This window comes from Uloborus diversus, chromosome 9 (assembly GCF_026930045.1).
Source record: "Uloborus diversus isolate 005 chromosome 9, Udiv.v.3.1, whole genome shotgun sequence".
In the NCBI taxonomy this organism is placed as follows: Eukaryota; Metazoa; Arthropoda; class Arachnida; order Araneae; family Uloboridae; genus Uloborus; species Uloborus diversus.
The window spans coordinates 134682224-134754312 of NC_072739.1; the positions used below are offsets into that span (position 1 = coordinate 134682224).

General features: G+C 33.7%; 1 protein-coding gene across 1 annotated transcript; it reads right to left on the reverse strand.

The window, feature by feature from the left end:
• Positions 1–14813: 14813 nt before the first annotated feature.
• Positions 14814–43891, reverse strand: LOC129229255 (60S ribosomal protein L13a-like). The gene is made up of 6 exons (XM_054863522.1): positions 43796–43891; positions 43140–43212; positions 29967–30032; positions 25248–25495; positions 16393–16515; positions 14814–14930 (listed from the first exon to the last, which is right to left on the reverse strand). Exons 1-6 carry the CDS (start codon positions 43814–43816, stop codon positions 14844–14846), a joined length of 618 nt encoding a protein of 205 aa, XP_054719497.1. The 5' UTR covers positions 43817–43891; the 3' UTR covers positions 14814–14843.
• Positions 43892–72089: the final 28198 nt, after the last annotated feature.

Genomic DNA, 72089 nt, shown 5'->3' on the forward strand with positions numbered 1-72089 from the left:
AATGAATCTTCATACACAAATGATTTCTATTTTTGAAGCAATTAGTTTGCAATGTAATAACAATCCCAACCTTAGTATTACATGTTGCCTTTCAATCAATAATAAAAGCCATTATTAATTTTCCAAACCGCACCCCTTAAAAACCAGCCACAAACCTGGAAGCTTATACAAAAGGTTTGTACTCACCTTTGGCGGGGAGGGGGGGGGGGGATAGAAAAAAGGCAAATGAATGGAATTTCAGTTAGATCTCATACGGTAATACCTTTTCCACAGCTCATGTTTTAATGTAGTACATTTTTTCCTCATTCAAGAAATAAATAAATGTTTTGAATAAAGTGGCTGCTAATGGTAAAAAAAGGGCTACTAAACTGAAAGTGTATGCCAGCCACTGACGACTAAGTAATTTTTTATTTATTTTGTTTTTCGCGAACAATTTTCTTCCTTATGCAAGGAACTAAAAACTAAAAATAATTAATTGATAATTGTCAGTGCTAGGATATACGATTTTTCCGAGCTAGGGCAAATCTTGAAACTGATGCTCCTACTCATTCTCCTTTAAGTTTTATATGTTGAGTTGCAACGAACCCACCCCCCCCCCCCCACGGAAATAGAACAAATTTGTTGTCCAACAAAAGTTGTCTCACGGGGGCAAGGATCCCAACTCCCCCCTTCGCCCCCAGATCCAGCACTCATCGTTTTAGTTAATATTCAAGGAAATAATTAGTCATTAAAAAATTCCACTGCACTTACATTTTTAAAAGAACACAACTAATGTTTAAGGTCATTGATCAGATACCAAGCAATAGATCACTGAATAGCAAAGTAGCACGAATTCAAACAATGAAGGCAAATTTATTTTGATCTTGAGAAATTAAAATTTTTGAAAATGAAATTTATGAAGCAACCAAACTGAAGTTATGTGAGCCTTTGTTTGTACACTTTTGATTACTTTTTACTACAGTATGGATTAGCTTTGAAAACTAAAATATGGAAATTAATATTTTAAATGGATGCAGTTTCTGTACTAAATAATATTGTGCACTACATTTTCCTGCAACCTTTTTATTGGTAAACATTGTTCGTGTGCAATTCTGCTGTAAGATAGTCAATTATCTTGGAAAAATCATTGTATTTTAAATTTTCATAGTAACTATGCTGACTAATAATTATATTCATCCAAAGCCTAAACCATCATCAGCCTGCAGTCTCAAAATGAACACGAATTTAGTGCATATTTATAATTTCTAAAAGATACTTTTATGTTTGTGCGGTAGGTATCCTCGGATGATATTAGTGCGAAGAAATTGTTCTAAAAACGCATTCTAGAAACTGTACCTGTATGTGTGCCACAAAATGTTCAATGAAGTGTTCAAAAACGTGTCTTAAACGCGATCCTATAAGTGCTTAAAAAGTGCGCTAAAAAGAATGCTGAACTAAATATATGTTCCGAACTGTGTTTCTAGAAGTGTTTTGAAAACTGACCCCAAAAAGTGTTCTAAAAAAGGGGACAAGTGTACGTGTTCAAAAAATGTTTTAAAAAGTGATCTTACAACGGTTCTAATAAATGTTCCGAAATAAGTGTTCTAAAAAAGGAGACAAGTGTCCGTGTGAAAAAAGTGTTCAAAAAGTGTTTGATTATTTGCAGTGTGCTTCAACGCTTAAATTTATGATTGAAAGCTAGATAATGATAAAACATTCTCTACATGACTTGAGCCGCACTTTTCTTCGTTTGTGAAGTCTTTTTCTAGGAAAAAGAGGAAAATACAATATGTATTTTCTTAAGATAATGAATTTATGAATACGGACTTCACTTATTATTTTTGTCACTTTGTTATAGTATTTTTACTATCATAAATCAGTTGAAACAAATCTGTTTCATTTGATTTACATTTTCATCGCTCTAAACTAGTCTTTCAGGATATTTATTGCAGAAAGGGCATAAATCCAAATTTAAAAACGAAATTCAATTAATTTCAGCGACAAAATGAAACGTAATTTAAGGTGAGGTATTGTACCATAATCAAGCTTGTATGACTAATCTTACTTATGGCTAGATTAGTCATAAATTTTTTGTAGAATTTAGTTCATTTCTGATTGAAATAATCACTTTTTATTGATTTCCGAAAATTTGCATCAGTGGGAATTATGCCCTTTCTGAATAATCGATTCACTTATTAATAAAACAAGTATTCGAGCCAAAAATTAATGGGCGCAAGTTCACATAGGAGCACACATGTGTACCGAATTTGTTCAATTTCATAAGGCTGTTTTTGCTGTAGAGCGGCCACAAAATACCGGTCACACACATACAGACGGGCAGACAGACAGGCATTTTCCAAAAACGTTTGAAATAGACTTAGCACAACTCAAAATGTTCGAATCCGTCAAAATTCGAAAAGTTGCTCGAAATCTTTTTTTTTTTTTTCCTATATATATCAGATATAGAAGAAAGTAAACAGGGCTCTAAAATGGCGGATCATCTTTGTGAAACGAATAGATATGTTTATGCTAATCCCCCACTAGAGGCCAGTTTGGAGCCCACTTTGTTTTTCTTTTTGAGGCATCCAAACTACTCGAGATTTGTGTCTTGAAAGCCGAAAATTTGCATAGGTTAGTTTCAAAGGCATGTGGGTGCACCTCTCTAAAACATCCTCCAAATCGGAGATAGTTAGATGGGGACCCCCAGGTCACGTGACATGGAATGAATCTATGTTCACATAGGGGCACGCATGTGTATCAAATTTCGTTCAATTTCACGCGGAAGTTTTTGCTGTAGAGATGCCACAAAAACCAGTCACACACATACAGATACACACACGCGGACGGACACACATACAGACAAACAAACATTTTCCAAAAATGGTCGAAATGGAATCAACACAACTCAAAACGTTCGAATCCGTCAAAATTCGCAAATTTTCACGAAACCAATATATCTAATTCTATACATTAGATATTGAAGAAAGTTAAAAAGTACTAGTTATCGATTTAAAGACTAAATTTAATGTTCTTTCTTGCTACAAAACTCCCATAAAGCCAGTTTACATAACTGGTGTGTGATGGCGTAAAAGCGATATGATCCATAAATGACGCATTAAATTTTCATACTGTTTCACGAAAAATTTCAAACTTCAAGGATGCAGACAACAAAAATAAACCAGGAAAAACGCATCGTAAATGTTTTGCTAGTATTTCAGCATTTGAGAAGAAATAACTTAAAAGTGGTTTTGCGTAAAACCTTGATTTTCTCCAAGAGGAATGCATTACGGTATCATTTGTGTTTGCCGGGGTGTGGTGTGTTTTCTGCATTAGCACTGCGCCAGCAGAGAAACACATTTTACAGAGTCTGTCTATTCGTTCTCCGGAGAAAATGTCAAGTGGTTTCTTTCCTTCAGGAATGGGGTCGCTTCCAAAATTTTAAAAGTATTTTTTTCTGAAAGAGCATGCTTAAAAACATAGGATCTGACCATTTTTTTAAATAATTTGTTTAAGTTTAATGTTTTTAAAAAATTACTGAAATCTGTGCGCTTTCATTGTTTACGCTTCTGTCGTGTGACATCACACATGATGAAATGCCATTCTGTGTTGCCAATCACAGAGCAAAGTATTTAATTCACATCTTTACTCACGTGTATTGGCAACGATATGGTTGATAGCAAGCACAGAGCGCAATTTTGATTCGCTTGTTGATTATCATAACGTGGAACCGTGGTAGAAAGATGCTCCAAAATGCATCATTTGTGATGTCATTAAAACCACACCTTGTTTTAAAATCGGACATTTTAAAAATTTGTTAAAAAATAATTGTTGGGAAAATGAAAGTCTTTTCTGGATCCATGTTATTTTATTTTTTTTTTTTTTTTACTTATTCTATCAATTTCAGTGACTAAAAGTAGTACTTTTGACTGAAGGAAACCACCCCGTGATGAAGCTTTAACAGGATTGGAAAACACTTTTGTGTTTCTAAAAAATGAAACAGATAAATGCTAGGAATTTATGAATAAATAAATATATATATATATATATATATATATATATATATATATATATATATATATATATATATATATATATATATATATATATATATATATATATAAATGCAATATGTTGCAAATATAAATGTAAATTAGTAGCCAGAATGTACTGAACAACGAAACTTGGCATGTGTGCATGCAGTGTTTAAGAGATGAACAAATTATTAACGTTTTTAAATTAAAAAAACAACACTTTATTGAGTAGTAGTTACAAAACAAATGTATATTCCGGAGGATCTTAAGTCTACCTGACGGTTATAAAAACCACGAATGAAAATGATTTTTTTTTTTTTTTTTTTTGAGAAATTACGAGTTGTTAAATTTTGTCACTTGATTGAAGTTGGCGTTCCCGGTCACTTTGAGGTTCACCTGCCTCTGCGTACGAACATTCTTCCTGGGCTGTGGCGTCCTTGTCCTCCGAATCGACTTTATAATCGACCCGACCCTCTCGACCTCGCACAATCGTCTTCAGACAAAAACAGCATCCAGCACACATCTCTAGCATTCAACCGTTGGTATCAATTTGAATTTTGATGTCTTAAATTCAAATTATGTCTTTCGCCATTATGTATTGTGATAAGAGCCACTTGCAGAAACAAGAAAACCAACGAGTAGGGTCCTATAGCAATCCGTGGTTGCGAAAAACATAATTTGAAATTAAGATGTTAAAAGTCGAATCAATGCCAGGGGTTGGATACTTAGGGCTGAGCTAGAACACAATCCAAATTTCATAACATTTTTTTAAAAATCTGAACAACATGGGAAAGAATGGAAAAAAAAAACTAAAAAGTAATAATTATTGTCATTACAATGTGTCTATCATTAAATGATCTGTTTTTCAAAAACCAATTTCTGAATATTTGGCTTCAAATTTGTAACATTGTCATTGATCGTGCTTTACAATTTGTAACATAAAAAAATCAACCGGCTACACTAAGGCCCCTATATATACGAGCCGACGCATCAGCTTAAGATCAGCCTTTTTGGAACGGAGCGCGTGTTTGAGTGGTTGTCTTTTCTGGCGAGTTATCGCGTCTGGTGATTGTTCACTGTAAGCAATTATTAGCGGCACGTGAATTGTTTATAAAATAAAATATTATTTTCTGCAAATTTGGTGAAATCCGAAACTTTGCTGTGGTAACCCTCTTAGTGCAACAATGAAAAATCCAAAATGGCTAAACTTAAGCTGATGCGTCGGCCCATCTATATAGCGGCTCTAGGCTACACGGATCAGCTTCACGGGGCAGATAAGGCTCGCGGGCCGTTGGTTGAACGCCACTGACCTATAACAATCAAATTATGAAGAAAAATAAATACACAAGGAGAATGGTGCTCTGAAGTCTCTAATAACTTCCATTTTACTGAATTTAACAGCAGCACGTGACTGGTGGATAGCAATTGCAACCTGCAGGTATAGAGCTGATCAAATATAAGAATAGAATAACAGATCGTTCATAATATTCGAGCGACTCTGAATCGATTTGATTCAAGTGTTGGGGTGAAAAGTAATCGTGATTTTGGAATTAGGAGCTGTTTGGGTTACATTTTTTTTAATAGCCTTTTCGGCAGTTACTCTGCTGATAGTTTTCGCCATGACTTTTATGATGTACGACGTCATTTCACGCTAAGATGAGACACCTGGTGATATTTTTACACGAAAAAATTCATTTAATGCGCAATAAAGTCAGGTATATAAGACAGTTTTGCATTTATATGTCTGTGGGTGTACGCAGGATTTTCTCCAAGGACTAGTTCAATTTTTCCCAAATACTTTTGAACTCTCCCCCCCCCCCCCCCCCACAACCGCCCTAACAAAAAATGGGCAGTCGAAAATTTCAACTAATGCAATACTTTTTTTTATCCATATAATAAAAGCTAAAAAAATCTGGAAGATGTTAATAAATTCTAAATAATGTACGGCCGTTTTAGGCAAACGAATTTTTAAAGTTTCGAATTTGTTTTATTTTAAAGGAGATTAACCCCCTCTCTCCACCTGATTATACAGTGAAACCTGTGTAAGTTGACCACTCGCGGTGCAGTACTTTGGTGGTCAACTTAGACAGGTAGTCAACTTATAAAGGGCGGTAATGTGTTTTTTTTTTTTTTTTTTTTTTTTGTCATTTCTAGCACCATGTTTTCATTTTTTGAGTAATTCACCCTTATTCTTTCTGTTCAACTCACTTTCATTGTTTAACATTATTGAAAGTGAAACAATAATTAAAAATATTATTCAAATAATTTTGTTATTTTTTTCCTTGTTTTCAACTATATTAGACACTGCAGTTTTAGAAATTCCATATGTGCCGGCTAATTTTCTCTGGCTTTTTCCATTTTCAATTAATTTTAATGTAATATTTCATACTTTTTATTAATCTCAAGTTCAACTAACTTTCTTTTTCAAGCCTTTTTTGTACAAATTATAGCACAAAGAGCAATAAGCGCGATTCTCCCAGTTCATAAAGGCAAAATTAAGATGTCCTATCTCTTAATCCCTTGCACCAGAAACATGTAACTTTACTCATTAGCAGGCCCAGATCTGAGTACATGCAGAGCAAGGGGCCCGTGTCCTTAAAGGGGCTAACGGTCCTAGAAATTGAAGAAAAAATAGAAAAAAAAAATAGCACTAAAACTTATTCACTTTACAAATAGACACTGCTGGCCACTAAGGAGGGCCCCTACATATTTTGTTGCAGGGGGGCCCAAAATGTATAGATCCTGGCCTGCTCTTTTTAGCACAATTCCTGTATTGCCGCAACATATTGGAGCTAAAAGAAAAAACTTTGAACTTTTTTACTGACACCTAATTTTCATTGAACAGAGTACAAAAAGCTATCTCAAATAGAACAACAAATGAAAAACAAGTTTGGAGAATAAAGAGCAGCATAAGCTTTATGCTGCTGGTTAGTTAGTAAAATGCTAGTCTCTCATCAAAGCATTCGAAACATTTTTAGAAAGCTATCAAAATAATAATAATAATAAATAAATAAATAATATAATAAAATAATTTTGTAAAGAAAGTTTAAAAAAATAAACCAAGTGGTCAACTTACAAAGGGTTTTTTACAATATTTCAAACCAAATTTGGCATACATTAGTGGTCAAGATAGACAGGTGGTCAAGATAGAGAGGTGGTCAAGTTACAGAGGTTTTCCTTCATTATATGAGATAGGACTAATTCCGTTCCTGACAAACGCGGTCAACATAGACAGGTGGTCAACTTACAAAGGTGGTCAACTTTACAGGTTTTACTGTACTACTGATTATCACTGTTCATTGCACGCCCGTTATTTATCGTTAAAGGGCGTGATAGGAGAAATGAGGACTGTAATGTGCTTCTGCAAGTAAAGTTAAAAAACCTTCAAGCGGTTGGGGAAAGTGGCAGGATTCTACGCATTAGGGTAATTCTGTGTGCTTGTGTTCCCGTGCTCCCATAATGCAACAGAACGTGTGCACGACATTGTTTCACGTACACATAGCAATATACTCAAATCGTGTATCTATTAATCCGAATTGCAGAACAAAAATATGTCCATCTTTGAAGATAACTCTGTAGGTTGAAATTTTGGGCGAAATTTTGCGCAATAACAACTTTTGACCGATGCATCGGCCAGGCAGATACATCCGCGCTGATGGTTCAAAAATTTAGCCATCGGGATCGGCATCGATGCTAACATGGAGAAAACATCGGCCCATCGACCTTAAAAACATCTAAATGCCAATGTATGGCCGATGTTTTATGGAAAAGAAGGGGGGGGGGAAGCTAACTTTTATTTATCTGTTGTTTACTGCATAGTTAGGAGTAAGTACAGCATATGGCTCGAAGTCAACCAGCAATGGGACTAACATTAATTTCGGAGCATGCCGAATTTTGGGTCACTTACCGAAATTTTCCCAACATGCATAGCAGACACTTATCAAACAATCACTTTGTCGAGAGTTTTAAGAATTTTACGCTCTTGAATTGAATTTTGTACGAAAAACGAGGTTCAAATTTGGGAGGAGGGGTCACTCAACATGTGTTGACGGGCTGCCAGTTGGACAGCCCTGATATAAACAATACAATCGAAATTTAAAAAAAAAAATTACTCTGCAGCTATTAAGGGAAGCGGCTAAAGCAAACAAAATCACGAAATTTAAATACTATTGAAATCTTTCTAATCTTATTGAGAATTTAAAAAATATTCAAAAAGCTACATAAATGCTTTTATTCTTTCAAGCCAATGGGGTCGTTTCCGAAATTTTAAAAGTATTTTTTTTCTGAAAGAGCATGCTTAAAAACATAGTCTCTGACCATTTTTTAAATAATTTGTTTAAATTTAATATTTAAAAAAAATTACTTAAATCGGTGCGCTTTTATTGTTTACATTTCTTGCCGATGACATCACAAATGATGAAATGCCATTCTGTGTTGCCATTCACAGAGCAAAATATTTAATTCGCATCTTTACTCACGTGTATTGCAACGATATGGTTGATAGCAAACGTAGAGCCCAAATTTAATTCGCTTCTTAATTATTATAACGTTGAAACGCGTTACAAAGATGCGCCAAAGAGCATCATTTGTGACGTCATCAAGACCACGCCTTGTTTGAAAAACCGGACGTTTAAAAAAATTAATTAAAAAATAACTGTTGGGAAAATGAAAAAATTTTCTGGGTCCATGTTTTTTTTTTTTTTTTTGCTTATTCTATCAATTTCAGTGACTAAAAGTACTACTTTTGACTGAAGAAAAGAACTCCATTATATCTTTCAGATAACTAACGTGCATTTTAATCAGATTCAGGATTTGTGAGCAGAGGTGCCCATAGTTGTTGCAAATTATTTACATATCTAAACTCGTATTGTTTGTGACAATTCTTAATGCCACGCAGTTTTATTAATTTATTTATTCATTTATTTTTCCTTGAAATTTAGTTCAAAATTGCTTCGAGCCTCGGGGGTGTGCAGCTGGGGTTTTATTTTTTAAAATTCGAATTACTTTTTTTATAATTAATTTTTTAAACCCAAATTTCGCGTAAATTGCCTATTAAAGGGGTGAAAAATCACTTGCACATATTAATATTACATATCGTTGGAAAGAGTAGAATTTTCCACATTCTACGCAATTTGTTTCAATGCTCTAACTTATATACGGCGGGAAATATTTGCGTTTATAGCTCGAACTGTTTTAGGCTTAGCTAAAATTTAAGCACTACTTTCTTTATTAAATCTAGTAAAAAGCTTTATAAAATCAGTAAAAAGCGAAGGAATAGTCTCACAGTTTTCTTCTTTCACCCCACTGAAAAGAGCGGTTTTTTTTACTCCGGATCTAACTCGTCCTATGGTCGAAAAACTAAGATTCCATCTCCAAAAGAAAAAAAGTTACAAGTCGTTAAAAATCAAATTTGATTAATCTCACATCCATTAAAATTATTGATGATTTATTTGGCGTTGCCAAAAGAACGTCTTTTCGATTCGCATGTTTCTTCTTTCTTATTCACAAGTTTTAATGGTTTCGATTTTAACGGAAAATCTTAGGCTCAACTCAATTCAAGCATCGAGCTAAAGAGCAAAATATATTACTAGAGATCACGAATATGAAAGCGACTTTTCAAACGTACAAAACTGCAGTTTTCCAATGCTTAGGAGCCCCTTAGCCCTTACAGCTCTGCAAGTTGATACATGTTATTTTGAAACCCGGGGAAGGGGTGCTTTTTGTTCCAAAGGGAGCTTATAATGCGTTTTCAATCTGTTTCTTTTTAATTGACGATTTAAATCTTTGCGAATCAAATAAGATTGCGAAGCAAAGCAATCTTCGGGGGTTGGTGAGCATTAGCGAGCCGGGAGCAGATCCCCCTAGTGTTTAAAAAAACCTCAACGGTTCAAAATTCTTTTTAACCTGTTTCTAATGGTATGCGAGGGGCTTTTTTTTTTTTTTTTTTTTTTTTTTTTTTTTTTTTTTTTGTTAAGAACCGAGAAAAAAAGGAAAAAACTTTTGCACGTTCGAAATTTTTTTCTGAAATGTTTCGAAATGTCGAGTAGAAAGAAGAAGGGGAGGGGGAGAGAAACTCACCGGTTCGCGAACATGTTTCAAAACTGTTTGCTGGTCCGCGGGTCACAATAGGTTCAGAAACGTTGTTTTAGAGAACTATTTACAGTTTTTAGAACGTGTTCGGTAGTCTTTTTTAAAAATCAATTTTTCTAATTTTCTGACGCCACATCAATTTTATTACTTATTTTTCTTTTATGAAATAAATTTATTCATTTAAATTTGTACTAAGCAGGAATCAATGTTCGACTTTTGGAAATTAAAAACAGATATCTTACCACTGGTCTATCGATAAATATCTTCAATGGCGCCGACTCCATAGGGCTTGAGGGGGCTCGAGCCCCCTCAAAAATTCGTTTTGGGGGGCAGAGCCCCCTCAAATATTTAAGAACATAATTCGTCATATTATGGTTTCAAAAATCACAAAATTATGTTGGTATTTTTTACTTTCCTTGTTTAAAGATAGTTACCTTGTAAAATACATTCAATAATGAAATAAAACAAATAACTATTACCGTAGTAAGCAGGTTAATTGAAAACGAGTGGTGTGAATAATGATAGTGTTACTGTGCTGAGAACACTCATAGAATTTGTCCCAGTGCGCAAACCTTCTTGTACAGTCTAGCCGGCAGGCAGCGCTCTAAAATTCCAGTTTTGATTGCCTAAGAGGTACGTCTGTGCAAATTTATTAATCCTCAATTGGTTTAATATAGGGGAAAAACATTTATAAGCGCTTTTTGGCATTTTCGCCTCACTGTGTGGCGCAGTGACGGCGGCGCTCTCATCTAAGTGTTGCTAATCTGGAAAAAATAGATCAGGGTTTGATTTGTATATTGAATGGAAGGCGTGATAGTTTCTTCAATTATTAAGAGTTAATAAAGTAATCTGTATTAACTTTATTAACTCTATTAAAGCATTAATTTTGGGATATTATTTTTATTTAATGAACTCAGTGCCTTATTCATAGCAAATTAGTTATTTCACTAATAGTAATCAAAGTGCAACAGCAATCTTTTATGTTTTATTCTTTTAATGATAATTTAACTTGATTGAAATATTATTTCTATCTTTTCAGAGCTATATATTCACTGCTTTGTAATAGCCTAAAAGCATAATTATAACTGTAAATTAAATTAGCTTTTTACGAAAACACCATGCGTGTTATTTTTTTTTTTTTTCTTCAAAGCCAAAAAATGTGTTGGCTTGTAGAGTTTCTCAGAGTGTCGAATTACCAAGATTCGAGGTTCCAATAATGATCATATAAACGTAAAATGCATTAAAAAAACTTAAAAACTCACTTTTTTATTTCAAAAATTTCCCTTGGAAAGGCCCCCCGTTATGCCACCTGCACCCATATTTGTTATAAATCGGTGCCACTGGGAGTGCTTTTCCATGCAATTCAAGCGCACTACTTTATATAGTGCCGTAGCCTAGCTACTGCACTGCACGGCTCCCCACAAAATAGAACTGTAAAATTGTCCCTCACTTAAGACAAGTGACATGATCTAACTGAAGCAGAAAATTTGTGTACCAATTTTTAGATTATTTTACTTTGAAAACGCCATGTCAGATATTGTTTGTTTGTTTAAATTATACACACAATAAAATATGCAAGTTGACATTTTCGAAGCACAAAATTTAACCTTTTTTTTTTTGGGGGGGGGGGGCTCCGTGGGATAACATACCCCCAAGACCCTGGTGATGCGCGGCCCCCTCAATAATTTTTGCAAGTCGGCGCCCCTGAATATCTTACACAATGAACTATAATAGATATATACATCTAAACCTAAATAAATATTTTCTGATGAAATTTTACCGGCATATTTTCTTACTGTAATGGAAGCTTCACAATTTTAGACGGTTTTCGGAGATTTTAGATGAATAGCGGAGGAGGGGTGGAGGGAGGAATCTTTGGCAGCAATTTTACAAAATTGGATTTCTAAAATATTTTTCGAAGAATTTTAATGATGTTGGGAGGCGGAGTTAGGAGAATTTCCCGGGAAACATTTTGAAATGGAAGGCCTATTATCGCGATTGTAGACTATCCTTTGGTAGGTAAAAAAGATCGAATTCGAAGACTCTCCCATGTCAGTTTTTAGAAATTGCAGTTCCAAAAAAGCTATTTTAGACGATTTCCGGAAGTATTACGTAGAGAGGGCTATGGGTTTTCCTCTGAATATTTTTTGAAATACATTCACTACTTTCATACCGGCTTAAAAACGCGATTGCAGCCCGTCGTTTGTAACTTCAGAGATTTAAAAAAATCGAAGTTCCGAAAATGCAATTTCAGGTGCCACTTAGGAAAGAGATGATTTCAGTACAGCTTCTTTTCGCTCTCCCTGGCTTTTCTTTTCCAAAAACATTTAAAAGTAATACTTTTCGGTAAAAATATTTCTGATTTCTCTCTACATGTTTAATTATTGAAATACAATAAATCTCTAGATGAAGTTTTGCTTTACTTCCAATTTTCAAGATGTTGGTGTTTGCAAAATATATTTTATAGAAACATATCAAATTAGTAACGCACGGCTATATAATTGCTGTTCAAAGGAAGATCTGAAGGACCACCAGCGGCAACATATTCCAGGTAACAAAATAGACGATTCCCATGTAAGAAAACATATAAGTTCCTTTCCTGCTATATCAAGCCATTATACAAGAAATCATAATCCCAGACGCAGATACTTAAATTCAGATCTTTCTATTGCAAAAATGTATAACCTGTATGTCGAACAATGTAATGAAGAGCCTATTGTACCAGTGAAGGAAAATTTTATTACCATATATTTTCGACAAAATTTAAGTTACATTTTAGGCAACCTTCAAAAGATACTTGTGCAAAATGTGATTACTTGGTAATGAAAAAACAATCTACAATAGATGAAGAGAAAAATGCAACTGAAGTTGAACATGATGAACACTTGCGAAATGCAGAAATTGCCCGTAATAGTATGGTTAATGATCGACTAAGAGCTTCAGACGAAATATACGTGTTTGGTTTTGATTTAGAAAAAGCATTACGATTTCCGAAACTATCCACATCAAGTGGCTTATTACAAGAGAAACATATGTATACAAAGGATTTTCAAAAAATTATAATGTGTTCAGATTCATGTTCAGGACAGAATCAAAATATAAAAACTTAAGTTTACTGAAATTGGTTCTGAGTGAAGATATAAAAGCTGAATCAATTGAGCTTAAATTTTTATTAAGTGGGCACAGTTATTTGCCCAATGATGCTGATTTTGCAGTTATAGAAGCTTATGCAAAAAAAAATCCGTATATTTATAACCCAAGTGACTGGTATAATACAAAATAGTAAAAGAAAGAACCCTTTCAGAGTTGACGAAATGAATCCACAAGAATTTCTTTCCACAAAACCATTCGAAGAAGCTGTTACCAACAGAAAAAAATCAACAAGTGGACTAGCAGTCAATTGGCTTAATATGAGATGGATAAAATTGGAGAGGTCAAAAGCAAGCAGCATTAAGTTCTAACATAATTTTGACCTTTCATGTAATTGATATATAAAAAAAAAATAGGTAGGCCAGTAAATTTAAAAAATATAATTCAACCTATATTATATCCTAATGGTCGAGTCCTAAAATTTTTTAAGATGCTGTCATTATTTCAATAAATACTTACGTTTTATTTATACATCCTGTACACATCTTGTTTTTTTGCAGAGTTTATACCTCGAGCAAAGACTTGATACACTTTTCTGATTAAATTAATAAACCAAGAAATTTAAAAACTAATGTATCAAAAAAACATTAATTTTCTCAATTTTTGTGTTTTGGACTTAACCGCATTGGCTTCTGAGCGGCTCTCATATGTCAATTGAGAATAGATAAAACGTAGACAGAGATAGAGAGTGAAGCCTTCATTTCTTGAAAGCAACGATTTTAGGTCCTGAGATATATTTTAAAGTAAAGTACTGGAAGGTTCATTTAAAACGTGTGTTCTGTCGTCGTAGTTGAACCATGTGACCGGATCGGTGCTTTAGGTTTTCCTAGAGCCGCTATATAAATAGGCCGACACATCAGTTGAAGTTTAGCCACTTCCGATCGGATTTTTCATTGTTGCACTGTTTGGGTTACCACAGCAAAGTTCAGGATTTCGTCAAATTTGCATAAAAGAATATTTTATTAACAATTCACGTGCCGCTAATAATTGCTTACAGTGAACAATCACCAACGCGGTAACTCGCCAGAAAAGACAACCACTCAAACACGTGCTCCAATCCAAAAAGGTTGATCTTAAGCTGATGCGTCGGCTCGTATATATAGGGGCCTTGGGTTTTCTTAATCAAATGATCAGAATGTACCGTACCTAGCAACATTTGTTTCTCGGCTCAAATCCATCACAGTTTTGGCACCAACGTCAAGAATACAAATGTGACGACCAGTAACAGGCTATGGGCCCAGCTAAGCTGGTCCTGGTCAATTAATTAGTAATCAATGAAGATCAATGGCCCTCTTAAAGCCATCCACCCCCTTGCTCATTACTGCCTCTTCTGGTAAGCTATTCCGTGCACACGACACTACTAAAGTAGTAGTTTTTCCTAATTTCCAAGTTAGCTTGAAATTTGAATATGGTGGAAAACGTTTAACACAAAGCTGAAAAGACCGAAAAAATTAAATTTCATGTTGAACATATTTCGTGTTAAAAGATTTATATTATTTCTGTTATATTTCATACCTTTAAGGAAAATATAATAAAAATTTAACACTTTAACCACACTCCAAATATTGTACATATTTTATTGAACAGTTTTTATTAAACATTATATCCATATGACTGCAATATCTTTATGTGTGGCGCAATCTTCTTGGCTACTTTCTCTTTAGCAATCTGTTTCAGTTTCTGGAAATAAAAAAGAGATCAGTTGACAGCAGCACAAAGATTTTTTTAAAATACAGCTGAAAATTGAACTAAAGGAAGAAGAAAATGATAAACTGAAAAAAAGAACTTAGCTCACCCAACACATTAGGGGAGGGAACCAACTCTTTTGAAAATCATGTTTCCATTTATTTTTATTTTCAATATTTGAAATTTAAAAAAAAAAGATTGATTTGGTGTGGGGTTTGGCTGGGCCTAATTAGCATAGGATCAGCTCTGATGATGCTCATTCAATTTTCTTTGTTTTCCAAGCAGATCTATTAAAATTTTAGTGTATTCCAGAATTTCCAATGTGTAAAAAAAATATAGTACAATGGGATGGTTTCCATCCGTCAAAAGTACTACTTTCAGTCACTGAAGTTGATAGAAAGAGGGGGGAAAACCATGGAGCGACTAAAAACTTATTTTTCAAAGCCATTAATTTTTTCAAATGTCTGATTTTTCAATAAAGGCATGGTCTTTATGACGTCACAAGTGATGTACTTTGGTGCGCGCACTACTCTATTGAAGAACTGAATGTTTACGCTTTGCTGTCAATGTGTTGCCAGGTTAGGGTAATTTGCGCTGTGTGCTAATGACATCAGTGAATGGCATTTCATCACTTGTGATGTCATGTGCAGAAACGTAAAAAAATCCGCAAAAAGTCTGCGCACCCTTTAAAGTAATAATTGTTAAAAACTTTGTCAAATCCTTTAAAAAATGGTCAAATCCTACGTTTTTAAGCATGCTCTTTCAGAAATAAAAAACACTTTTAAATTTTAGGAGAAAAGACCACATTTTATTTCAATTATCACTAGATATGCTGTAAAAATAATCAAAAACTTAAATCTTAGGAGCCAGGGAAAATTTTAGACACCAGACATTACTGAACTTGTATGTATGAAAACATGGCATCGAACCCTGACTTTGAAATTTGTATGAATGACTATTGTTTAAATAAAGAACAATACAGCAAAATCCCGTTACAACGACCTTTGAGGGACCACAAATTTTGTTCGCTATAACAAAAATTGGGTTGCAATGGAATTCAAGCAATGTAACAGCATTTACATACAGCAATTATATGTAACAGCATTATAATTGATTTCATATGCAGAAAATTTATTTTTAAGACAGCTACAGAAATTAAAAATTATTACTTAGAAAAACTCAACACTTTACTTTTTCTGAAACTATGCATCATACATGTTTTATCATCAATATTAAATCTGAATGAAAAGTTCAATCCAAATTTTCGTTTGGATTGGGACTAAAAATTCATTTCTTTAAAATGGAAATTTCATTGTATTGGTATCATTACAATGGGATTTAACCGTATTATTTGAATTTGGGGTTAAATGAAATGTCAAAAAAAAAAAAACTTTAAAATATATTTTAGTAATGAAAAATTACAAGTTTGATAAATAACAAAGTCAAAAGTTAATACCTCATCTCTTTTCTTTTTGCCATAGTAGGCAGCAGATTTAGCTTTCCTTTTAACTTCTAAGGTTTCAATCACCTTTTGATACTTCCACCCAACTTCATGAGCCAAGCGACTCAGGCTACAATACTGGAAAGAAAAAAAAAACACTTAAAATATTTTTCTTAAGCTAAAAGACTTGCTGGTTTATTTGAGACTACAATGAAATATTGATTTCATATGCAGAAAATTTATTTTTAAGACAGCTACAGAAATTCTAAATTATTACTTAGAAAAACTCAACACTTTATTTTTTCTTAAACTATGCATCCTACATGTTTTATCATCAATATTAAATCTGAATGATAAGTTCAATCCAAATTATCATTTACAGCGAAACTTGTGATCGAGTATTTCATTGCTCAACTGATAGAGGTTGATGTGAGTGAGGACTAATTCTGTACCCGACAAAAACGGTCAAAGGTCAACTTTACAGGTTTTACTGCATAACATCTAAGAAAGCATTGTAAAGTAATGAAATTCAACTGTTTAAAACTGTCTGATGCATCCAATGAAGAATGATACAAATCATTGCCACTCAAACTGCATCTCTTTTCTTTAGCAAGGCCAAAGGAAGGAAATCAACAACTTCGTTAACACCTGTTGGCGCCAGCCTTGCATGTTGGTTATCAGACATAAAAATTAGATAGCAATAGAAAAATAAAATCAAATATTAGACAAAATTAGACTTTTAAATTGAGCATTTAAAAGATTGCTCTGATATCCTTAACATTATATATTATAATTTCTTATTTACAGTAGACTATCTGAACACCCTAATATTCTGAACATATTTTGAAGGTCCCGGCAAAGCTCCATAAACATAGTACAAGATAAAGGCAGTTTCTTTTTAAAAAAGTAATATTTAACACAAAAAAGAGTGGAAAAACGGGAGGAATAGGCCTGTGCTCTATTTACGACGCAATAAAATCAAATGTGAAAAAAGCTAGTGCAGTATATGTAGCAAATTAGAATCAAGCGAGAAATTGTACAAATTCATTGCATTTATGGTAGTTATTGAGAAATTCATTTATTATGTAACACTATGGCGTTTTGTTAGAACAGCCCCTCCTTCCCTTCAGATAATTTATTGCAACAAAAATGAATAGAACACACCTGAAACCAAATTTGATAGACCATATGCTTTTTAAAAAATGTTTCGTAAAAACCCCTCCAAAACAGAAGTCTGGTAACGACCTCTTGTGGGAACCCTGTGGAATTTCAAATATATAAGCACATCATTAATTCTAATGTTTTATAACCGAATGTTACGTAAAACCTTTTGATATTAAAGAGAGAAATGCAAGCATTAAGGTCTTACTGAGTTCAATTAACATTGCACTAGCCACTAATCCAAAATTCAGCATCTTTATCTCAACTGGTTAACACAAGAAAGACAGAGGGGCCTGTGTGGCCCCTCGCATAGTTTGTTGTTTAATAACTCTTATAATATCCAACGGAACTTAATGGAATTTTCTGACTTTTCATTATATGACACTATTTGAATGCTTGTTGAATCATTCGCTCCATAGTACTGTTAATATTGATCCTTATACCTAGAAAGACAGGAGGGGTCACAGTGGCCCCTAAGCATCTTGACAATTAAAAAATTTATTTTTTTCTTTTCTCCTAATTGTTGTAGCATAAAAAAAATGCCATTCACTCTAATTTAACCTGTAACTTCCTTTTTATGCAGCCGATTGGATATCCAAATGCTATAAACAGTACCGACTGCTTACCATCCTAACAGTGGCCATTGCTTTTAGAAAGGAAAACTAATTCAACCTTTTGCCCAGTATAGAGAGAAAAACTAAAAATAATTAAGTTCTAAGTTTTTATTTAGTCATGAAAGAAGGTGTATCAGGCATGTCGACTCCCTGAGGAAGAATTTTAAAAATAATTCACTCCAAAAATGGGTAGGGGCCACACTGGCCCCTTCAGTCTTTCTAGGTATACAGAAAATGTCAGTCGTTCTAGTGTTAAGCCTGACAGCAAAAAGAAGCCGAATGACCTTGAAAACAAACCTCATTGCGTATCATTTGTAATAGGTAGAATCAGCCAAAAAGCACCTAAAAGAAAGAGTCGTTCTCACTTATCATATAGATTACTAAATAATAACAATGTTTTACAAACTATGTTTTTGGTTCAAAGTCATCTGACTTCTCTTCACAGTCAAGCTTTACAGCACCCTTTAAACATAGTTCACTAATGTAATAGAATATAGTGAAGCACCGTTTATACGTTTTTAAAGGGACTGTATGAAAAAGCGTACAAATGAAAAAACTTATAATTGCAGGCCGAGGACTGCTGATGGCCTTAGTGAGAAAGGTGACAAATTTGAAAACAAAGGTGACTGAATGGTGACAAAAAAGTAACTAAAAGGTGACCAAAAGCAATTTGTTGAGGACTCAAAAAACAGAAAAGGATTATCCTTTTTTACTGCCTTTTACCAAAATAGCCTATATGCTTTTTGTAAAGATTTCTACAGTTTCACTTTCAATAGATGTTTTAATTTTTTCCATTTTCTCAGTTTCTTCTTCACAATCCTTTCTTTTTTGCTCTTCTTTTTGCTTCTGTTTCAATTCCAAATCCTTTTTCCTTTTACATTCCTCCATGTATGTTGTGTAATTTGCGTGTGCACATTTAATCATTTCTGGACCAATTGGTAAAGAAAGCAAATGAGGATATTCTTTTACAGCGTCTTTAACTATAAGTATGCTGTTTAAAAATCTTTCAGTCCTTGCTGTCTTATTTTCACCAAAAAGGTGCTTTGAAATAGAAAAGTCTTTCAATGTCAGCATTACCATGTGATAATGCAAGTGAAGCTTTTATCACCTTAGAAACATTAGGAAACTTTAGATCGTTGGAAGTTGAGTCCTTTTTTGAAATGTGCTGCTGCCAGTAGTTATCAATGGTTTTGTTTTCGGATGCCTCATCTTTTTCAGCTGTAAAAGTTTCCATTCATCTTGCAACTTATCGAGTGGGACATTAAAAGGCATGATTTTGGCAACCTTTATCAAATCCTTACAGCTTCTAGATTTACTTCTCTTTCGGATCCAAAAATTTAAAACTTTTCAGTAACCCGTTTGATATGCAACTTTTTCTTTTACATACTTGCATGCAGTCACACAATGCTTTTTAACAGCTCTTAAAAACATAACCTTTTCATTTTCTTTCAGTTTTGACAGTTCATCTGTCACCTGTCTACTAACAACGAGATCTTCAAGAGGTAGTCTGTTACCAACTGCAAACAGTTCATCCGTGTCTACGTTTGAAAAATCAACTTTCTTTATGACAGAGGCTTCTGAACAATGGTCTCTATTTCTTGGTACAATTTATGTATCATAAGCGCTTGGCATTGAAAGCGTTTCGTGAACTGCATAAACAAATCAGCAGATGAAAAGATAAAATGCAGCTCAGCTTTTGTAGAAGGTCTTTTTAAAACATTTGCAACAGCTTTATTGACCTGCATTGCATAGCTGAATTCTTTTTTAAAGGCACATGTTTAAAAAAATAATACTGAAGAGCATCCCACTGTTCCAGTAGTCTGTTTGCTACAGGTCCAAGGGTAAGCCAATGGGTAGTTGTGTGTTTCAGGAACTTGTGATGAGGTGTATTTAGTTGAGCTTGCACTTCTTCGAAGTCCTCCTAACGGGAAGGCCAACCATCAAAATAGCTAGAAGTACTAAGAAGAAGTTCAGATGCTTCTTCACCTAAATACTGCAATGCTTTGACATACGCATTATGCATTGTATGAATACTGCAAGTACCAATATTTATTAGGCTTTTTTCTCATGTCTCAAGGATAATAGTGTCAAACAACCTAAAAACCTTTTTATTAACATAAGAACCATCCAAAGGAAAGCATGAGACATTTATTCATGGATAATTACTCTCGGTAAGTGCTTCACATAGCTTCTCAATTGAAATTTCACCAATTGCCTTGCCCAAGAAGAAAGTTTTGAGATGCCTTGTTGTGATGCAACATTGGCTTTCAGACCAATATTTTATTGTTCGTTGCAGTTTTTTTGTCTTTGACATTGATAGTTTCCTCAAAGCTCAAAGTATAATAGAATAAACATGCTTCTTTTAACATACATTCCCGAAAATAAGGAGCAAGTCCATCTGTAGAAGGGATAGAAAGACTGGTTCTGCTCATAGGGTGCAATTGCAAGTGATAAAAAAAATTCCCTGATTTCCCAGTAGCATAGCTATTTTTCTTAAACAACAACAAGGTGAGGGGGGCACATTTAAGGCTATTTTTTTTAATTAAATTCACTGTTAAAGCTATCATTCAGATACTTTTCAAAGATTTATTTAAAAAAAAAAAAAATCCTAAGATGCATTTCAAGAAAGGTGACAAAAGTTGCAAAAGGTGACTAAAAGTAACCAAATTTTCAAAAGGTGATTAAAGGTGAGAAAGGTGACTGACTCCTCGGCCTGTAATTGGTTAGGCTCTGCAGGGGCCTATTTAAAAAACGTATAATTGATAAAAACGCCCAAAAGAGAAACGTATAAATGGTGCTTCACTGTATAAGCATGCATTTCCTTGTCTCCTTATATAATGAACAACCCCATAATCTGAACACTTTTGTTTGGTCCCATGAGTGTTCAGAATAGAGTAGTTCACTGTATATTACAAGTATAAAAACTAAACAATTGTAAAATGTTTTAAAAATTAATACAAAATCATTTGAAAGTTGTGAAAATAAATTAACTCAAAAAAGTAGCACTGTTTGATGCAACCTATGAAGAATGATATAAATCATTGCCACTCAAACTGCATCTCTTTCTTTTGCAAGGTCAAAGGAAGGAAATCAACAAGATTGTTAACACCTGTTGGCGCTAGCCTTGCTTACTATTTTTAAAGATCATCATAATAAGCTGAAACATGAACAAAGAAATAGGGGCAAACACACACACACAATCAATCAAGAGACACTAGTTTAGACAGGTCAAAAAGTCTTTTTTTCTTGTCATAAAATGTTAGAACTATTGCTATGAACACTTAAAAAACTGAAGAATGGAAAATGTTCACAGTATTTTTTTTTACTGCATTTTTCTCCAAACTACTTTTTTTCAACTAGTGTGCATTCTAGTACAAAATGTTATTGGCCAGTCGTTCTGAAATTTTGTGTGAATATTCTTCAGGGTTCCCCCTCCATCTTGCATATAAAATTCAAGTACTTTTTAAGGACATTAAAAATAGAGACGTACCGAGTACTCGGTAATTACTCGGCATTCGGCCAAATTCTGATCAGATACTTGGCCAATACAGAGTAGTTGCAAAAAATTGAATATTGTCCAAGACAGATACTGAAATTTATTAAAATAAAAGTGCAAGCATTATATTCTGCAATCCTTTACAATTAAAATTTAGAAGTCAAATTTTGAGAATAATGAAGTCTGTAATGCTTCAATGGAATAAATCTTTGTTTCAATGTCCCTAAAGTTAATAAAACTTATTTATTAAAAATTATGCAAAAAAAGGTAAGTATAGAAAATATGGAATTTTTATATTAAAAATGGATTTTTGCTACAAACAAAAATTAAGTTATAAAAAATATAAAAATACCTTTGCTGAAAAAATAAAAGGAAATAAAAACGTTAAAAGCACAGGACAGGAACACTGCAGACATGTGTTTCGGCGTTACAAGGAATTCCTTTTTCAATGCACAAAATGGGAGCTCGTGAATTTAAAGGCATCCGACAAAAGTCCGATTTTTTTGTCGAATGTCTTTACATTCTTTCGCTCACATGTTATGCATTGAAAAAGACATTTCCCTGTAACGGGGGGGGAGGGGGCATAAACACGTGTCTGCAGCGTTCCTGCACATTTGTTTTATCTGCTTTTAAAAATTATTTATGTTTGGCGGACTAGAACTATAATTTGTTTTAATTCCAACTTGATTAATAATACCGTTTATTTATTTATTTTTAATTTTAAAAATATTTTTTTGTAAAATTTTTGACACAAAATTGTTTATACAATGCATAATTAAATTTCAGCAGGAATTTAGTTTTAAAAACTATTATATGGACAAGGAGGTCTATTGGGTGGTATTTTGAACTTATTGGTCTACTATTCCAATAAGTTCAAAATTCATCACATGTGTGTCGGTGGTTCTTCTTAAAACATAATTGGTACTTGGTAACTCGGTCGAGTAGTGAAAGACCGATTACTCGGTACTCGGCCAAAGTGCTACTCGGTACGACTATTCTAAAGTTGTCTCTATATTGCTATTGAAGTACAAACATTTAAAAAATGTAGCCGCCCGTAATCCCTTACTGCGATTTAAAATGTTACGAAATTCGCTGTAATCGTTTTGGGAGGGAGCCCCTTTGGGGGGGGGGGGCGCAGAAACACATGTCTGCAGTGTTCCTGCACATTTGTTGTATTAAAATTATTTATGTTTGGCGGACTAAAACTATAATTGATTGGTATACAGTGAAACCCCTCCTAACGGACATCCCTCAAAAAATTGTCCTGCCAGTTTCCGCATTAGAGGGATTTTACTGTAATTTGTTTTAATTCCAACTTGATTAATCATACCTTTTATTTATTTATTTTTAATTTAAAAAAAAATTTTTTTGTAAAATTTTTGACACAAACAAAATTGTTTATGTAATGCATAATTGAATTTCAGCAGGAATTTAGTTTTAAAAACTATTATATGGACAAGGAGGTCTATACTACTATTCCAATAAGTTCAAAATTCATCACGTGTGTGTCGGAGGTTCTTCTTAAAACATAATTGGTACTTGGTAACTCAGCTAAGTAGTGAAAGGCCGAGTACTCGGTAACTCGGTACTCGGCCAAAGTGCTACTCGGTACGTCTCTAATTAAAAATTTTCTCAATGACTTCAACTCTAATGAAGGGTATGCAAAAAAAAAAAAATCAAGATTTGCTTCGAGAATGAAGTTTTTATCAATGAACTGTTCAGATTTGATGAGCAATATATTTTGTAAGTTTAAAAATTGAAATTTTTTGAAATAAAAGTCTCGCATTAGTATAAAAAAGTAAATTCTGGAAGAACCGACATTCAAGTGAAATGTTCAGTATTTTAGCTTATCCAAACTTGAATTCAAAGTAGTACTGTATAAGAAACTGAATGGTTGGATCCATGGACCCCATGGAAGGGACACTTATCAATTTAAAAGCTTTATCAATGAAGTAATTAAATAATTCGTAGCCATTGCCAACCATGCAAACTGCATTTGTTTTCGACAGACTCAGAAAAAATGTGTTTCGCCTGCAGAGAAGAAGGGCACTACTTTAGGAATTGTCCGAAAAGGAAAATTAATTCGAACTACAATAACTGGAAGCGTGAACAACACCGGCCAACATGAAATGGTTACGGAAAATCGCGGAAAACTGAAGAAAGTCCAAAATTCCAAAACAAGGACGGAGATGTAAGTTCTTTTCTCGCGAGCAATGACTGCAAATACAAAAACTGTTGAATTTGCGGTAGATTATGCCGCAACAGATTATTTCTGTGCTGATTACTATTGCAAAACTTTAAAAGTTTTCCCAACTCAAAAGCTGTTACTGCAGAAGGTATTACAAAAATTTGTGGTTCGGGTGACATTTCTTTGGAGATCATACAAAAGTCAGGTAATAAAACTCTTTTACCGAAAAATGTAATGTACACTTTAAATATGTCGCAATATTTGATTTTCGGTAGATTAATTGACAAAGCTGGTTTTTCATTAAAAATTAAAAACAGTAAAGCTGTAATAAGAAAACCGAATGATCAGTTTTTCGTAGAAGCACCTTTGGTAAATAATTTTTACATTTTAAAAGCAAATTCAAGTGTAAAAACTTCTGAAATTCGTATTACTGTGAAGAATTCAATCATGTTAATGCATAAATGATATGGGCATCAAAATGCTTAAGCTTTAAAGAGCTTCAGTAAATTCAGAAAATGTTTACAGTTTAGAAAACTTAAGTGGTAAAATTGAAAATTGTGACATTTGTCAAACTTTAAAGTCCACTAGAGCTAGTTTCAAAAGTATAAATAAGATTACTACTTATAGTGTGTTGGAACCAATGCATTTAGATTTATTTGGCCCTACTGCAGTAAAATCTTTAGTTTTTAATAAAAATTATTTTTTATATGAAGAAATTTTATTTCTATCAGTTTTGCAAAGATCCCTAAGCATGTCGAACAACGATATCGTAAAACTACCGATACTATATCACTATGTTACAGAATCACGATATTCTATGATGTCTGATCCAGCACAGGGTGTGATATACTGCGATATTGTATACGACATTGTAACAAAGTAAAAACGATATCTCTGCACTATTGATTTGCTAATATCTTCCTATATCGTTTATGCGGCATGGTGAAGATATCGTAGACTACAGTTCTGATATTCCAACATCACTTCACGTTGTCTCACTGGAGACGTAATTGATAAATGCAGTCTTTGATATTTGGCTTTTAAATCGCTTTCACAACCTAAAAACAGCGGTAATAAAAGAAAAAATACAAAAAGTGGGAAACCGCTGATCTGCAGAATATTTTTTCCTTGCAAATAACCGGAATGTGGTGAAAAGTAGGTTTTTTCCAGAGTCCAAAGTGTTCATGGAAACGGCCCGATTGGGGTGCACCTGCTTCCTAAGCATTTTAAAACAATCATCGACCAGCGTCTGGACACATGTGCTTGGATTTGTAGTCGATGCATCGGTTTAGAGAAATATTCTAAGCGGTTTTAATGATGTGGGATGTACACTGGTTTTCTGCTAGAGGTGTTAGACGCCAGAAATTTAATTAAGTCATGACACACAATAAACCAGCACTAATTTAAATACCTTCCTCCTGGGATGCAGCTTCAGAACTCTTAGAGCCGATGGAACGACCATCCTCTTTTTCTTATCGAAGGGTGGTGGAATACCTTCATACACTTTTAGACGCTCCAAAGCAGTATCACCTCGCTTTGTCTTGTGTGGCAACATGCCCCTTACTACTCTCAAAAATATTTTACCAGGAGCACGAAAGTGAAAGGGACCTCTGGCTGGATTTACGTTACATCTTTTTCGTAAGAATGCCAAATATTTCACTACAAAAAACAAAACATTTAAGTTACATAATAGAAGAAAAACCTTTGAATAAAACAATTTACTTATAACTGTCAACTCTTGATATTTCAAAGTCGTATAGCTTGAACACTAGTTTACTTCACAAGTTTTCTTGAACTTCTACAAGAAATCTAAGAAAACTTTCAATAGCTCAAACTCCAAATTGAAGTTTTATCCAGTGCTTTGGCTTCCAAGAGTTGACTGTACTGAAACATTGCAAAGATATGAGGGAAGGGGGAAAATAGCACTGGTTATTATTACAACAAAGTAGGGATGCACCGGATAGTGATTTTGCTGGGTACCGGATATCTGATGCCCCCTTACCTGCCGGATTCGCATATCCGGGCCGGAATTCCGGCATTTCGATTGCATTGCATGTTCGCATATTTTTCTACAACGCCGTTTCAAAACAATAAATCAAACTTGTTCCACATATCATTTTTTTAAAAACATAAGTACATTCAAATGTACTTTTTTAGAGCCTCTATATTTTAATTGAGGAATTGTGCTATATATAAATTAAAACATTAAAATATTGTTTTATTTTGACAGATTTTTTCGAAAGAGACAAACTTTTAGCAAAATTTAATTCTGTATGTAATGTACACATGGTTTAAACTTTTAATTATTCACAGTTGAAATCTTAAAGGTCGTATAATGAGTCGTATTTGTTATTAGATTTGCGGGACGTGTAGAAATTTTTTTAAACTTCATCAAAAAGTAATACATTTTCTTGTTTCCAATTTAGAAATAACAAAAAATAAAACTTTGCTTTGAAATCATTTGGTACAGATGTGATATACCCCCCCCCCCCCCATTCGGCAACATCCGATTTTTTGCACAAAATTGAAATATTTTTCTCGCCAATGAGGTGATAAATTTTTAAGCATGGCATCCCTGGTGAAACTAACCTGCGGTTGGCAACGCGAAGGCAAACTTGTTCGAACTTGTTTACTTGGGTTCTTGGTTTTACGCAGGAGAGATACGTGTTGTTTTGTGCAATATACCTTACAGGAATGCTTATTTTGTGTTAGTTTAGATTCAGTAGTTGTGTTTTGAAGTAAAAACATTAGAAAATGCCAGTTTCTTCAAACTTGAAGGTTAATTAAAAGTTAACTCCAACGTGGTGTGTATCTGTAACGCGCCATTGTCAGATGATGTTTTGTTTTGGACTGAGTGTGAGGATTTATACCATAAAAAGGTAAGTTCTTTATTTTAGAATTCACATAAAAATTCTCACTTCGGAAATTCTTTGTTTTTTACAAATCCTTGAGGGGTTCTTGTAGCTTTTAACTTTATTTTTACTGTATGTTAATTAATTTTACAAAAATAGTCCGGTTATTTTGTTCTAAAAGTTAATTCTTATCGATGCCACGAATTATGTAGACATTAACGTGCCTCCTTTAGGTACTGAATTTTATGTTAACAATTGAAAGTTCTTTCGGTTGTACTCTTAAAAATGCTGAATTTTATTAATAAATCTGCACAATAATGGTGCATATTTCACACTTAAAACTGTGTCATTATTGTACACTGAACGGAAGGAGCCACCCTTGGGTGTACATACACATGAATATGCATAATATACATAATTGTGACCATACTCCGACTGTAATGTATATTAACAGTCGGAGGGATAACGGACCGAGCGGAGCGAGGTCCTGGCGAGCCAGAGGTTTCATAGTACTTTCGTAATGAGACCGAGGCAGGGCCGGCGAGCCGAGGTCTCATTACGAAAGTACTATGAGACCGAGGGCTCGTATCCCGGAGAAATGATGAAAAAACAATTAATGCATTCATTTCGACTTGTAATGAATACAATAATTTATTTCATTGTATTTTAATATGTTTACAAAAAACCCCGGCCCTGTACATTTTTGAAGCATATATTCGTGATGTTTTTTGTTGTGCTTTTATGTTGTTTTTATATATATTGTGTTCTGAAGTGCTTTGATCATGTTTTTTATCTGATTTTTTTCCTGTTGGCGCTAAAATAGCATCGCTAAGAACGATGTGTGACATATGTCGTCATACATCGTTTTCTTGGCGACGCTTTCTTGGCGCCAACAGGAAAAAGTCGCCAAGGGTGGGGTATATCACATCAGTTCCAATCATTTTTATTACAGATAATACACATGTAAAATTCTTGTAACATACAAGTTAAAAAAGAAAATATTAAAACAGGGCCAGTTTGACTCAAAAAACAAATAAACTTAAATAATCAACTTAAAATTTTACTTTAATTCCAGAAATAAAGGTACATTTTCTCTAAAGATGCAAATTAGCATCTTAAATACACGGGTGCCCCCCCTAAGAGCAAGGGTTCATCCCCTAAAAACCATAAATACTCCCTCCCCCCCCCATATTGGTTTCTTGATGGTTCTTCATCCTTTTAGTATTGCAGAAAACAAAAAGTTTCCACACCGTACTACTCTAAACATTGCTTTGTTTTAGTGCAACTGTTCCGCATTTTTCATTAGTTTCTTTCATTCTTTGTTTTAATGTTCATGAGATATAATGGCAACAAAGCGTGCATTATTAAACTATTAATACACTGTAACTATATTATCGCTTTATTTACATGTCTCTCTCCCATTGACCATTAATTTTGTACATCGTAACAGAGTTTTATGTTGAATAATACAGCTTTTTTATGCAAGAAACGGTAATATATAGTTAAGAAATGGTTCAAAATAGTGTGAGAGGTGTTTACAAATGCCTAAAATTTTTTAGTGTGTTTCTAAAAATCCGAATTCATACATTTTTCTACTACGCTTACGTGAGAGGAGTAGTGGAATGCATTCCTCCCGCAAGTCGGAACTTGACTGTATTTTAATTTTCAACAACCCAACTTCAAGCGCTTTGATATGAACCATTTCAAGGTCGACTTTTCACTTCAGCGTGTTAAAGCAGAGAGAGTAATGCCAGAAGCTAGGTTTGAAGAGGAATGGTTGTTTTTGAAGCAGCAATTAAAAGAGAAAGCATCATCGAAAAGTTTATGAAACAGTGAAAGCTTTAACTGGAATTTTTGCAAAAGTAAATTCAAAATTAAATCCTCATTTTGTACTAGATAAGGCCACATCAATCCCGGATATCTCACACATTTTTACCGGATAACTGCCCGGATATCCTGCAAAAAACTGTCTGATATCCGGAGTGGCTTGCCGGATCGGATACCTCATAGTTCCGGATAGTTAAAAAATAAGCCAGATAGGCCGGATACCAGATAGTTACCGGATATCCGGTGCATCCCTACAACAAAGTATATACACTCTCATGGGAAAAATAAAGAGGAACAGAATGCATTTTTATCGTCAAAACGTAAAAGTTGACTAGTATCTTTTTTTAAATCAGAAAAGTCAAATTATTTTATTTTTTTAATTGTCAAAAAATGCAGTTATTAATTACTTTACACTAATAAACATTAGGGTGTACCTCCCCCTCCCCCGAAAAAAATTAACTTTCAACAGTTGAAAGTCTCACCCTCTAAAAAGTTTCCTATAGTGGACATTAAACCATTGGTAAAATTTTATAACTCTGCGAAAATGTTTAGAGGTCCCCCAAGAGTATTGAATTTTGCCTAACTGTCCCAATTTTAGCAAAATTTCACTAAAACAAGGGTTTACGCCCACCAGCGCCCCCTACATTATTTTTAAATGCAACCATTTATACATATACTAATACCTAATTTGCATCGATGTTTAAAAACACCGATGTTAGAAATTAAAACATTAGTTGTATTGATACATTGACCAAAAAACATCTATGTTTCCAAACATCGATCTTTTTATCAATGTATAACATACATTTTTGAATGTACTACCCTAATTTAAGCAGTACAAAAGAATAGGTACCTGACCAATATATTGAAGATACTGAACCTCAAATCATGAGTATAATTTAAAAAGAAAAATTTCGCAACAGCTTGGTATTATAGCAGGACAAAATTGATAAGAAGACAAGCACCGATTAGTACAAACTAGTGATTGTAATAAGGAAGTATTTTCAATCTGAATGTAACTAAAAATAAATTTACATTAAAAAGAATCTAAGAAAAATTTATCATAGCACTTACTGCCAGTTGAATGATGAGAAAAAGTTTGTGCTAATTATTTTAAAAATACAAAATTATTCAAACAATTATTTTTAAGAGCAAGAAATGTGTTGTACTCTTAGTTAATAATTAAACACAAATTGTAAGTAGTAGAGGGACGATTTGTTGGGAGAAATCTAAAAGTAACCCTGGGTATTGGTGTTGACGGTTTGGAGAAAAAGAAGTTTGTTTACTTTGTCCAAACTTACAATTCTCTGAAGTGAGTGGTTTTTGCATAAAATAAAATATCAAATAGCTCTTTATGTTATGACAGCACTTGACAATGTATTCCCCTTTATTCATTTGTAGTAAGACACCTTTACAAGGTACATGCAAAATTACAAAAGAAATAAACTTACATTTGTTTCTGAAAAAGCTTCCTGAAATGTTGATTCCTTCACATCTCACAACAACAACTCTTTGACCTAAGACAAATTTTAAAAAATTTCACAAAAATTGGACTTTTCAGAAAAAAAAATTTTAATTATTCTCACAAATTAGCATTTTTTAAACAAACATTTTGCCTACACACAGTGAAGCACCGTTTATACGTTTTTGAAGGGACCGTATGAGAAAAGCGTATAAATGAAAAAACGTATAATAGGTATATGTTAATGTGTATATTAAACTCTGCAGGGACCAATTTAAAAAACGTGTAAGTAATAAAAACATATAAAAGAGAAACTTATAAATAGTGCTTCACTGTACTTTCAAGTGCTTAAATTCAGGAGAGGATCAAAGAACCGTGAAATTTCTTAAATAGCCTTTAAATTATCTAGGCAGAAGTACTTCGAAACCCACTAAAAGCTAAAGTGTTATCAATACAGGAAAACCTGTGTAAGTTGACCACTTGCGGTGCACTACTTTAGTGGTCAACTTAAACATGTGGTCAACTTTACACATTTTACCGAACTTTACACCCTATTTTTTTTACATATGTAACACCACTTTCATACTTTGCTATAAAAAATTTTTAAAAAATTATTTTGTTTCTTTCATACAACTTTTTATTTTTGTGAAATTGTATGGCTAACAAAGATTGACTGTGTTGCTATGAGTTAGCATACTTGCCAACCTTCGAAGGAAAAAAAAACAGGAGATTCCACTAGAGGCCATGATTCACCAGCGCCATATCTTCAGAACAGTTATTAAATTATGGTTTTAAATAACTAACATGAATACTAAATTTAATATCAAATGGGGATTTTTTGCAGATATAAGCTAATTGGTAGCAGCAAGAAAAATAGGACCAAGGAGAATTTGCTTAAAGCTTTGTACATTCCCAGTCTTCACCAAAAAGTAGCTACCAAAATTAGTTAAAATCTGAAGGAAAAAAAATCAATACATAGTGAAAATAAAATATAAAACAAGTAGGTATAGGGTAGCACATAGTAAAACAATTCCAAACTTTCAAAATAATTAAAATATTTTCAAGATGCAAAAGGATTGAAATCTGCTACAATATTCGGCAAAGCATGTGCTTCGTTGAACATGCAACATGGAAAGCTTCCAAAAAATTTACTAAATTTGTTATTAATTGGAAAAATTCTTATTCACTGACATTGGTAGATGACTAGAAAGGGGCGCCAGTTATTGAGAAGAAAGTGAAACTTTTTCACGATTAAATGAAAAAAAAACTGCAAAAACGGGAGAAAATTGTAAAACACAGGAAATTCGGATATGGAAGCTAAAGACGGGAGTTCCCGTTAAAAACAGTGATGACCGCATGTGAATGTTTTCCCTTGACAGTGGAAATGGAAAACAACCAGAAAATGTTTTAGAGAATTTAATACTTTCTGAAAAGTAATGATAAATGGAATATATGAACATATTACTTGAGTACAAACATGCTGGACTAATATTTACTGTTTATGTAAAGTTCTGTTTCTGCCTGCAAAAAAATTTAGAGCTTGGGCCCAGTCAATCCCTAAATGGTCTTACTTGGTTAGATACCTTCAAAAATTTCTTAATAAATATTATGTTGGCCTTAATACAACTTAATACTTCACTTGTAAAACTTGGAATGAAAAAACATGCCTGATTATTTATAATCTATAAAAATGAGAATTGTTTAGTTGCACTTGCATGTTTCACCCAGTTTATTACAAAACTGTTTGATGCATCCTATGAAGAATGATATAAATCATTGCCACTCAAACTGCATCTTTTTCTTTAGCAAGGTCAAAGGAAGGTTATATTAACAAGATTGTTAATACCTGTTGGCGCTAGCCTTGCGTAGGGTTTGTCGGACAATAAGATAGCAAGCAAGAGAAAAATAAAATGAGTACATTGCATTAAACATCAGACAATTGAACAAAAATATTCAATATAGTAAACTCCCAATTATTCTGCTTATCCACAGCTTTTCACATTATAAAAATTTAAAAAGATTAACGGACCAAGATTAACTTGATTGTAGATAATCGCACACATTTAACTAAAGAAGTGCAAAATATATTTCCAGACATTTCTATTTCTTTCTTACCCCTACATTCCAATGAAATTAGACTTTCCATAGTCATCGAAGCCAGTTTATAGTTAAAAACATGGTTTTTATATCTCTCCTTTTTATTGCTTCAAATCTACACTACTTATGTGCATAATAGAGTGACCCGATCAGTCTTGTTCAAAAAACTTTCCTACCCTATGTATTTTTGGTGCAAACTAGCTGGATCTGATTCAGGTTAATCTGTTTGTACCATTTGCTTGCGTATGCATCTAATCCACTTGCAATGAGCGATCCCTTTTCAGCTTTTTTACAAACATTTTTCCTGCCGTTTTTATTTTAACTATTGTTTAAATGCATGTGAACTTTATTGGTCTTTTTAAAGCCATACTTGACAACCTTCGAAAAAAAAAACAGGAGATTCCACCAGAGGTATATAGGTGATTCACCAGCAACATATCTTCAAAACATAATTATTAATTGTGCTTTTAAATAAAATGAATACTAAATTTAAAGTAAAATGGGGATTTTCCGCAGATGTAAGCTAATTGGTAGCAGCAAGAAAAACATACTGCAAAGGAAAAACCTAATAATAAGTAGTGAACTTGCTTAAAGTTCTATGCATTCCCCAGTCTTCTAGAAAAGTAGCTACCAGAATTTAATTCCTAAAATCCGAAAGAAAAAAAATCAACATATAACGAAAATATTATATATATAATAAATAGGTATAGGGGGTAGCACATGTTAAAATAACTTCAAACTTTCAAAATAATTGAAATATTTTCAAGATGCAGAAAGATGGAAATCTGTTGCAATTTTCGGCAGAGAATGTGCTTCGTTGAACATGCAATGTGGAAAGCTTCCAAAAAATTAATTTTTACTAATGGAGTTATTAATTGAAAAAATTTTTATTCCATGACATTGGTAAACTAGAAAGGGGCGTCATCTATTGAGAAGAAAGTGAAACTTTTTTATGATTGACTGAAAAAACGGGAGAAAATCGTAAAAAACGGAAAATCGGGAGATGGAAGCAAAAAAACGGGAGTCTCCCGTTAAAAACAGTAGAGTTGGCAAGTATGTAATGCTATCCCATACATTAAAATAGTTTTTTACTTACTTTGTGGAGTGACTGGGAAATTCGCTTATACTTGGTTATCGTACCACCTTGTTCTGCAGAAGAGTTTACTGTATGGGAGAGTGGTAATGAATAAGCCAATTTTTGGTTTTTAATTTTAATTTTTTTCTAATACTTTTTTTTTAGCTTAGAATTCGCTCTTTTGTTACTTTATTTGGAAATATAAATAAAGTCATAAAAGTTGAATTAGAAAATGTCTATGATAAATGATAATAAAAAAAAAAAAAGAAATTTGGCCCATTCATGCCCACCCATGGGGCGAATGGGCCATTAAGGGAATGAATAGGCCACTATATGAATTCAATGAAAACATGTGGAATTGGTCAATAAACCTATTCTATCAAGACCATAATCTAAATCTATGACAGCAATTCATGTTCCATCCATAACCATGATGTAGTCGCCCATTCAGCCCCACTTATACTTCTGGAGTATATTCAGGTTTTTTTTTTAATACATAAAATTCAAATAACATCAAAATACTTCTTACAATTAGTTTACAGTTGTGGAAAGACTTGCTAATACACATATATGCTGTGAAATAACATACTTTTTAGCTAGTATTTATTTTTCTGAAAAGGGAAAAAATTACTTTTCAATCAGATTCTTGACCATCCTACTCTAGTGGAAAAATTGCTTCTCTAACAATTGAAAACTGGATTAATTTAGTAGAACAAATAGCTCTATCTATTAGTGGCATCTAAAATAATTTTATGCAAATACTTTTTCATATTTTGTTAGTGGCCCATTCATTACACACCTCTCCGACCTTTCTTTTCTCTTGCTTGTTGAATAGCAACATAATCACTTTCTTAAATCATGCATCATAATTTTTAATTATTAGTAATAAATCCAAATGACTGTTCAAATACAACATGTGAATCATTGTATAGCCATTAAATTCATCAACAATGTTTAAAACAGTATTGTTTGATGCATCCTATGAAGAATGATAGAAATCATTGCCACTCAAACTGCATCTCTTTCTTTTGCAAGGTCAAAGGAAGGATATCAACAAGATTGTTAACACCTGTTGGCGCTAGCCTTGCTTACTATTTTCAAAGATCATAGGGAAACAATAATTGATACAAGAACACTTGAAAATAAAAAAAATCAAATAATTATACAGTGAAAATTTATTACAACAAATAATAGTACAATGAAAATTTTGTTTCAGTTTAATTCAGAGTTAAACGGGATTTCGCAGTAGAATAATATTCCCTTTACGGGAGAAAATTACTAACAAACCTGCATTTTTGATTTTAATATCTATGCGTCTTTCTACATTCATGAGGGGGATCATGTCTCACTAGCTCTAAGGACACTTGACCAATTTATAGACTTTATAAGTATATATTTTTTTTAAATCAGTTCTACTTAGAATTATACTAATATTTTTAGTAGTGTTCCTGCTAGCCCGTTTTTGAAGGGCGCAGCGCCCTGCCCTTTTCAAAAATAAGGAATTACTCCATGTGTTTTTAAAAAGATACCACAAGCATCTTATTGGACCCAATGATATTCAGCAACTTCCTTTGCCCAGCAATCGGTCACAAAAACATCCAAGTATTGTCATTGTCCCCAGAATTTCACCCTGAAAACGGCCCCATAAATAAAAGGAGAAGCAAACAGCTAGGCAAAGAGAGTAAATGAGATTCTCAGAATTCAGACTGAGTTATCAGTTGGGTACAAAAGCAAGTTCTTCCTCCTTCCTAGGGGGGGCTTAAAAGGGTGTGGGAAGGGGTCATGTCATCTGTGAAGGGAGGAGGGAGAGATTGTTTTATTCAAGCCCCATCTTTGTCTTCTGAGAATCAACAAGGAGAGAAAACATTTCATAGTACAGTAGAGAACCAATTATCCGGGAAATTCAGGACCATCGCTGCCCCGGATATCTTAATTACCCGTTTCTCTGGATCACTAAAAAGCATTATTGGTCGATTGTTTGTATAAATCATCATAATAAATAGTTATGCATATTAAAATAAGAAGAAAACAGTTCAGAAATGCTTATAAATATCATCAAAATATTAAAAACTAATAGAGAGAATAATTTAAACACCAAAAAACTTAAATTATTCATAATACATGAGACCCTCACATTCTGTTTGGAAAAGAAAAAAATCCACCATTTTGCGATGTTTTAAAAGGAAAGAAAATGACGGGAAGGACAAAAAAAAGCTTTTGAACCTAAATGTGCGATTTTTCTAATATAGTGTACAAAAGAATTCACTTTCATGATCACGTTCACCTATCACGTTTCACGATCAACTGTCTGGAAAATTCGCGTATCTGGTTTTCAGCGTTTCCTACACTTTTGAGACGTCACTTATGCCAAATGCCTTTAACTGGAAGCCATTCAATAAAATACTGCATTAGAATGCGACAATATTCATTTCCTTAGCTTTCAGTTACGATAAAACACTAAAATTTCAGACTTACGAATGTACTTTTTTTTTTAACTTAAGAAAATATTTGGGAAGTTTTGCCCCTCACAAAGGACAACCACTTGAAGTTAGTTTTTGAAACATTTTCCGAGTTTTCCATGTGTAATATGGTGTTTATTAAGAAATCCTTCATATTCTTTTTGGTATTTCAGAAAAAAGCTTAATTTTTCAAAAAATACCAAAATAGCGTATTTTTAAAAAATGGCGGGAAAATCGGGAAAAAGTTGTTGGTTTTCTGGTTTCCCGGATAAAAGGTTCTGCACTGTATTTTCTGCTGTAGGATCAGGGGATGTCTGTTCCAGGAAAAGTAGAAGGGGTACTTGGAAAAAGTCAGAGTGAGAACACATATGACACGTGCCTTCTGCTAAAAGGAAATTTAAAGAGTTGAAAGAAAATAATATAGATGCCAGCAGATAAAATATGAAGATTAGTGAAAAAGTACATCAATATGCTTAAAACGTGCATCGCACAAAATTGTCCACCACGCTTGAGATGTCAGTCCTTTTGCATCTTATAAATATTTTGATATTTTGACAATTAGAAATTATTTTGACACATGCTGACTTATATTAGCGTATTTTATGTTTTAATTTTAAAAGGTACTTTATTTTTGAAAACATGCCAACATTGAACTCTCATTTCGCAGAAACGCGCTTCTCATCTTTGAGATTTATATCCTTTTCCATCTTGTAAATATTGTAATATATTTGACAATCGGAAGTTGGTTTGACATATGCAATCCAAGATTAGCTTATTTTATGTTTTATTTCAATAAATCATAACACTATTTTTGGGATGTTTCACGAAAAAATACATCCAGTGTTTGAGATTTCAATCCGTTGCATCTTGCAAGTATTTCAGTTTTTAAATGGAATGTATATTTTAACATGTTCGACTTTAATTAGCATATATTGTTTTTCATTTTAAATTGTTTTTGTTTTTAGTCTTGTCTATTAATTATTGCAAACAGGATTTTAATCATTATTTCCTCATTAGTTATTGCTGATTTTTTGCAAAAAATAAAAATTTAAACAAATGAGCTCACAATATTTTAATTTGTTTGGCTTGAAATGCAATCTTTTTTAAAAAGTTTAATTTACATTCATCATGATTTTGATGTCTACTCAAATATTTCATGGTATAATGCAGATTACTAGGGAGGTAGGAAGGGGAGATCCGTAATTAAATATTTTTCTTCTTACATTGCAATTCAAAGGATTTTGAAATGCCTCAAGTTTTTACTCTTACAGAATAAGTAGTCAAATTTATAACCCAAAATGATGTTGAAAAACACCCAAAAGTCAAATTTCAGCATAAGCTAAATGCTCTTCAGGGAGTGGAGAAAATGTGCTTAGCCAAGCGAACCCTTTTCTCAAGACAAGTGACTCTGGATAATATCACTATATTTAATTCTGAAGTCAGTGGTGGCCATCAAAGAGGGGGGGGGGGCTCCATGGTGCAGACTACAGTTTGAATTTTTGCAAGGTGTTTTAAATTGTCGGGGGACGCCCAAGTAGTTTTTTAGTGGGTGCGTCATTGCTTTGTTTGGGGGGGGGGTGCACTACGTTGAATAGTGCCCTATTTATGATGAGTGCCCCTTTCATAGACCAGCACCCTGCCCTTTTTTTCTCTAGAGTGAAAACTAATGAAGATGACCGACAATGATCCCTTTACACACTACAAAAAATGTCAAGACTAAAAAATGAAGATCTCAATACAGAAAACTAAATCGATGGTATTCCGGGAAAGGATTTGGTAAGAAGTAAAATCGTCCTCAACAACCAAATTATTGAACAAGGTCAAAATTTCAATTACGTTGGCTGCAACATTTCATACCAACATGATTCTGATATCCAGAACAAAGTTTTTAAGTTCCAACATATTTGTGGTACGCTGATAAGAACCTTAAAAGGAAAGACAAGAAGAGAAACTCGGATGAAATGCTATGGGGTTATGGCAGTGCTCGGAAATAAGGACCATGAACTCCTAGATAACAAAAAGAATTCAGACGGTGGAGTTGCGATTTCTCTGAGCGGTCAAACATTGCATCATCCTAGACAAAATAAGAAGCGAAGATATACGAAAAGAATTATAGATCTACAGCTTTAACGGAAAAATTACCGATTATCGTATCAAATGGAGAGACCACGCACGAAGAATGTGGAGACTACCAAGGGCTGTCTACTACTATCAACCCAAAGGCTAACAAGACTGCGACCGACCTATAAAGTGGTGGGCAGACCAGGAAGCAAGAACAGGCTGAAAGCCTAATCCATGAAGATGAGAAACTTTCCTGGATTTTAGAAAGTTAAATTCTGAACAAAAATGATTCAAAAGCTCTTACTTTGTAATTCTATTCTCAGTATACATGCTTTTAATGGCTTATAGGTGCATAGCGTAAATATTTATTTTCTAAAAGATATTGGCATCCAAAGTGGCTATCAAAATTGTTCACATGAAAAGTAGCCTATTTTTAATTCACTGTATCTCAAGTTCGTCCTATTGCATCTTCTCTTCGTTGGTAGCATGTAGAAAAAGATATTATTTCACACAGAAATATTTTATTCTGTTGTAATATTTTAGCGGCCCTTTTACTTTAAAATATCTGAGCGGCCGCACAGTTTGCCACCCCATAAGCTTCTGCAGAATTTTTTCAAAATCAGTCTTTAAAACACATTTCAGACTCTCTTGGACGATAGTCTTCTGAAATGTTTTCAAATTGAAGTTCTGAAAACACAATTTTGATTTATATTTTGATGGAATGTGTTGTCTCTAAAGGAAATATTTCAAGCTTGAAGGTCTATAGATGAATTTTTTTTAAGTCACGTTAACGGAACAGACAGCGCTTGAGGACTCCCTACAAAATTTGACAATAAAGCTAGTAAAGCAATATCAAGTTTTTTTAATGATATTGTTAGGGGAATTATTCTGGATCCTTCCATCCTAAAAACATATTTTAAAGCTCACTTAGGTGACGATAAATATAGAAAGGTGTAGTTTCACACTAAAAGTAGTTTGAAATTGAAACGCCAAAATAAAATTTTATTTTATGTTCGTCCAAATAAGGGGTGAAGATCATGTTAATTGGGGGAAGAAAAAAAAAGCTAGAAAATTCTCCAGAAATTTTCGAAAATAGTGTATTAAAAATGCCATTTTAAGTAATCTTTGATGATATCCGAGTCTCACTCAACAAAATTTTCTGAAACTAGAGGCCTGAAAACAGTATTAAGCTCTCTTTGTAAAAGTATTGCAGTATTTAAGATCTCCGAAAATTAGGTTTTATCCAGCGCGAGTTCTGATCTCATTGGGGGAGGGGGCTATAGCCCTGCTAGCTAAAGCTGAAAATTAGCGGTCGCCACGTGGCGATTAAAGTCACAAAAAAGGCAATTAAAAAATGTGTCATCAATCGCCACTCCGTCGCCTCTCTTGCTCAGTCACTCTACAAATTCATTTTTCTTAAGATTTAAAATACCGTAAAACCTCGAAAGTACCCCACCCAGGGGCGGCATTTCAGCATTTCGTTTGGGGGGTTTCGGAGTTTCTTAAATATGTATTACAACAGTGCGGTCCCAAACACACATTAGCTAACAGGAAGTGGTCATAAAATCGGTTTAATATGAATAAAAATTAGTGTTAAGAAACAATTAAAATTTTGATTCATTTTCTAATAAGTTGTTATATAAAACATGTCGATATTAAAGTTCTTATACCTTTTGGAAAAGTTTTAATGCATGATTTTTGGAATTCGGAAGAGCAGGGGAGTCGTGTTATTAAGTTATCAGTGCCCAGTGTCATGCTGTTTTGCCAGTACAGCTAAATAGAAAAGATGGTGAGAATGCTCATGCCCTTTAGCATTATGATTTTTTGCTCATTGTGCTTTGAAAATAATTCTCTAACCTCCTGAGACATAAAAAATCTTTCTCTACTAGCTGAGCTAATTAGAATTGTTAAAAAATAATTGAAGTAACAAAACGACGTATGAAAACAATTTTTATATCCCTCACTTCAAAATCACCCAGGCAACTTCAAAAACTATTTTAGACTGATGAGTCCATAATAAGGACGAAACTGCAGTCTCTGGATGTGATAACCGGTCTTGTCGGTATATTGCTTGTAATTTTTCTTGCCTCATGCTAACATTTTTACTCATAATTCAAACATTTTATTTTTTGTTTTCAAAATCCAATTCAGATGATATAGAGCCAACCATACAGAAAAATAATTATTATCAAATCTTGTTTTAATTTCACTCGAAACTGAAGTTATTATTTCATACAAAATATTAAAATATCAATGTTTGACTTCACATCAAGTGGATTTATTTTTCGCCTTTTTAAAATTGGTTCGGAGGAAGAATTTTTTTGAAAAGTTTCACGCTTGATTGAAATGTACATCTATGTAAAATCTATTTTCAGTTTCAGTTGTAGATTGAACTATGGTAATTTGGAGCACAGATCAATTGCAGATTGAACTGTGGCTTGAATAGTCCGAAATTTAGGGTTGCGGACTAAAGATGTTTTGATAGTAAAGCATTTTTCAAAAATTTTCCTCAATACAAATTGAAGAAAAATTCAAACACGGTCACACATGCTAAAGGGCATGAGCTTTTTCACCATTGAAAGAATCGTTTTGCAATAATTCTTTCAGTCGTCAAATCACTGCTTTGAAGTTATCGAAAAATGTTTTTATGGTTTTAACTCTTGAAGACCATTTTGTGTCACTCCGAGAGTGCATAATTATAGAGCCCCATAAAAGGTATTTGTTGATATGTTTTTTTTTTTTTTTTAATTCAATAATCACATGCATTTTTAGGAAGTTTCTATGAAAGCATATAATGCATTGAGCAGCTGAAACGTGTTTCTAGCAGAAGAAAGCGATGAACACCATAGACTAATAATAAGAGTAGACCGAGCTTTCTCATTCTTGCTGATAAAGAAAATTGGTTCATAGATGTATCACGTGACTAGTGGAAGGGCTTGGCGAAGACTTTGGCAGCATGGTTGCTAGATGGCAGCATTATCTATTGTTTGGCACTCGACATGTATTTTAAGACAATGTGTTTTCATTAAAAAAAACTTACAGGTGCAGAGATTGAACTGTTTTTCTTTTAGTTATGCATTATTTTGACATAAGTAATAGTTTTTGATCAATTTTCGGTAACTTATTTCATTTGGAGCTGTCAGCGTTGGCGTGAACGAAATGGCGTAAGCGTTTTGCGTTAACGCAAAAATGTACTAATCGGTATCTTAAATTGAAACTGTAGGTAAAAATCTTACCGTTTGCTAATTTTTCTTGGTCGCTTGCATCTTTTATTGCTTAGAGAGTTATTGAAATTGACTAAAGAAAATGCACAATGCTATCTAAACGAAAAACTCACTATATTAACAAAATATTTACAACTTAGAATAACAAATTTACAAATCGGACTCCATAAAAGATCATTCTTCCGTGTTCCATCAATTCTATTTATTTTATTTCGCGCTGGCGTTGATCGTCTGCTACGATTAACGCCCGATGTTGCTAGGATATCCACCAGTCACATGGTTTGGTTTATGAGCAAGAAAAGGGTTGCCATAGCTCGGTCTACTCTTATTATTAGTCTATGATGAACACCCATTAAATAAATGTACACTTAAAAAATAAGCATTAAAAAGTGAATGTAAAATATCAAGGAATTTTCTTGTGAAAACCTTGTAGCCACACCTCTTTGCATGAGGCTCTCATATTGGACATACCATCGTTATACTGGGCATACAAGTATGAAATATTTAGCCTATATGAGGAAATGTCTTCTTTAGTTAAAATTAACCATGGTTCTCTATCAGCTTTCTACGTTCTTAAAAGGTCGGAAAATGCTTCATGAATTTATTTACTTCATGAAGTCATCATCCAATTAACGAAAAACACTTTTTCTAGTTTGAGAATGTGTCGAGTGCCATCAAATAGTTACTAAGAACCAGCCAATTTTTTTAAAATGAACATTGATTTCCGACTTACAAAAATGGAATGCACCCACAGGGGTCAAAGAGGTCCTATATATCCTATATTTTCAAAAAAAGTATGAAAATCGTCCTATATTTCCTATATTTTTGGAAAATGTGCTATATTTCCTATATTCCTGTTTTTTTTATCCAATTTCTTTCTTTGAAACAACAGTAAATAAACTATCTGACTTCGGAGTTTTCGTCGAAAGTACGTGTGCAAACAAATTTCAAATTAAAAAACGCAACTCACTAAATCCTGCAACAGGCATCTTCTCTCATTGGCTACAGCAATATGACGTCACTGTAATGGGTGGAGTTTCGAGAACGAATTCTGAAGTTGGTTTTAGAATTTTGCGTTGGGGGCAACACCAGTTTGTTTCGTTTTCCAGCGTGGTTTTTTGTTTTCGCGGGTATATTTTTGTGTTCAGTGCATTTTCTGTCTGGAATGTTCTAATAGTCTTTTTGTGGAATTTTATAGAACAAAATATCTGTATATTTGTGCTACAAAACATTGGTTATTTCCTGTTAGTTCTCAAGACAAAGACGGTTTTTATTTATTTATGTAAGCTATGTTTATGACACTTCTATCCCTGCAAAAAGTGTGAGTTGCTGTGTTAATTATCAATAAATTTCACTTTGTTCTTTCTTTTTTTTTGTCTACAAAGTACACTTTTTTCAAAAATTATTCTTTCAACAACAGGAAAGTCATTTCAGGTGTAAGTTATAATTTTGTTTGAGGGTTTTTTTTAAACAAAATCATTGATAAGAATAAATAAATAATATGTATGTATTATTTCTTTTTTCATAGCGAAACTATTCATATAATGTGTCCTATATTTTTTATGGAAAATGTCCTATATGTGACAAGTCAATCTACCCCTGCACCCATTTTCTATCATTCTATTCAAAAAAAAATTGGGGGTGCGAACGCCCCCTCTTGACCCCCCTATTTGCCGCCCCTGACCCCACCCCATTTTCAAAACTTGTAAATTTGAGGAGAGGGGGTTATTAGAGATCTTTTTGAAAAATTAGCCAATATAATTGTTTTTAATAGCATTAATTTTAGAGTACAGAAACGAAATAAGTAAATAACAGTTAATATTGATGAAGAGTGAGAAATTAATCAAATCCTTTCATTATTCTCCTGTTATAATAAATTGCACATGAGTGCCTTTTATTTGAAAGGATTTTGCACAAGGATTTTTGCAAGTTGGCAAATCCTCTACAATTTATTGCTTGAAAATTCATCATGTGCTTAATGTAAGCAGTGAACCAAACCAAATCTGGCTAATGACAGTGTGAAAATTTATAAGAAACATTATCAATATTAAAATCTATGTTGAAAGTGCAGAAAAATAACCAAAATTGCAGACTTGGAGCAACAATGAACCCTTAACTAATGCAAAAAAGTGAGCTTTTACGTTACATATTTTTATATTGGGGGAAAAAAGTAAATTAAAGTATTACATACAATTTCAAAAAAAAAAAAAGGCAGAATGAATGTATGAGGAAAGTATTTCACTTACCATTCAACAGGGTTTTTGCAGTAATAGCTGCTAACCTTCCAAGGAGATGACCCCTACCATCAATGATGATGGGCTGTCAATAAAATTTCAAGACATTTTTATAATGCATATTACGTTACTGAAAGGAACATTAAGACAATATAATCAGGAGTATTTATAAGTACCCTTTTAGCAGAACATATATTAACACAGTGAAAAGGATTGCCCCAGTACTAATTTCGATTGAAAGATGTTACGTTACAGCAGCTCTAAGAGCACAATTGTCGTAAGTAAAGAAACTTAAAATAACTACCGTGAAACAATATAAATATATACTGCAATAAAAATATTAACCGAAAAATGGCGTTTACTAGCTATTAGGCCTAAATGTTAAAGAAAATCTAAAACGAAAGAAAACAACTAAGTAATACGGGGCATATACAGTAAGGAAAAAAAAACTACCATATAATTTCATAACCAGTCATGAAAAGCTTCTTAGACATGTATAACATTTCAATATCACAAAACATGTACCAATAATGTACAACACCAGTAAGAAACTTACCACGTGTACCTAGCATTGTAAGAACTTTAAAAGAATTATGCGCGAGTATTGGAACGCAACATTTAAAATATAGGTAAATATATATGAACAAATAAAAAACAATAATACATACTTTTTCTGAAAATCCAGTCATTGTTATAACTTGAATTGCGAGGCCAACTCGCCGACGAATTTTGCAATTTACACGAGTTGAAGTTTTAAGTGTTGCCAAAACAAACAGCGAAAATTTGCGATAATAAATCTCAACCAACAAGTCATGGCTACAATCGATCCACTATCCAACAGGGAGAGATGATTAATGAATGTACTTTTATCTCCCTGGTAAGTGTTTTGGAACAGATAAAGCCCTGTAAAAACAATTTTAGATTTCCTTTAGAAACTCCAAAGGAAAATGCAGAGGACTACCCGCGAATTTTCTTTGTTATTGGGAGCATTTTTACATATTTTTACTAAAAATTCCGAAAGGTCTCTCGAAAAACTAGAAAATTATCCTTAAAAACAACACTCTAAAACTTTTGCTTGCGCGACCTTTTATTAATGAGCTAAAATTGCGTAAAAATGTCAATGGAAAAATCTGCCCATGCCCCTACTTCAGTTGTTATCATTATAATAATTTACCAGGACTGCCAATCCCCATCAAGTGTTGGGCCACCCTCAATTTTACTAAACAACCCCCCTTCCCTCAAAAAAAAAAATACACGGCTCCCTATTAATCAAGAGACTGAAGTCCTTTAAAGATAAGTTCCCTGATAATATCCCCAGTAGCACAACAATTTTGGCCAATATCGGTTGAGTATTGGCCAAACCTGGTATGCGTCGTCGTATGTCGGACGATTTTACCCGATTTTGGCCAATACTGGGCAGTATTGGCATCCCGATACTGAAAAAGTGGAAAGGCTTTATAAAACGTTTTTTAAAAAGAAACTTTGTGTTTAACATAAAGGTAGAACTGTTCTAAGACTTTTTCTAGTAGATTTGGTATTTGAAACTCCTGATTAAAGAAACTGCCAGACCTCGCTATTGGCCGATCTAGTCCAATACTGTATAGGCTTGGCCAACTGATACTGGTCAAATCAGAAAAACTTAATCAACGGTTACTTTTCAGAACATTTCGCAATTTCCTCCCAAAAGAATAACATGAATAACAGATATTTTGACGAAATTTAGCACTGCAAAAATATATTTGGAAATTTACGCTTCCTGTCTAATGTCCAATGCTGTCCGATACTCAGCAACATTGGCCATATCAATTATTAAAGTGCATTCAAAACAGTTTTCTTGCAAAGCATTTTGAAATTTAATGCGTGGGTACAATTGGGAGAAGTTATTTTCCAATAACTTCGGAACCTATCATCCACGATAAAGTAATCTACGGTTTTCCGCTTCATCCAACATTTGCCGATCTTATCCGATTCTATGCAGTATTGGCATTCTGAATTAAAATATTACTCTTAAAATAGTTTTTTTAGTGAATATTTTGTTCTGTAATGTGTTGATAATACTGGGAAAAATTAGACTGAAATAATTTAGGAATCTATTATCCACAAAAACGAAATGTATGGAGGTTCGGTTCTGCCGACATTGGCCGTTCGCATCCGATGCTGCGCTGTATTGGCATTCTGAATTAGAAAATTACTTTTAAAACAGATTTTTGCAAGACATTATAGATTTTTATACGTAGGTACAATGAAAAAAAAGTCATTTTACAATAATTTATCGATCTATAATACACGATACCGAAATGTACAGCGTTTATCTTCTGCCGACATTAGCCGATCGCATCCGATACTGTGCTGTATTGACAGTCGGAATTAGAAAATTACTTTTAAAACATATTTGTTGAAAAGCATTTTGAATTTTAATGTGTAGGTTCAATCAAAAAAAGTCATTTTACAATAATTTATCGACTTATATAATCCATGATACAATGTACGGCGTCCCACTTCTGTCGACATTGGCCGATCGCATCCAATACTATGCTGTATTGACATTCTGAATTAGAAAATTACTTTTAAAACAGACTTTTAGCAAGACATTTTGAATTTTAATACGTAGGTACGATAAAACAAAAAGTCATTTTACAATAATTTTACACGATACTGAAATGTACGGCGTTTTTATCTTCTGCCGACATTAGCCGATCGCATCCGATACTGTGCTGTATTGGTATTCTGAATTAGAGAATTACCTACAAAATAGTTTTCCTATTGGATCTTTGCTGCTTCTAATAAGTGGATAAAATTGAGAAAAATTATTCTGGAATAATTTAGGAATCTATTGTCCTCCGATAAAGAAATGTATGGAGTTTCGCTTTTGCCGACATTAGCCAATAGGGAAGTATTCGATTTTCTAATTTTATTTTTATTTGATAGAGTAACATGCATGAACATCATCTGCGAAAAAATTTTTACGATACGACTAATACTTTTTTTTTAAATAATTTTTTAAAGTTCACGCGCGAGTGACGTCATTTGCTTGTAAGTCCTTTGACTGACGTCACTGCCGCGCTGCGAGTCGGCGGGGTTGGCTAGGACAAAGAAGTGCTTGGCGATCTTTGGGGGAAGGCGCGGGAAAACAATGGCCTTCTAAGAGCAGCGCGCATAAAAGGCTAGTGAAAATCCTTTGCTGTCTGTAGGGTTTAATGCATTCTGCGATTGTTTTTAATTTGATTTTCTTTGTCATGGCTAGTAGAATCAATTACAAGTATTGCTTCGTTCCTGGATGCGTATCTACATCTAAAAAAACTCCTCACAAGCGATTTGTTATTGTTCCGTCCCAGCAGGATCTTCGAAAGAAGTGTTTTCAAGTGTGTTTATTAATTAAAATTTGAAAATGAACATTTGCACTTCATTTTAATTAAAAACTATGTCAAGTGAGAAATATAGTTTGAAATATATGTTCACAACTGTTCATAAATAAATGTTTAATAAGCATATGAGATATTTTTAAAAAAATGCAAGTAAACAAAGGAATTTAAACCCTGCACAATAAACTTAAATAGAAAGTAATAGATGCATTACTATTTCCATTTTAATAACAATGCAAAAACTATTAATACTTTCTTTTTAACATTCAAACTATCTTCAAATTTTAACTATTAAAAATTGATAATTTAAAAATACATTTTCAGTTTATCACCAGAAGCGTTTCTATATATACAAGACCTTTCTCACCTGCAAAAAGGTACTTATTTTATGAAATGAACACCATTTTCAAATTTATTATTTTTATCAAAAGAGCAAAAAAATATATTTTTCCTTTTTTTGCTAAGTTGCACAAAAACTCAAGGATAATTAACATGTATTAGTGGATTTAAAACAATTTTCCACAAAAAAAAAAGCAGATCAACTTTTATTGCCAACAAAGCGAAAAATTTTCATGCAAAAACTGCTCTAAAACTTAGTACTGGAATCACTTGCAGTAGGGTTGTTACAAAATGCGCGCCTCATTAAAAGCCGCCAAGTAAGAACTGGAATAGCGCTCTTACATTGTAATTTATATATTCAGATAAAAAACCATCGACACACAAATGGAAATGATCAATCTTGATAAGGGAAACTAATGCGAATAATATGAACTGCAAACATAGACGGATATGTACGTACAATTTTAAAGAATAACAATGGTGAAACTTTGTTGTCTCACTCCCCGTACTTCTAGGACATTAAATATCTCGTCCTTTCGAAAAAAGTCAAACACCATGAATGACTTTACTTGAGGAAGGTTATTGGATTGACCTTTCGTGAATCCTAGCCCCATGATGGCAAAAATGATGGGGTGCATTCGGAAACGCGGATCGGTCGCCTCGGTGCAACCGCAAGCGTTCGGAAACGCTTGCGGTGGAACCGCTGACGTCACTTAACCGCGTTCGGAAACACTGCGGTTGTTTTCTGGCGGTCGACTTGGTAGCAACCTGTGGCACCGCTGTCTGGAAGCGGTTAGCGAGATCACAAACGTCACAAGGTCTGTGTTGGCCAATCCGGTCGTGTTTCATGTTTTGATCGTAACACACGTGACTTGCCTATTATGAAAGTTACGCGTTGATTGGAGTGTCGTTTGCTGCTGAACTAGAACTACCGCGGTTTAACCACGAGCGTTCGGAAACACAGCTGTTCTACCGGAATTCCTAGAGAAATTCCAAATACGTCATAACCACACCGGACTAACCACGCGGTGTAACCGGTGGATCGTTTCCGAACGCAGCCCTGGTAAAATGCTTTAAAAAGGCTGAAAAAGACAGTGCTATTCACCTCCTGGTAGGCGCAACACGGCATGGAAATGGAGCTCTGATCGGAACAGGGAAATGACGTCAGCTGCTGACGTTTTAGGCCACACCTCTTTTTTGCGAATCGCTCTTTAAAAAATTCATAAAAAATCAATCGTTGGTTTTAAAAATCCGGCCATGGTGAATTTTTGTGTTTTGTAAGCCTGTCAACATTGTGCAATAGTTAAAATTGGAATATTTGATAGGTTGATACTTCCCTATTCCATTCGATATTGTGCTGTACATCCAGCGCTCTCTGATGACGCATGCGCAGAGCCGGGAGTTCTCTAGCTCCGCTCCGTCGAAGGACGCCATTGCTGTTGTTATTAGCTTCATTAACTTGTTCTGTGGGTAAGTTTGAAATCGTTTTGTATATTGAATAGAATTGCAAATTTTTTTAAACTAGAATTTGAAATGTGTTATACTTTTTGCATTCACTCTTTGTTCAATACACATAGTGTTCTGAATACCCGAAAAACCTTCCAAATTTGCTTGTGCTGTGTTTGTGATTGTTTTATGATGTCAATAGCGTGGGGGGGGGGGGAGGCATTTCAATTAAAACTTTTTAGCATGTGCTATCCTTTATTATAAATCGTTCCTTTTCACGTTTTGAGAATCGAGCTTTATTAACGTTATCGCTAACACTTACAAGAAAAAAAAAAAAAAAAAAGACGCCGAACTGTTTAGTTCTATATGTTACAGCTACAGTCGAACCTCGTTAAACCGCCAACCTTAGTGACGGGCCAAAAGTTGGCGAAACTCGAGGGTGGCGGTTTAACGAGGTTTCCCCCTATCCTTCATAAATGCATGGTATTAAGAAAATATAGTTAAAAATATGTATTTTCCTTCCCAACTGATCTTTGAATCATAACAGAAAATGGATTCTAAGAAAATAAATAAACAAACACAAATATTTAAAAGATAAACTTACCGGCATGAACCAGTTTAATGTTTAAAAAAATAACTATTTAAAGTGCTTTGTTTTTTTTTTTTTTTTTGTTGGGTACATAGCTCATCCACATTTTTTTCAAGACGGAGTACATTGTTAATCATTTCTCTGTCAGTTTTTTCATTTTGTTCGAAGTAGAGTCTAAGTTTTTTGACGTAATCCTGTGCTTCTTTCCCGGTGATTTTTGGTTCTGATTCCTCTTCGTCACAATCCGATTCGCTGTGATCTGATACTTCGGGAGCTTTAAAAAAATTAACTATTTCTTCATCTGTGCACACTTCAAATATTGGCTCGTCATGGTCAATGTTTAAAAATTCATCCGCATTCATTTCAAGGCTAAGCACCTCATTCGCTTCTTGAAATGTTTCATTAAAAGCTGTAATTGCAGGGTCTTGAAAAATCTGTTGGTCAACATTTGCATCGGCTCTTATCAATCCGGTATGTTTCCAACAGTTTTTGATTGTGTCCTCACTTACACAGTCCCAGGCTTTTTTTGCAAAGTAAATTGCATCTTTCAACGTAACATCACATTTACGATTTTCATTTATATCCTCCACGGTTTTCTTTACCAAAAACCGTCTGTAATGGGCCTTAAACGATTTGATAATTCCTGCATCCATTGGTTGCAGAATTCCTGTGGTGTTCGGTGGCAAAAATTCTATTCTCACATTAGAGTTTTTTTAATTTGTGGCATGGTGCATTGTCGAGAATTAACAGCACGTTTCTTTTTTGCATTTTTCGCGTTGTTAAACACATTCACCCAGTCAGTAAATTCAACTTCATTCATCCACGCCTTTTTATTGAAACGATACTTCACATAGAGTTCCGGACGAAAATTTTTAAAGCAGTGAGGCTTTTTCGCTTTACCGATGACTTCTAAAAGTCGTTTGTCACTACCATCAGCATTTGTGCAGTGCACAGTTGTTATCCTGGTTTTCTTCTTCTTCACACCTTTTTCGGCTTTATTTGAAATCGTTTTGGAGGGCATCATCGCAAAGAACAATCCAGATTCGTCCATATTGTAAACATCTTTCAAGTTGTACTCTGCAATAATTTCAGCTAGCTATGTTTTCCCAGCATTAAGTTTTGCGACATCAACTGTAGCAGTCTCACCGTGACAAGTGTGCAAACACAGGCCATTCCTTTTTTTAAATCCGTCGAGCCAACCGTTACTGTACGAAAAGTTTTCAACGTTCAGTTCTTTGCCAAAAATTTTTGCTTGTTCCTTTATAACTTCATCAGTCACAGCACCGTGATTTTCGTTCACTTGGGTTATCCACATGAGTAGAGCATTTTCCAAATTTTCGTGCTTCCCAGTTTTTATCTTCTTGACTGTATGTAATGATTTCTGTAATCCTAACCACTTTTGTTTCTCCTGCAGAATATCTCCAACGGTTCTTCGACTAACTTTTTTTTCCAGAATATCGGAGAAATGATTGGCAATAGATTGCTGGCTTGCAGCTTGATTTTTTTCCTTAAACTCACAAATTAGAATTTTTTCGTGCACGCTTAAGATAGTTTTCGACATTTTTACACTGCGAAATGAGAGAGCAGGATGTTATAGAACGCTGATACCTAAACAAGAAACAACAGTCGTTTGCAAAACCTGCATAAGATGTCAAAGGTTTAGCCTCACCCCCTCCCTCCCCCAAGCCCCAAACCAGATCCAAGAAGGGGTAGAGAACAGCTGAGTAAAGGCGAAATGTTAAAATGAAGAGTAGAAACGTGGAAGAGCTGATAAGCTCAGGTTAAGAATTCTTGGAGACGTTGAAAACAATGCTCCTTGGGGAACTGAGCTTCGCAGGGGACGGATTAATGGTTAAATGGCCAGAAAGTAAAGGTGGAGAAGAATGTTGACAGAGAGCGAAAGAAAGCTGGACAATTACCTGGTGACTAATCTAGGGAAATTTGTAAAGGGCAACACATTGTGGGTAACAAGAAGAGGCAGGTGCAAGTGATGGCACATGCATGATTTCTGTGTACGTAGTCACGCTCTAGTAAATGGTTTATCTCCTACTTTGAACTGTCTGACATTCTTTGAATAGAGGGCATTGAAAAGTATCCATTGTATAGTCTATCTTCTCTAGTCCTGCTTTCAATATGGCGGTTTAAACAGTTATTTTAACATGCTGAGTATATAGTTTCCGTGGAAAAACAATGGCGGTTGGCGGACAGTGAGGTGGCGGTTTAATGAGGGAATTTGTACTACATTCCAATACGGAATGGGTTTTTTTCAGTCTTTCTTGGCGAACTAAGAGGGTGGCGGTTTTTCGGGGGGCGGTTTAACGAGGTTCGACTGTATTTGCTTTGTTTTATATTTTCTTATCTTGCAGAGATTTCATATAGTACAGGGAAATAGCATTTTAGCTGTTTTCAGGCATCGAGCAAGATAAAAACATATAAAATATTCTTTTTTTTCCCTTGAAAATTCTTCCCGTGCTCTTGAAAAAATAAGTTAGAATATAGTTAGAATAATTGTCATTTACTGTCAAGTATAACGCTTATTTGTGAGGCGGGAATATAAATATTTAATTTATGTCAACAACCAGATAATTTATTGAACAATTCAGTTTTGAATCGGATATGTACAATTTCTGAACATTTTGAGGCTTCGAGGAAAAAAGATGCAAACTTTGATTCTTTACAATTTTTTTTTTTTTAAACAGTGATGTTTTGATGAAAATAATTTCATGAATTCACAAATATTTTCAATATTTCAAGTGCATATAACATATTACTTTTCAAGAAAATCCAAACTCAGGAAATGGATAGGTACCGTAGCAAAAGAGGGTTGTAGTAAGTTTATGCTCTCTGACGCTGTTTTTTTTTTTTTTTCTGGTGCACTTAACAGTAGTTGGCACTTGACATCAGTTTAAGAAAGTAAAGGTACTGAGTTATTAAAGTAAGCATAAATAGTGTCTTTATCTCTGTTGTGCTGTGTATTTTCTCTGTATTGCGATTCCAGCGGTTGTATACGAAATTGTTCAAAGTTGTATGTAATATTAAATATTTATTTGCAATTAGATATATTTGTGATTTGTGCTTATCCAAGTTATTTGAGATAATTGCAATATAATGGCTGGAAGTGAAAAGATACTTAATTCTATAATAATTGCTTAAAATTGTATCTGTAAAAATTATCATAACCACAAAAGATTACATAATCTGAAAGGTTACTTATTATGTCATCCTACTTGCTGGAGTAGTAATTGCTTGTTAGTATTTTAAATAAAAAGCATATATGCCTTCAAGATTTTGATGCATAGAAAAATGCTCAACTAGCTACATAGATTTGAGGAAAAAAAGAAATCTCTTCAACTAACGAAATCCCTATAATAGCATATTATAGTGTATGTTATCATATTTTCTTATTTTCAAAAACAAAATTTGAAATGTTTTAATATTTGCTATTTTATATCCAAATGTGAAAAAGATAATTTATAATTATAAAGAGTATTTTGATATTATCGCAAATATGAGTTTAATGTAAACTTCTCATTAATATCTTTCAGTAATTTGATTTGTTTGCATCTGTTAAAAAAATTGACTTTTTCGATTACATAATTTTTAATTTTGTCTCAAGAATTATAGTTCAAGGTTAGGAACTTAACTTTAATAAAAGTTTAAATAGTTGTACAAGACTTTCAGTTGTATGTTGCCGTGGTTCGCTGATATAGGTATATCTATATATGATATTTTTCAAATTTATTTTTGGAACTAGGGTAGAATGTACTGTAATTTGGTAAAAAATAAAATGCATACTTGAAACATAATAGTAATGTTTATTATTTAGGTTTGTTTAATTACTGCCTGTTTTAATATCTATGTAATTTTCCCTGCCTTAGGTTCAAGTTGTGCCGCTTGTATGACCTCTTGATCTTTTCAGCAGGGAATCCTCGCTCAGGCTCTAGAGATGAATGTATCTGTTTGTCCACACAACAGAGCATCTTCGACCGTCTGGCTTTGAACCCGCAACTCTTTAGTCCACTTCACTGATCTATGATTTGGTAAGTTTGCTCAATAATAAAGGCAATTATACCTAAAAAGTTTTTGTACCGTGATTTTTAAAATTTTCTTTCGGACCAGTGATAAAAACCTTCCAATTGGGAAAACATAAAATTAGAGCAATGGCTAAAATGTACACATATTGTTAAAAAATACTCTTGTCCAATATTGAGAAAAATGTGTAGTCTTTACTTTTTTTTTTTTTTTTGGTTTTTGGATACAATTTCACTTATAGCACAATCTGTGCTGACATTTGTTTGCAAATTTACTTCTTGGTTGGCAATAATAAATTAAAACAGCTTTCTAATTTTTTAAAATAGAAAACATTTATCTGTTTTTGGAAATGTTAAAGCATTTCCATGTAACATAGTAAATTTATCTATGTTTAGAAAAATTATTAGGCTGAAACAACACATCTAAATTGATAATTTCTTTCCTGATACATGATTTGGGTCATTCTAAAGTTAATGCAACATGTAATGTTCAAGACTTTAAGTTGTAGGGTAGTTCTCAAAAGGTGGGAACAAAAACGTTGCTTTTGAGTCGTTTTTAAAATTTTGGAATTTGAAATCAATTTTGCTTTTATTGCATAGCATGTATACCTAGAACATCATACACAAACATAAAAAGACAGCAGGTATTTATGCAATTTAATAAATAGCAAATTTAATGATAGGTCTGTAGGTAACAGATTTTGGACAAACAGTTGTCCGGTAGGTAACAGATTTTGGACATCATCATAATGAAAGTTTCAGTTTTTGAACTTTTCCAGTGAAAATTTTATCTATTTTTAAATTCTGCAATGAAAAATAGAGGATTTATGAAATACATGAGTGACTTTATATACTGGTCTTAAAATAATAAAATTTTGTTATGGTTTTGTAGAATCCGAAAAGAAAAAAAAAACATCTATTTTGCCAGCGCAGGTGATCAAGTCGCCAAAACCGACGCTGTTGGCGAAAACCTGAATTCCTCTCTGGTAACCCTTTGCATATCGTACGCTGTGAGTTGTCGCCAATCAGGGTTTGCTTGGCGATTTTTGTCGCCTTTTTTGACTATTCGTTACATCATAACTTGAGTTTCTGTTATTTATGTAATGTTTAATGCATAACGTATTAATTGTGCAAAATAGCAATGGATTAAAGAAATTAACATTATAATAGCCTTTAGTTAGTAAGGTTACAAGATAGAAGAGCATATTATAATATTGAATAAATGGACAGAATTATCGGCGTCTAGATCGTAACGCAACTTGGACATCTCACATATATGTTTAAGAAAAGTGATTTTGCTTCAAAGATACTGCATAAAAACATATGAAAAAACTTTAAAATGATTAACAATTGATTTTAAGGATCGAAAAATACCTTTAAAACATATGAATCATATATTTAGTACTCAAATAATAGCATTGTCAAGATTGTAACTTTTAGACATACATGAAACTTCCAACTTCCTTCTTTTTTTTTAAATTTTTTACACAATAAATAATCTGTCCTTAATTTTTTAATTTGTAGAAAATATTATCAAAAAAATATTCAGTTTGGGATTCATACCCTTAATTTTGTTTTGAAACGGTTGTAAATAATTAAAAAAAAAATTTTTTTGATGGTACATTTGCCCAGTTAACGTTTTGAAAGTCCAAAATTGTGCCTTTTAGCAAAGAAAAAATATTTTTAAGGGTATTTGAGGAGCATTTTTTCCATAATTTTTAATATATTTAACAATTATTTCCATTTATCATTAATATTCCATAATTTTATTTTTCCATAATTCTTGCCTCTAAACAGTATTATTATTTAACTCGAAACATTTTTGAGTCAATTAAAATGAAAGTTATTTTGTGTTGAAGCTTCAAAGTCGAGGTCTGTGCTTGCTCCCACCTTTTGAGAACTGCCCTATAACCTTTTCCCCAAATTTTACTCCTAAGTTGAATGTAAACATTAAAAATGATAGGTCTGACATATTTTTCATTGATACATTGCTAAAATTAAGTACATTTTTTACTTTTTGAATGGGGTTATTGAAATTGTGTCCTATAAAACAACCATGTCCCAACAGCACTTTATTTATTTTTAAACCTTTTTTTTTTCTTAATGTTATAAATTTTTTAAAATATGTTTCTTTTTCTTTTCAACTCATTATTAACATATTATACTAACATGTTTTTAAAATAAAATTTCAAATTTATTTTTATTTTATGGAAGAAAATGTTTTGTCTCCTGATATTTGTCTCCTGTGATACTGCCTCCTTACTTCTTTAATTATTATAATAAGAATGTGTTACTTAAATATTGTCAACGATAGCTACGTACTTCTACAAGTTATTAATGTAAAGTAGCCATTTTTTTCGCATGTGCTATTTTTAAGAGTTCCAGGTGAGGAAAAAAAGAACTTTAGACATAGGTGTCTTTTTTATTTGTCCCCTGTGTTATTATTAAATTATAGAAAGGTTTAATTATTTTATTGTTTAACCCATGTTAAAACTTTCAGGTTGAGTTTAAAGGAAAAAAAAAAAAAAACATACACTTTTGCATTGTTTCCATTAATACAAGGGGAATTTTTAATACCATTTTGGCCCCCTGTGTTACCTTGATCTTGGTAACACAGGAGACGACAAAGTAACATAGGGGAACTTAATTGTTTCTAAGTTTGCTATGTAGTTAAATTTTAAAAGAAAAAACATATTTAGGTTGAAAGAATATGCAGTATTTTAAATTATATGAAAAATATGTCTGTTTAATATAATTAAGTTAAGAAATTGCAAATGTTTCTTTGGTTACAACCAAATTTTATCACAGATACATAAACAAAATTAAGGAGGATTAAAAGGCACATTTTTCTTCTCTTAAATTCCATTTAGATTTCTGTTGTAAGAATTTTTATCTCTTTTGGAGTTATCATTATATAAGTTCAGTTTTGGTACTTGGAAAATATTTTTAAGGAAAAAGAGCACTAGTTTTTTTTTTTTTTTTTTTTTTTTAATTTTAAGAATGGTATAGTGTTTAAAATAAGAAACAGGTTTTTACCTTAATGTTACTTTCTTAAAGACCTGCTTAACCTACAACAATGAGATTTTTAGTAAATTTGCCCTCTCTTTGTTGCAGAGTGCCAAGTATTTTCCTTTTTTCAAATCTGCATATTTTATATTTAATGTTAATTAGTAATGAATTGACATATATATATATATATATATTCATTTCTAGTTCATATTAATTTTTTTTACCTGGTTATTGTCAATTTTAAACGAGTTTGTAATTGTAAGGCTGATGCATATGGTCACAAGAATTATGAATTAAAAACAACAAGTTTTAAATTTAACATCTGAATATTTTCCTTTACATTAAAATTACTTTGACAGTCTGAATTAATTTTGTACTGTGTACAAATTATAACTTTCAATGTATTTAAAAAAGAATGTTTCTTTATCGATTATTGAACATTTAAATTTGTTTTCTATTTCGAAATTATTTTCTACATCTGATGACTTTTTCAGAAATTATTTTCCGCATCTATTTATTTCTGCATCTGGCAACTATTTTGAAGGCTTTTATATCATAGACTACTAGAAGCAATTATTTTAATAGCTGAAGTCAGTAGTAGCCCTGAGAAGAATTTTGTTTTCATGAAAAATAGTGTTTATAGTAAAACTAGTACCAGATTGTCTTAGTAAATTCAACAAAAGTGCACGATTCAGAACTTTTTGATTGTGAAGTATCTTTATTTGAATGACAAAGAAAATAGATGACTTACTTTAATACTCATTGTATTTTGAACTTATTCAAGCCTAGAAATATGTCTTTATATTCTAAATATTATTTAGAATATAAAAAATATTTCTATAAAATAATAATAAAATTATTTTTAAAAATTAGAAGAATTAGCATCTAAAGCCTCTAGAATTTCTTTTCCTTTTTGCTTGCAAAATACAACAATTAGAATTGTGAGCAAAAATGAGAAGTTTTATGGAATCTGATCTTAATTTAAGAAATGTATTGATCCTCAAAAATCCATACTCTGAACAGTAGTTTGATAGATCATTTTTGAAAGTAATAAAATTAACAATTTATGCAGAATAAACTACTTAATGATAAAATAGATTTTTTCTATTTAATTCAATCTAAATTTAATGGTGGTAAGCTAAATCTAAAATAAAAATTTCTTCAAAGTGATTTTCTTATACATTTAATCTGTATTGAATTTCTATCACTTGTAAATTTTCTGCTGTAATTACCTAGCTTAGGATTGTACTACATAAATTTGTTTGATATTGAACCTATAAGTCTTCTCTCTTTCTGTTTACAACAACAGAAGTACACAACCATTCGAAGAAAATCATTTATATCCGCAAATCAAGTTATGCATAATTTTTTCATTTTGTAATTTAAAAATACTTGCTAAAATAATATGAGGGATAATGTATTTGTATATAAGTTATTTTACAGTGTCTAATAATTGCAAGGGTAAATGGGGGCTACCACTAAAAGCCCACAGTGGTCCACGAGCAATCTTCATGTGAACTGCAAACATTTTAGTTGATGGTGAACAGCATCATTTTTGTAGCTGAAATTAAATTTATCAAAGAAAACTTTTGGAATCATATGATTTCATCACACATAATTGTTGTAAAAAAATATCTCCATTGTATGTGGTGTCATTTATTGGTTTGGGGAAAAGGTACAAGTTGAGAACTCCCCCCCCCCCCCAAGCCGAAAAGAAAGAAAAAAAAATGTAGGAATCTGCGAGAAATTTTTTGAAAATATAAATTTGCCAAAGTAAAGAGTCTTATCAAAGAGTAAGACATGATTTGGAAAATGTTTCGTTACTGTTATAATCAGCAGTGAAATAATTTTATAGTCTTTAATCATCTCCACTGGAGCAGCGAGAATTTTTACCTGAATGGGAGGGGAGGTCTATAGTCTTGATGTGTTAAATTTTATCTAATTGGTAGCAAATTGCTAACTCTACCGTTCTTCTACAGTAATAGAATTAGCAGTATATGTTGAAGCTAAGAAACTCTGGGGAGAGTTTGACCTTCAAACCATTCTTGTTGCACCACTACTTATGTCAGATTAACTACCAATTAATTAGCAATATCGTCATTTTACACGGATTTCATTACACACAGTTTAAGATTTGACACCGTTATTTCATTATATATGGATGAGTTTTGATTTATGCAGATGCAGCATTAAAGTGCATAAAGTTTTTTTAAATTTTCATATTTCAAACTTCTAAGATTGTTGTAATTGATAACAAATGAAAACTGCATTTTGGCATGCTTATTAGGGAGCTTGAGCCATTGGGAGACATTTTTAGAGCTCTTTTCAGAAGTAATGTTATTAAACTCACACAATTCATAGCTCACTTGAAAAAAAGCTTTTAGAAGTGACAAATAAGAACAAAACCAACAACAATACCAAAATTGATGATACTCGACCGAAAGCTTCTACATTTAAATTTTGAGCCATATTTTGACAGTGGATCTTTCTGATTTGTTTATAAAGGAAGATCCCATCATGGAAATGATGCAAGTGACCATGGATGTGCTCATGCCCCACAAAGGAAAAGCCCTGCATAGAAAAATGACTGCCAAAGGAATATCATAAACAGCTCTTATTCATATTCCCTAAGTTAATTCATATTTTTTTCATTCCATTGTGTATTTGTATTGGAAATAGTACATATTTTTTATCAATGCAACATAACCTTACCTATTTTAACATTACTGTTAAGTCTTCATTTACACGGCGTTTCTGTGGAACGTAACCCCTGCAAAAAACGAGAGTCCATTGTATGTAGTTTACAATTTACATGTTGGTTATAAGTAGTAATCCTTACTATGTGTTTGCTTTGCACATTGCAGAGTTTAAAAAAAAGTGTAATTATAATTTTAAGTGACTGCTTTTTTTCTCTCTCTCTTTAGCAAGTGTAAAAATTAAGTGGCATGCTGCGAATACAAATGCTATCAGCCGCAGAATCGGCAGGTACTTGCAGGAGCTGTAGATTGGGATCATCAGTCTCACAGTATCAAATAAAGGACACTGAATGGTCGAAACGAAGACAAAAAAGCTGATAATATATAAGCACAATATATATGTATATGTATGTTTTAATGAAACATATTTATATTATAAATAATATGTATGTTTTTTACATATTACCTAGCTGATAATATGTAAATAAAAAATGAATAAAATTTTTTTTCCCAATGAACTTGTAAATATATAAATTGTTCCAAAATATTAATTTAAGAAAAAAAATAAGGATTTTGATTATATCATTTATATGAACGAACAAAAACATTTATGATGTCAGTGGGAAGAACTATCATGCTTAAATCTGATCCTTACTCTTAAGAATAATGAATCTTAATTTCCCACAATCTTAACATTTGGCGTAAAAAAAGTAATTTGCTGCTCATTAAAAATCATAAAAAATGAAAGATATTACTGTCAGTAATCTAATTATAAAATAAATGATAAACCGTCAATTTTCCTCTAGTCTAGTAATTGTAGCCGTAAATTATATCGTTTTAAGACAGAAAGGTCGAGGAACTTTTGACCAGTGCGCTAGGAATAAAACACAAACGCACAGTTCTGGGTTTTATACCTCTAGTGCAGTGTCAAAGCTTCATAGCTATGGGTGCCACTTCTCAGTAAAGACGAATTCCGTTTTTTGAAAAAAAAATCGTCACACAGATTTCCATCCTTCAATTAAAAGAGGTAAAACAAAACCCTAAAACTGAAGGATGGAAGTCTGAATGCCGATTTTTTTTAAAGACTGAATTCTGTTTTAGCAGTATTGCCCAACACTGGCTAATAGCTACACATATAATCGGCCAGTGTCACCTGGCCCCATTGGCCAGTACTGGCTCGAGTATCGGCCAATGCTGCAAAAGAGATTGCTGCCCGGTATTGGCCAATTTAGTTCTGCCGGTACTGGCCAATGCTCGCATCAAGTATTGCCCAATATTGTTAAAAAGTCAACCGTTCGACGCTGGCCAACCCAACTTTAACCGATATTGGCCAAAACTCGCTCCGAGTATCTGCCTGTACTGGGGAAAAATTACCGGCCAACATTAGCCAATTTTGATTTGCCAGTATTGGCCAATACTGGCAACGAGTATTGCTCAATATTGTAAAAAAGTTAGCCGTTTTACGCTGGCCGACCCAACTTTACCCGAGATTGGCCAATTTACCAAACACCGTGGTTATGACATTGGCCGATACTGCTGTGCTGCTGGGGATCAAAATGATATATTCAACTTCAAGACTCACCCCCCCCCCCCTCCCAAACGGGTTTCCCTGCTTCCTGCTCGACTAAACTGTACTTATCAAGATGTTCGATGACTTTCCTGTATTGCAGATCTTTTCTATACTATATATATATATATATATAAAGCAGACGATGTTTCTTTCTTTGCACCCGATGACCGGAAGATCCCATAGCACCTACAGCTCTGAAACTTGGTACAAAACTCAAACGTGTACCACGGGGAGTGCACCTCGAAGCCCAAATTCTAAATTTCTAATTAGTTTTTTCTTAATCAAATGTTTTAAGTGATTTTTAGCCCTTTTTTGAATTTACTTCGACACACACCCCCAACCAATCGCGCCAGGAAAATATATTTTGTATTATACTGTAGGGAATTTAATTCCAAATATGATGACCGAAAAAACTTTAAAAATTGACCAATTTTTGAATTTTTTATGAATTTTTGAAAAAAAAAAAATTATTTTGCTGTTTTTCCCTGAGTTTAACTTTTTTCTAAACCCATCCCGCCAAAAGTGTGAGAGATTTTTTTCTGTAAATTTAGCATGCAGTAGTCAAAACATTTCTCTCTCTTCAGAAAAAAAAAAGTTTTCAAAAATATGAAAGTTTTTTTTTTACAATTTTTTTTTATGCAATTTTGATGATGAAAATTTAGTATGTAGTAGCAGTTAAAACATTTCACCTTCTTCAGATTTTTTTTTTTTTTTTTTCAAAAATTTTCAATAGCTCTATTTTACAATTTTTTAAATTCAAGTGACACATTTGGGGCGAACGCGAAGCAAACACTGCCGTACCATCCTTTACTGGAACCATTTCGCCGCATTTTCAGGCCCCTATTTGAGACTCTTCTGATGAGACCAGAACGCAGAAATTTTCGTCATCCAGTAAGCTATAATCACATACTTGAAATCCGAAATTTCAAGCTGTAGGTCATTTAGTTCCGAAGTTAAGCGAAAGCAAAGTTTCGCATTTAAGACACTCACTCACTCACTCATGATCATCAAAATAGAACTAGTACTTCCCATAAACTCAGAGAGGTGAAATTTGGTACAGAGTTAGGGTTTGATGGCCACATAAAGGGAAAACTATAAAAACTAGGCTAATCGAAAATCTGGAGTGACCCTGATTAGAAAACACAAGAGCCCAACCAAACTATTAGAGATCGACATATCGCCTTTACAAAAAATATTCAACTTGGTGTGCCGCTTCATTTGATGTCAAAAATCGAAAGTCTGAAGTATCTAATGAAGAACCCGCAGCTGGTCTAAGCTGTATTAGAGATATGGTAATGCAGGGTTCATACTCATTTTTAAAAGTAAAAATTAAGGACTTTTTAAGGACTCTCTCTCAAAAAAAAGGACTTATCGGGAAAATAACTAGATAGCTTTGCGTATACCATTTTAAAGTTTTCCGGGGGGGGGGGGCAAAGTATATGATACACATATTATATATATACACATGCACAAGTGCATCAGTTTCCAAAAAGCAGGGAGAGGCCCAATCAACTGGGATGTCCCATTATCAGTGAATAAAATTTTAAAATTTCACATCATAGTGATCCAAGAGGAAAATGGAGAACCCCCCCCCCCCCCCCAAGAAAAAAAGAGTTCTTAAAATCAAGCAGAAATGAGATGAGATCATGAGTGCCCTTTGAGTCCATGACATTCCAAAATTCAACAAAAAATGGCGAATTAACCAGTTTCAAACATAATACGAAAGTTTTTCCTTATTAATTAGGCTTGAAATGATTGGGTAGTAATTAATATAATAGATAGCACATATTGTTCTTAAAAAATAACATTTAATTCTCAAATTTCAGTCATAAAAAAAGATTAGGAAAATGGGGATAGCTGTAGAAAATTAGTTGCATATTAAAGCATTATCAATTAGCATACATGATTAGAATGAGAGGCAAATTGAAGGAAAATAACTAAAATCTTTTTTCTTCAAGATATTTAAACTAGTGTTTTGTTATTATTGCTTTTGATCTGTTATTGTTACTAAAATCCTATTTCGAACAATTTTGCTATATCATACTATTTCTCGCAAGTTTGTTTATTTCTATATAAATTTAAATTTTGAAAGAGAGAAAGCAATTTCTAACTCCTGAGTCCTTGAATAAAGCGGTTGATGGAGCCAGAGTTCAATCTTGGCTGTATCACTCAATAATATAAATATTTTATATATATATATATATATATATATATATATATATATATATATATATATTGGGAGAGGGGGTTTAACATTTCTTTTACAAAAAAACATTTGAAAATAAATATATATATATATATATAATTGATTATCCTTTTTCCTTGCAATGGAACTCATAGTTTGGTTTAAAAAACTTCATATTATTTCACGATTTAAAAAAAAAAAAAACTGAAGTTGCTTTATTTAATCTTTAAATTCCAAATAATTTTACAGGCTGTAAAGCCTAACCAAAACCTTTAGAGATTCACCATAAATATATTGAAAGCTTTTTCAAATACATAAAATAGTAACCATGACAAGTTTAAATACAATCAGAGACTGGGAGTTGGACCATATTTTTTCGATAGTCTTTTGCATTTTTTCTAAAATAAATTTAAGAAATAAAAATATTATTGAAATAATGAAAAAAATAAACAGATATAAAGTAGCATATTGTAAAAAAACCTTCCAACATTTAAAAAGATTGAAATATTTGCAGGATGCAAAAAGATTGCAATCTCAAACAAGGCAAGCAATTTTCGGCGAAGCACGTGTTTAACGTGGTCGGCATGTCTCCAAAACATACGTTTTCGGCACATATCGCGGATTATAAAGATTTGAAGGGGTAAAAACGAAAAAAATAAGAAAAAGGGGACCAAACTTGATACAGTGGTTAAAATATTAAGGAAATTTTCAGAAAATTAAGGACTTTTTAAGGGTTTTTTAGGGACCTTAATTTTGCTTGATGAAATTAAGGGTTTCTTAAGGGTTTTTTAAGGAAGTACGAACCCTGTAATGGGATGGGATTTTATCTTCTTCATTCCAATCAGGGGGAAAAAAGCTTTCCTCCTTCTGTGACGTCATGATAGGGTGAAACTGACGTCATGAATGGATTTCGATTGGAGTTTCGCTGTATCTATTTTAACGAGTTTTTTTTTTTTTTTGAGCTATTTAATTTAAAGAATAAAGAGCACAGTTTTTTGAAAACTGGTGATAGATCTTAAAAAATTTTATTAAATTAATATTGATGTAGACAGATATAGATTGTTTAATACCGCCACCAAATTTATTTAAGCAACCGCCGAAGGCGGCAATCTTTGCGTAAAAAGGCGAATGATAATATATAATGAGATACAGATTGATTTTTATTTATATCATCGCCAAATTTATTCAAGCAGCCGTCGGAAGCGGCAACCTTGGCGTACAAAGGCGAACCAGCTGGTCGCCGTAGTCGGCTAGTAATGTATAAGATATAGCTGGGGTGCTCAGCTCCCTCCCCATGTGCGGTGGCTCCCCTCAATTTTATCACCCCTACCCACTCCAAAACAAAAAGCGCCACCATCTATTAAAAAAAGTATACAATCCTTATAATTAAAAACTTCTGTAAAAATTTCAATGGCATTGTCTGCCTTATGATACCCCCCCCCCCCCCCCAACCCATACAAAGGCTTCCTGCTTTTGCTATTATTATTTGCATAAATTGCTGTAATTTTCGCCTTTTAAGATGCGACAGGCCATGTCAGCCTAATCGAAAACTAGGGGCCCAGGCCTGGGGGGGGGGGGACTCCGAGAAAAACGAAAACGTAGTTAAAGTAGCGTTTACTCTTTTAGTATTTGCTGTTGTGCCACTTAAAATAGATTTAATTCGTCTCTAGTAAGTAGTTTTATTTTTTTCTTTCCTTTTCTTTTTTTTTGGGGGTGTGAGGGGGACCGGCGACATAACTGACAAGGGGCCCACCTTGGCTCTCTGTGGCTCTGCCAAACTGTCCGATGGCTTTTTACGATTTAGCTAGGATTTCTCTCTCTCTCCCCCCCCCCCCGCCCGAAAAAAAAGTGCGATGGCACCACACAGTTTTATCGCGCCTCCCCTCAAGCACGACTTTCTACGGAAGAGAATACTCTTTTTGCAGACCCCGAAGTGTTTTTTTTTTGGGGGGGGGAGGAGGAGGAGTAAGAGATAAGGAATCAAAAATTGAAAAATTGGGAAAAGTAGAAAAAAAAATTACTTACAAAAGTTGGAAAAAATAGGAAGAGATAGGACTGCACACACGTCAAGAGGAAACAAATTTAGCGTAAACTTTATTTCTAATGTGAAATACACTAACAGTTTTTTTGATTTGAAACTGTCCCAAAAATAAACTTCAGTACTTTTGAAATATTAAAGGGATTTAATGAAAGACCGAGTCTCAAAAACAAAAAGAAAGAAACAAGCTGACAATTATCAGTATGAAAAATAAACTGGTTGAAACAAATATATTAATTACAAAAATATGAAAATAAAATCCAAACGAAGAAATACCTTTCAACAATACAGTAATAAAAATTTTAAGTGTGAAAGAATAAAATGCAATACAGCGATCGCAAAAAAAAAACGAGCTGATGTGTGCATCACATGACTTCCTTTTACTCCAATTTAATGTCATTTTCCCATTATTGGCAGTTTTAATATGATTCAATAGTTTACTCTCTAAATATCACCAACAGTGGCCAAATGAAAACCATATTTAAAAAAAAAATCGCCAAATTTGTCGTCAGGTTGGCGACAAAGCTTGGCGATTAAAAGACTGGCGATATATCGCCAAGTGTCCGCCAAATTATAACACCACTTGAGTTTACATCGAAATTAACAATGATTTCTCTCCAAAAAGGGGCAAAAGACCCCCTTAGGAACATCCGAATGCAACCAAAAGGGAAAGTGCACAACTAGACCCCACTAGGAGTCTACATACCAAATTTCAACTTTCTAGGCCATACCGTTTTTGAGTTATGCGAGATAGATACACACATACGCACATACATACATACATCACGAGAGAATTCGTTGTAATTAACTCGGGGGTCGTGAAAATAAATATTTCGGGTGTCTGTACGTTCCTAGCCATATATCCACGTGTGATCGGGTCGAAAAAAAACCTCAACATTCATTCCGGGGGTGAGAAAAATGGAAATTAACTCCGTCAGACCTGGTGTCCAGTATACGGGACATACACTTTAAACAGCTGCTAATCATTTAATAATTGACTTAATTACCGTATTTTCGGGATTAAGCGCCGCACCCAGTATAAGCGCCGCATCGAAAATTATCGTCGCCGGAAAAAAAAATTAATGTACGCGCCGCACCCATTATAAGCGCCGCGCCCGCTATAAGCGCCGCATCCAACTTAACGCAACTTAAAAGCGCAATTTAGACGTTCAGAAACTTGCAATAAAATGAAAATAAAATTTAAAAGAATATAATTAACATAACTATATTATTATTACTATAATTAAAATTTTCGTACTTTGGGAGGAGACATTGGTTGGTTATCCAGAGCGCGGGACGCGGACCCTTCTCCTCATGGCGCTCCACGTTTTTTTAAGTGGTCGGCGCCACTATAAGCACGCTTTTTTCAGTGGGTCGCATCCACTATGGATCGGCGATTCAAAATCCTTCGAAATCGCTGTCCTCGCTGTCGGACGCAAATAGTCCTAGAAAGTCTGCATCGAGCTCCGGGCTGTTTTCCTCGTCATCGGAGCCATCGTCCTCCGCAGCAACATCCGGGACTCGGGGAATGATCTCCGCCTCGGTGAAGCCGGAAATTATGGTGCTCGGCTTTACCGCATTCCAAGCTGCAGCTACCCACTTCGCCACTTCCGCGAACGACGCTTTCTTCAGGTTGCCGCCTTTCGTGTATTCGTGCAGTCCGTTCACCATCCAGGACTCCCATTGTTGACGCATGTGGCTCTTAAAACTGTGATTGGGGGCCAAATCCAAGGGCTGCAACTTTTTTGTAAGCCCACCTGGTATGATGGCCAGGGACGCCAAACATTGCCGCGCCGCTTCCTTCACAGGGTCGGTCTTGTGCGCCGCCATGGAGTCCATAATCAACATTCCACTTGGTTGGAAAAAAGCGCCTTTCCTTTTTCTCCAAACTTCGTTAAACCAGTCTGACATCAGGGCCTCATTCATCCACCCCTTCTCGTTGCAGCGGATGACAACGGTGGACGGGAAAGACTCCTTCGGGACCGTTTTCCGCTTAAAAATCAGCATAGGCTTCAGCTTCTCTCCGCTAGCCGTGCAAGCCAAAACACACGTGAATGATGTTTTTTCATGCCCTGTGGTTGTAATGGCGACGCTCTTCTCACCGGTAGATGTGACAGTCCTGTTGGGAGGGCAGTCGAAAGTCAAAGGGACTTCGTCCATGTTGATAAGCTGATGAGGCTGAAAGTTGTTTTCTTTCTTCAGCTTCTCGACGTAGTCTAAAAACTTTTTTTCTGCTCCATCCAATCAGCTGGAAGACTCTGCCCCACAGTTGTTCGCTGCCTGACGGACAAATGATTCCGCTTCATGAATCTGAAGCACCAATTCGCGTTGCCTTTGAAGTTGGAAATATTCAAATTAGCAGCGATGCACCTGGCTTCTATTCGAATCCGGACAGTCGAAACGGAAATTCCTTTAGCTCTCTGCTCCACTACCCACTTCTTCAGGTCCCGTTCTAAATCCGGCCAGTGAGCTGATCTTCCTCGTCGGGCACGTTTTGTCTTCGGCATCGCTTCGATCGTTGATTTTTCGGACCTCCAACGCCGAACACATCTTTCATCAATTCCGAATTCCCGGGCAGCAGGACGATTTCCGATCGCTTCAGCCTTAGCGATAACTTCCAACTTGAAAGCTGCAGTGTAACTCTTAAGTCGTTTAGTAGGAGCCATTTCAGATGAAACTCGATGTAAAAACTTTAAGAAAGAAAAGAACGCACGAACGACAGCAAAAGCGACGATGTGAGTGAATAAAATTGGGGATGGGAGACGGAGAAACAAGTTTTCAATTAGTAGGTCACTTGACCACCCCGAGCAACCCACTTTGTTGAAAGGGGTGATTCCCCTTTAGAAAACTGGAAGTTCCACCCCCCTCCCCTGCTAGTCTTGCTAACAAGCTCCTTTCCTTGACCCTCCGTCCCCCTTCGCTTCGATGAGGCTTCCTCGCCGCTCACGTCATTCAGCGCTCACGTGGTTTAGCGTTTCTCTCTATGGTGCAACACCAGCAATCGCTGACTCACCTCCCCTCATGGCTACCCCTCTTTGCTTTGCTTGTCGCTCATTTCGCAAAACGAAAGGGAAAAGTGTGGCGCCATCTATTGGTAAAATGTTCAACTTTTTTGCAAACTCGGATTTTTTTTAAAACTTGATCGGGGAAAAAAAAAAAAAAACACTATACCCGCCGCTCCCATTATATGCGCCGCATCCACATTTTTGAAACTTTTTTTCTTGTATGCGCCGCGGCGCTTAATCCCGAAAATACGGTAGTTGATTTTTTTTTTTGCAGTTGACTCTTTACATTCTACTTATTATAATCTGTGAAATAATTTTTCATTTTGGGATTGACAACACTGACATATAAGGATTGAGAGATAGAGAGTGGCTCATTTTTCCAACCATGGATTTTCATCTGAAAAGCGAGGTTTTTTTCCTGATTTTTTAAAAAATATAATCTTTAATTAATCATTTCAAACGCTTATATTATGTTTTATAATTGTTTGTAGAACATTTTATAATGAAGTTTTTTCTGTATTTTATCGTTTTTGTATATGAAATATTGATTTCAAAAATATAAGTCCGGAATATTGGACGTGCCATAACTCTTTTAATTTTTGTCCCACAAACTCAAAATTTTGTCTATAAGATACCCTTTACCATAGTATACTGTGTACCAAATATCGACATTTTTGGTACATTGGTTTTCATAATTCCGACTGAAGGGGTTAACGCCGATTTTTGAGTGAAAATTTTTTCGTGAATACAATACTTCCTTTTTTGTAAAAGGATACCTAAATGTATCAATATGTGCACAGCAATATATCACGGTATTAAAATTCTGATATCGCCCAGCCCTAGCTAAACATTTAATTTTGTATTTTATTTTGCTTCTTTAGCTATTTTTGACACTTTTATGAGATGGCTCTTTCATTCATAAGCTCAGCTTTTGTATTGAAAAAAAATGTTCCACATAACTAAGAAATACACACGTGTGCCATACCTTTCACTTTCTCTGCTATTAAGATTATTCCTTTCAATTTATTGTCAAAAGTTTCAATATTAATAAGGAATACATTCAGTAAAAGAAAATTGATTTCCTTTTATTGAAACTATGATTAAAAGAAAAAAGCAGGAAACTATGTATGCAAAAGGGTGCTCCAAGAAATAAAGAATGTTGAGCTAAACAAAGTAATACAATATTAGTTTAAAAAACTATTACTTTACAAGTATGAGTCATCTTTTACTTTTTCAGACAACAATGTTAAAAAAATGTCAAAACGCTACCGCAAAAACACAAAGTCTCCTTATTCCATTTACAAATAATGCATCCATGGTGGAAATACTTATCCTTCCTTGAAGAAAGAAGAAACTATATAAAGCAGCCAATCTTTTTTATTAAGCAATGATAAACAAACTTACGTAACTATAGCTTTAAAATTTGATATTTACATTTATTTGATATTTACAATTCATGAACAATATTCTTACTCACATAAATGCTTAAATGAACAATAAAAACATAATTAAAAAAAAAAAGAACTATGCTTGAAAAGAGTACCTTACTTAAACAAAAAAATCAAATTAGAAAACAAAATCTTCAAGCTGTATAATAGCTTGTGTCTTGCTAGTGTCAACTGTTGAGATAGTTATTAAAAACACTGGGGAAAAGTTATTCCGAACATTTGGAATATCCCTATTGTTTTGAATTAAATTCCCATGTTGTTCATCGACCAGTGGCCTAATTTGAATATTTCAAACTTTCCCAGAATTTGGGAAAGCAAAAAACTCTTAGGATTCCTGTTAATACTATCTGCTAGCCTTTAATCAGTATTCCTGAAATTGGACACAAACTTAAAATGTTCATCTTTGCACACATAAAATTTAATCCAGAACCTATACTGTTGTGGTCACTATTTATAATATGATCCCCTACATACAAACCCTGAACAGAACTTCCTACCTCACAAAAAACTAGATCCAAAATCACATCCTGCCCAGTTCCCTGAGTCACAATCAAAGAAAGTCACCAATTACTTTCAAAAACTCTTCCACTCTACCATTACTGGGGTAAAAATTATTCCAATCAATGCCAGGAAAATTGAAATCCCCCATTATGATGGCAAATTTCTTAGTGGACTGGACATGTCACCAAAAATATGACATGTCTGTTCATCTCCTCCCTGGTGTAAATTAGGTGGCCTATAAATGTTTCCCAAACACAATGTTTTGCCCTTTATTGCTTACAAACTCCAGCCAAACCACATAAATATCACTAAGGTTTATCATTTATGACCAATACATTACCATAGCTGCCAACATATCAATTTTAAAAATCTTACAATGCATGCCGTGGGTGTATTTGTGCTTTTTTAACCAGCACACAACAAACCGTTAAAACTAAAAACATTATATTTTCAAATTTTTACTTGTAGTTAATCAGCAAAGAAAAAAAAAAAAGGATTCACAAAAGAGAAACATAGGATTACAACAAGCAGTTAGTTTCAAAAAGGCAGGCCCTGTGCATTTAAACATTTAAGAATACAAGGGTGCACTTTCAAAATATTGTCTAATATTTTTCTGTAAAATGCATCATTTAATATTAATCTTCAAAAATATTCTTTTGGAAGAAACTAATAACTTGCTGTATTATATTCCTTCTTTCGTAAATGAATGCAGTCAGCTGCTTTTGCTGAAACTACTTTAACTGAAACTTAAGCTTTCTTAAGTTGCTAACTTAGCAACATTCAAAAATTTTATTTCAATAACTTATTCAAAACAAAAGTTTTTTTTTGTAAGTTCTTAATGATTAAAATGTGATCCAGGTTATTATCAGACAGAGAAATGCAGAGCTGTGTCCTCGTCTTTCGGACACTACTGAATATTCTTTCGCACTCTGCATTGCTGTGAGGTATGGCTAGAATGGAAAGCATAGAAAAGGAGAGCCTTTCATACTTCAATGAACCATTGACATCAACTCATTTCTTCAAAGCAGCCTATTTTTTATCGATCCTCTCCCTTTTTAGCACAAAATTGGGCAAATTATGTATTTGCACAGAGCGAAATTCACTTTGGAGCTTTTCTTAGGCTCTTCATCTGCCGTTTCTCTACTCTTCTGAAGCAACATAACGGGAAATTCATTAAAAAAAAGCAATACCAGAGATCCAAAACCTAATTATCTTACAATTATTCCATAAAATCTTACAAACTTACAATACCTCCAGAAATCTTACAATGTAAGGCTAAATCTTACAAATTGGCAGCTATGTATTACAAATTTGACTCTGAAGCGCCCAAAATCAAGCCACTAACCATTTTGACCCCAGTAGAGCTCAGATGCAGGCTAGCAATCCAATCAAGCAGTGTTGCCAGATTGGGGGAAATTTCCCCTTTTTGAGGAAATCTGGTGCTCTCTGGGGAAATTTTGGGGAAATGGGTTTTGAGGGGAATTCTTTGGGGAAATTTTTTTTTCTTGGGGAAAAGCTGGGGAAAAAAAAACTTCGGGAAAAAAAGAATTTTTTTCGTATTTAAATTCGCGTCACGAAGTAGTAGTTAAATTGTTTGTATCATACAGCGTTGATTTAGCTTTCTCAACTTTATGGAATTCGCATTTCACATTATGTGGAATATTATTCGCATTAATGTTCTGTGTGAGTAGCTAGTTGATATGTGAAACAGGTAAAAATAAGTGATGAAGAACGTCCTTGGATAAATATATACAAAAATCATAGTTTAAATGTACATACAGAAGCAGAGTAATAAATGCGAGTAGAAAAAAATATTTGGCTATTTCTTATCTCACGGTCAGGCACTTCTATTTATGACTAGTGGCACCTGCACGGTTTTGCCCATAGTAGAAAATGAAAAGGTCTTTTGGTTCCCCTGTATATTTACAAATATTGCATGATGAATTTCTCGCCAAATGGCTTGCCCACGTTACGGTTCCACATTATGATAACTTGGTAATTTACTCGTCCATCTTATGATAATTTTGCTCGGGAAAATGTTCTTAAAATTGGAATAGAAAAAGAATAAAATGGAATTTTCGAAAAATCGCTTAAAGGTGCACACTCCCAATTTACGAACTAATTCTCTGCTAAATTTCATGAAAATCAGCCGAATGGTCTAAGCACTATGCGCGTCACAGAGATCCTGACAGAAAGAGAGATATCTAGACAGAGAGACTTTCAGCTTTATCATTAGTAAAGAAATATAAAGACGAAAACAAAGCGAAAACGGGAAGAAAAAAAAAGTTGGGGAATTTTGTAAGAAAATTTGACTATTTGGGGAGAAAAAAATTTTTTTTCAAGAGGACAAAAATATTAGAGGAAGTCGATTCGTTTTATGAAAATATTAGTGGAAAAATAATTTTTGAATTTGGGGAATTTTGATGGAAAACATCGCTTTTTGGGGAAAAATTGGAAGGGAATTGGGGAAATCCGGATTTGACCATCTGGCAACACTGCAATCAAGCTTACTAAAATTGCAAACATCCACGGACCTGATACTGCGCATTTCGCGAATTGAAATTATAGTATAAATTTAGAAATATACGAATGAATTTAAAAAGGTATATTTTGACAAAAAAGAACTCATTCACTATTATTCTTCTTGAACTCAAGTTCAAGAAGAATAATAAGAAAAATAAGAAAATGAGGAAAGATCTAGACTGAGGTAAATCATTATTGCCTAGAACAGTAATGAATTAGT

What these genes read in the sequence shown, in the direction of transcription:
- LOC129229255 (XM_054863522.1), bottom strand. Translation starts at nt 43,816, where the DNA reads ATGACTGGATTTTCAGAAAAA. An exon ending in AGCTGCATCCCAGGAGGAAG is followed by an intron (nt 16,516 to 25,247) that starts GTATTTAAATTA and finishes TTTTCTTTCCAG; the next exon opens with TATTGTAGCCTGAGTCGCTT. An exon ending in GCAAAAAGAAAAGAGATGAG is followed by an intron (nt 14,931 to 16,392) that starts GTATTAACTTTT and finishes TTTTATTTCCAG; the next exon opens with AAACTGAAACAGATTGCTAA.